Below are 72,089 nucleotides of genomic sequence, written 5' to 3'. Positions count from 1 at the left end.
AAACCAGCACGGGCGCACCTGTCCTTTACTCTGATTGGTGGAGCGCCAGGATCGGTCACGTGCTCTACAGACAGGTAGGTGGTTGCCTAAGCAACGTGCAGCGAATCTCTTTCCTTCTTTCAGTTCAGCTTTGTGTGTGTGTGTGTGTGTGTGTGTGTGTTTTCCTCTACCTTCCTCCTGCTAGGTGGAGAGCATTCTTCAGGTTTCTCCATGAGCCCAACCCTTTACTAAAGAGCATGTACAGAGAGTTTAGAGATGCAGCACACTTATAGCCAAAGAGCTGCTCACTCGGACGTCTCATTGTGAAGCTGTTGGTGAGCCACAGGACACGTACAGTACAATGTCCCCAACTGTGATCCAACCTCTTCCAGGATCGAGTGGGCACAAGGGCTTTATTCTGATTGGCTGTGGCCCCACAGCAGAGCAGAATGTAAGGAGTGGGCTTAAGCTGCACCACTGAGCTGACTGCTGTCCTGACCAGCCTTCAGACTGGCCCATGATACACAGCATTTTATTGCACTTTCTTTATGCATCTGCTTTGAATTTTATTACTGTTCTTAAAACAGGACAGTGGGAATTGTGGTCAGGGGATAAGATCACAACCAGTCTCTGTAAAGTATGCCAGTCGTAAAGCTCTGATTGATGACTCTTAGCTAAAAAAGTACCTCTTTGAAAAGTTAATACTGAAGCCTTTATTTATTCACCTGGCAAATGGCCTAGTGGTTATCATGTCCGCCTCTCGATCGGGAGATCCTGAGTTCGACTCACGGTCGGGTCATACCAAAGACCGTCATAAAAATGGTACCTACTGCTGTCTGGCAAGGCACGCTGCAATACAGATGTGAGTGGGGAGTCCAACTCTTGCGGTTACCAGAGGACTAGCCCCCCACTGTAACCCTAGGCGAGAGGCCGAGGGCTATGGAAACGGAGATCGGTGCCGCTCTATGCGCCACTTGGCATGGGAAGGACTTTGGCTTTTGGCTTTATTTATTCAGTCTACATTCTCCATAAACTCTATAGCTGCTATACAATGCTCCATGACAGAGAAGTTGCTGGAGTCTATTACTGTAATGATATTCTTATGAAAGCAATTTGTGAAATAAATCAAAGTGTATGCAACTAAAATGTAAGCAACAATGCAAGTATCCTGCCAATGTCCAGGGAAAGGATTTGAAAATCCAGTACACTGAAAATGATCTGTGTTGGGTTTCCCAAAAGCCTCTTAACACTAAGAGCATCTTAACTATGGGGGGAGAGTGTTCATTGTGCTGCTCACTCGACCATTTAACGATGATCTTTGTGCTACGATGCTTTTGGGAAACTCAGCACTGATCTTTTTAACTGGCTGATTGTTGCCCTTGTTTGAGCAGCTGTTTGATAACAAAATATCACGTGTTTCCTGTAGACGTAAAAACACTTAATCAAGGTGTGTTTAAAAATGCAGAAATATAAACCATGCAGTGAGAAACAGACAGAGACAACTAGAGACATGAGTGCTCTGAGAGCACAATATCCCCCGCCGGCAACTATGCCATAACTCTGGTAAAATGTGACTGAATTGAATGAAATTGCATTATGCGTATTACCGACATATAACAAAGAATCCTGTCAAGTTTCTTGTAATTCTTCCAAAAATTGTCAGAGGAGTTGATTTCAGAAGGTGAGTACCCTTCCCAGGATAGATGGATGGACGGACGGATGGATGGACATCAGCATGACATAATCCCCCTTCGGACCTTTTGGCCAGTGGGGGATAACAATTGTGAGGGAAGTTGATTTCAGAAAGCAAGCACACAATGAACTTGCCAAAGTACAAGTTTGTTAATAATCAAGGGCATAACTCTGGTAAAATTTGCTCAAATTAAACAAAATTTCAATATGCGTATAACTGTCATATAACAAAGCCTTTTGCCAAGTTTGGTGAAATTCCTCCACAAATTGTGAGAGGAGTTGATTTCAGAAGAATGTACATCTTCATGAAATTGTCAGAGTACAAGTTATTTAATCAAGGGTCAAAACTCTGGTAAAATTTTCACAAACGGAATTAAATCGCAATATGCGTATTACCGTCATATAACAAGGCCTTTTGCCAAGCTTCAAGAAATTCGTTCAAAAATTGTGAGAGGAGTTGATGTCAGAATGCGAGCACACCTTCATGAATTTGTGAAAGTACAAGGTTGTTAATCAAGGGCCACAACTCTGGGAAAATGCAACCAAATTGAACAAAATAACAATATGCGTACTCCCGACATATAACAATGCCTTTTGCCAAGTTTGGTGAAATTCCTCCACAAATTGTGAGAGGAGTTGATTTCAGAAGGAAAACACACCTTCATGAAATTGTCAAAGTATAATTTTGTTAATCAAGGGCTGTAACTCAGGTGGCATGGTAGTGTAGTGATTAGCACTGTCGCCTCACAGCAAGAAAGTCCTGGGTTCAAGCCCAGGGGCTGACAAGGGCCTTTCTGTGTGGAGTTTGCATGTTCTCCCCATGTCTGCGTGGGTTTCCCCTGGTTAGGCTAATTGGTGGCTCTAAATTGACCGTGAATATGAATGGTTGTTTGTGTCTATGTGTCAGCCCTGTGATGACCTGGCAACTTGTCCAGGGTGTACCCCGCCTCTCGCCCATAGCCAGCTGGCTTGCCTACGACCCTATACAGGATAAGCGGCTACAGATAATGGATGGATGGAAGGGCTGTAACTCTGGTAAAATGTGACCCAATTTAACGAAATTACAATATGAATATTACTGACATATAACAACGAATCCTGCCAAGTTTCATTAAATTCCTCCAAAAAGTGTGAGAGGAGTTGATTTCAGAAGGTTAGCACCCTTCCCAGGACAGACAGACATCGCCATGACATTATCAAGTTTCAAGAAATTCTCCCCCTTCGGGCCTTTTGGCCAGTGGGGGATAAAAATGAAACAGGACAGGGATGAAGGGCTCAATGTTCCCCAAAGCACTGAATGTCAAATTGATGGATGAATATATGAACATGAATCATACAAGATATTCTTTGCTTGTTACTCGAGCAAATTGCTTGAAACTGCTTGTTAAGGACTATCTTTCCTGTAAGCTATTTATCTATTACACAGATCTTTGTTGTTAGAGATTCCAGGGAAAATGTTGTCACTCAGCCAAGTTGACAACCAAGTTTCACTTTCCCACAATGAGTGTTCACATTCATGTGATTAAGGACAGTGTATTTTATTATACCGAGGGCGTTCAATAAGTAATGCCCCTGACCCACTTCCAGTTGTCTGATCTAGCTGAAATTTTGCATGTGCAATGATTTATATCTCTATGGGTTATGTGGCAAATTACAGCTCTGAACTAATTGTGGTTTCTGATTTACACGTGTTTGAACTGAGTCAGGTGTGAAATGGAGCCTGTTGAGTGTCGCGCAGTGATCTGGTTTTTGTATTTGAAAGGACGCACACCACAGGAGACTTTTGATGAAATGAAAGAAACTTATGGTGATAATGCCCCATCATATGACCTTGTAAAACGCTGGCATCGTGAATTCAAACATGGCCGGAAGTCTGTGGAAACAGCTCCCAGACCTGGTCGCCCCCCTTCTGCCATTGATGAGGCATCTGTCCGTCAAGTTGAGGCTGCCATTTTGGAAGATCGGCGCATTACTATTCGCCAAATAGCCCAAGAGGTCAAGATTAGTACAGGGTCTGTGGAAACTATCATTCATGACCATTTGCATATGCATAAGGTGTCTGCCAGATGGATTCCCAGGTTGCTCACACCTTTCCAGAAGCGAGAACGTGTCGAGTGCTCGAGGATGAATTTGGAGATGTGCCAAGATGATGAGTCAAAGTTTTTCAAAAGACTGATTACACAGGATGAAACCTGGGTCCATCACTATGATCCAGAGACCAAAGCCCAGTCAATGCAGTGGAAGCACTTGGACTCACCACCTCCAAAGAAGGCAAGGGTGCAGCCCTCCGCTGGCAAGGTCATGCTCACAGTCTTCTGGGACCAGGACAGAGTAGTGATGACAGATTTCCTGGCAAAGGGTACCACAATTACAGGAGCCTATTATGCTTCACTTTTAAGGAAATTAAGAGAAGCTATCAAAATCAAGAGGCGGGGCAAGATCAGCAAAGATATCCTCCTCCTGCAGGACAACGCTCCGGTCCACAACTCGCTTGTCGCCAGATCAGAAGCATGGGAGTGTGGCTATGAAATCCTCCCCTATCCTCCCTACTCTTCTGACCTTGCACCCTCTGACTTTCACCTCTTCCCAGCCATGAAGTTGTTTTTGAAAGGAAAGCGTTTCCCAGATGATGCAGCCTTGATTTCTGAAGTCATGTCGTGGTTGGAGGACCAACCTGGGGTGTTCTACAAAAACGGTCTCCAGAGCTGCATCAAACGATGGGAGAAATGCATAACTCTGGGTGGTTCCTATGTAGAGAAAGACTAATAACTGTGCCAAGTTTCGTTGCTCTACTGCTATGGGAAGTGGGTCAGGGGCATTACTTATTAAACGCCCCTCGTATTCTATCCACATTCACTGGATATGAGCAATCACGTGCTCTGATTGGCTACTTTACTACTAGGCTATCAGCTCATATACCATGAGTAGAGAAAAACAAAATGGTGGAGCATGTTGCTGAACCAACCGAGGACGAAATAAAAACTCTACTCAAAAATAAAACCCCCAAAAATACAAAAATAGCAACAAAATATGTGATAAAAGTATTTGATGGTAAGAACGTCTCATCTCATCTCATTATCTCTAGCCGCTTTATCCTGTTCTACAGGGTCGCAGGCAAGCTGGAGCCTATCCCAGCTGACTACGGGCGAAAGGCAGGGTACACCCTGGACAAGTCGCCAGGTCATCACAGGGCCGACACATAGACACAGACAACCATTCACACTCACATTCACACCTACGGTCAATTTAGAGTCACCAGTTAACCTAACCTGCATGTCTTTGGACTGTGGGGGAAACCGGAGCACCCGGAGGAAACCCACGCGGACACGGGGAGAACATGCAAACTCCGCACAGAAAGGCCCTCGCCGGCCACGGGGCTCGAACCCGGACCTTCTTGCTGTGAGGCAACAGCGCTAACCACTACACCACCATGCCGCCCTTTGGTAAGAACGTATCTTTTTTATTTTTCAACACTTATTATTATAGTAGGCGTATCAGGTGAAAATTCAAATTCAATCCAAATTGCTTGAAACTGTTTTCATTGAATTCAGAATTGAATGCAGAAAAACATACTTTTTACAGATTTAAAATGTTTATCCATTCTTGAGATATTACAAATCAGGGATTGAAAAAACGGCTTAATTTTGAGAAAACTGCCGTAATATTCTGTATGAGGATAACATGGTCCAAAATGGGCCTCATTAACCAATGAGATCAAATGTTTTTTCTTAATAACTTTTCTGTTTTTCAAGATATTTACATGGAAATTGGCAGGAACATAGATGGTTGTACACTGAATACAAAATTTGAGAAATTAGTAAAGACAAACTATGCAAATTAGTATTTAATTAGTATTAATTATGCTAATTCGGTAAACGTTAAATCAATACACTTAATAAAAAAAGTAATAAAATATTTTTTTCTAATCACCTCTTTGTGCTCTGTAGGGCTTTGTATTTCTCAAAAGTAGGGCCGACTAGTGTTTATATTAAAGAATATAAATTATAATATTCACACCTTTCAAGGCGAACGTCGAAAAAACTGCATGAGCCACATCTAATAAACAATTCCAATTAACTGAATTGAAATTGACACACATTTCTGACCTCCGTTTTTTTTAAATGTCATTCCGATTACTAAGATCTCAATATTTTTCATCAAAACAACTCCAGTTATATTCTAAAATAGTTATTTATTTCCATGAATCAGTTTGATTTGAAAAAATAAGTAGGGAAAGCTATGAAAACTCACTTCAAAGTCTCCCATGAATCATAACATCAAAACTAGCTGAGAGAAAATTTTTGCTGAATCCTTCATCAGAAACAGTGAGAGCAAGAGAACATCCCTATAAAAATTATCTGATTAATATTCTTGAGTAATCCAGTTGGAAACTGATCAGAAGAGAGAGAGCCTGACCGCTTTCCCATGACTCAAAAAGCACCGGCAGTTTCCTGACATCATGTAAGCGTAGAGTGTACTCTGTTGTACCAACTTCAACCTGCTGTTACTCCCAAAGTACTTGAACAGTGGTGGATTTCCCAAAAGCCGCGATGAGCAAATCAGTGAATTATTTTGATAAATTTGGGTACTTTTTATTTGTGAATGTGTCTATATAATAAAAAGAAAATCAGATGTTAGCTTGAAGATATGAAGTTTATCTTCTCATGTTGAAAAACTTGCCTTTTACATATGAAATGCATCATGGATCTGAGTGACATAATTCCTGATATATCACTCCGATGATGTCACTCCCAGTGTTTTCCCGCTGACTAGATGTGCATTGTCAAAATGGTGAACCGGTTCAAAATTAAAATTCTTTTGATTACCTTGCATATTTCTGGTGGATGTGTCCATATAATAGAAAGAACATTACACTGTGGTGCGAAGATATGAAGTTCATCTTCTCATGTTGAAAAATATTTTAATTCGTTCGCTTCGCTCACTTGTCAATATGTTCGCTCACTTGTCAATACTCAAAAACATATGTCTCAATACTTTATCGTGTCCACTCTCTCACTCACACTTGTGTATATGATGTGGGTAAGTGTTGTGCAGCCAGGCCACAGTAGGTCTGACATATCTCTGAGCTCATATGGAATCTTGAGACCTGTTTACTAGCAGCAGCAGCAGCTTTAAACCAAACTGCTACAGTGGGGCAAAAAAGTATTTAGTCAGTCACCAATTGTGCAAGTTCTCCCACTTAAAAAGATGAGAGAGGCCTGTAATTTTCATCATAGGTATACCTCAACTATGAGAGACAAAATGAGAAAAAAAATCCAGAAAATCACATTGTCTGATTTTTAAAGAATTTATTTGCAAATTATGGTGGAAAATAAGTATTTGGTCAATAACAAAAGTTCATCTCAATACTTTGTTATATACCCTTTGTTGGCAGTGACAGAGGTCAAATGTTTTCTGTAAGTCTTCACAAGGTTTTCACACACTGTTGCTGGTATTTTGGCCCATTCCTCCATGCAGATCTCCTCTAGAGCAGTGATGTTTTGGGGCTGTCGCTGGGCAACACGGATTTTCAACTCCCTCCAAAGATTTTCTATGGGGTTGAGATCTGGAGACTGGCTAGGCCACTCCAGGACCTTGAAATGCTTCTTATGAAGCCACTCCTTCGTTGCCCGGGCGGTGTGTTTGGGATCACTGTCATGCTGAAAGACCCAGCCACGTTTCATCTTCAATGCCCTTGCTGATGGAAGGAGGTTTTCACCCAAAATCTCATGATACATGGCCCCATTCATTCTTTCCTTTACACGGATCAGTCGTCCTGGTCCCTTTGCAGAAAAAACAGCCCCAAAGCATGATTATTCCACCCCCATGCTTCATAGTAAGTAGGAATGGTGTTTTTTGGATGCAACTGAGCATTCTTTCTCCTCCAAACACGACAAGTTGAGTTTTTACCAAAAAGTTCTATTTTGGTTTCATCTGACCATATGACATTCTCCCAATCCTCTTCTGGATCATCCAAATGCTCTCTAGCAAACTTCAGACGGGCCTGGACATGTACTGGCTTAAGCAGGGGGACACATCTGGCACTGCAGGATTTGAGTCCCTGGCGGCGTAGTGTGTTACTGATGGTAGCCTTTGTTACTTTGGTCCCAGCTCTCTGCAGGTCATTCACTAGGTCCCCCCGTGTGGTTCTGGGATTTTTGCTCACCGTTCTTGTGATCATTTTGACCCCATGGGGTGAGATCTTGCGTGGAGCCCCAGATTGAGGGAGATTATCAGTGGTCTTGTTTGTCTTCCATTTTATAATAATTGCTCCCACAGTTGATTTCTTCACACCAAGCTGCTTACCTATTGCAGATTCAGTCTTCCCAGCCTGGTGCAGGTCTACAATTTTGTTTCTGGTGTCCTTTGACAGCTCTTTTGTCTTGGCCATAGTGGAGTTTGGAGTGTGACTGTTTGAGGTTGTGGACAGGTGTCTTTTATACTGATAACGAGTTCAAACAGGTGCCATTAATACAGCTAACGAGTGGAGGACAGAGGAGCCTCTTAAAGAAGAAGTTACAGGTCTGTGAGAGCCAGAAATCTTGCTTGTTTGTAGGTGACCAAATACTTATTTTACTGAGGAATTTACCAATTAATTCATTAAAAATCCTACAATGTGATTTCCTGGATTCTTTCCCCCCATTCTGTCTCTCATAGTTGAAGTGTACCTATGATGAAAATTACAGGCCTCTCTCATCTTTTTAAGTGGGAGAACTTGCACAATTGGTGACTGACTAAATACTTTTTTGCCCCACTGTACATGGTTTATAATTTATAACAAGAATACAGAGTCATCTATATCCCCCACCCTATATACCAACTATATACCAAATTTCAAGATATTATTTGTCACATTTTTCAAGTTCTGCTGCAGGAAACCAACCCTACCTCTTTACACTGACCTCGGCAGCCCATGGCATAAACCCGCCGGACTTTTGGTCCAGATGAGCTAAAAATTAAAATTTCTCACATTTCTTAGTATCAAAAGGCACATATACATTACTTAATCAACACATATATCAACTTTCAAGACCGTACCACTCATAGTTTTCAAGTTCTCCTCCGGAAACAAAACCTACCCCTAAGACTAACCTGAGAGACCAAGTCTGAAATTGTTTCCATGGAAACATGAAAAATAAAAATTTCTCAAATTTCTTAGTATGAAAAGGCACATCTGCATCACCTTGTTAACATGTATACCAAGTTTCAAATCCGTATCATGAATATTTTTGGATATATGCTCCGGGAACGAACATTGCTCTTAGAAACTAAGTCAAAATCTATTTTCTATGTAAAAATTTGAAAAATATATTTTTTCAAAAATCCAAAATAGCAAAAGGCACCAGTTCACATGTTGCTTGATATGTATGCAAAGTTTCATGAGGATATCTTCAGTAGTTTTAAAGATATGGCCCGGAAACGAAAATGTGACCGGACAGCCGGACAGCCGGACAGACTGACGAACGGATGGAACCTGTTTGTAGATCCCCTGCCAAACTTTGTTTGGGTGGGGGATAATAATGCTCTTCAACACCATAGGTAACTGCGCAGGAAGTGAACAGGAACAAATGAAGAGTTCTTCATGAACACTTACTTATCATACTAAGAGCTAATTAATATTGAGTAACTGACATTTTAGATACAATGTAATCAAACATTTTGTTTATAAAATAGTTCCCAAAGAACCCACAGCTGGATTAAGTGTTGTGTGTTGCCATGGTAACACACAACAGTCGATGGGCTGACAGCCCATCGTAACAGTTTTGGTGGAATGAACCACTGCTAGAACAGGAACGTTATATAGTGAACACAGACGAGTGGAGTGATGTGACCCAGTGCTGTACACAAAGTTTTCACTAAAGTACACCTTATGTGAATGTCAGGCTCATGTGAACCTGTGAGGATACTTCACTACATTTGAAGAAATATAACGCAGCAATTTGGAACAGAGAGAGCAGCAGCCCCAGGAATGCATGTCAGATGAGTTTCTGTGTTCAGCACACCGAAAGAGAGCGAGTCTCAGGAATGCCTCGATCATAGTTTCTACAGTTTCTGGGTTGGGAAGCCAAGCACTGTGACGAATGTCACTGTTAATGGTTGTTCAAAACCTCCAGGAATGAAGAATGAAGAAGAGAGAAAGAGGAAATATCCAGGAATGTGGAGTTCACTGTTTGGGCCTGAAAGCCTGTCTGGGAGGGAAGAGAGAGAGAGAGAGAGAGGGAAAAAAAACCATCTACCTGCCTTACTGCATACCTGAGGGAATCCCTGTACCATACAGGCCTTGAAACTACACACACACACACGTACAGACTCCAGTCAACCGCAAGGTTCAGATCCAAAACCTTCTCGCTGTGCCGCACTTATTATTATTATTATTATTATTATTATTATTATTATTATTATTATTATTAAACACAAGACAAGCAGGTTTGGGGTCTAACATACAAACAGGTTGTTGTCATGGAAACATGTAATATGCAACTCTGAGAATGATCTCAGCTGAAAGTGTGATGGTTGTGTTATGTTGTTTTCTGTCTCCTTCTTTTCACTTCATCAGGAGGCAAATTTACAGTCGGTCCAGATTATGGCTCCGATTCTGTGGCTCTGACTGTGTGTTCGTATTTCACAGCGAAGCACAATGCATGAATTTTATATCCATAACCTGACTTGTGCGGGACAACAACCATCTGCCTCTTTTGTGTTGAAAGCTTTTTGTTGTCTTCATGGGGATCGATGACGAAGAGCAGGAAAAAGAAAACATTCACACGTTCACAGAGACCAAGCAAAAAGTCCACTTGTTTTTCCACACTTCCTTTTCTCCTGCCACAGATGTTTTTAAGAAGAAATTCCTTTTTTGAGGGAACATTTAAAATTATTGTACATGCTTATGAGTATTTTTGGCTCATTCTAATCAACAGTGCCAGAATTTTCAGTATTTTTCTTGCATGGTGTTTATATCTTCAGTACAGAATCTAACCTTTCACTCACTTACTCTGTGAGAAAGAACACAAAACTAAAAAGAACTTGCCATACATGCTGTTAATATGTAATCACTCTCTCTCTCTCTCTCTCTCTCTCTCTCTTCAAGAGAGCGTGAGAGAGCAGACGGGGAACAGCCTGTTGGACTGGTAGGGTAAGTCACCTCATACAGAAACACAAGTGTGTGTGTGTGTGTGTGTGTGTGTCTCCATTTTCATAGACTGGAAATGCACATGAGTCTGTAAATAATAGTTGAACAATTCACAGAAGATTTTGTTTGAGGTACTGAGGCCTTTATTACACTACAATCTACAGTTATTATTATTATTATTATGCATGTAAAGTATATTATATTATACAAAATATAATTCGAATGCACAGTCCTGAAACATATATGCACACACACTGATTTGTGTATTCCATCCATTTTGGCATATCACTACAGTGACGTGGCTGCTCTGACGGCTTCAGCCATCAGAGTGTCTAAGGAACATTACAGTAGTGGTTTCCTGTTGCCTTCTACTGGATAATTATAGAGGTTTACTCCTCTCAACCATTCACACTAACGGACAATTTAGAGCCACCAATTAACCTTACTCCACAAAGAAAGGCCCCTGTCAGCCACTGGGCTCGAACCCAGAACCTTCTTGTTGTGAGGCGACAGTGCTAACCACTACAGCACCATGCTGTGATTTGTGTATTACTGTAACTAACAGAGGTGGACAAAGTACCCAACTTCATTACTTAAGTCAAAGTACACATCCCACTGGTCAAATGTTACTCTGATACAAGTGAAAGTTGTACAGTCAATTTTTTACGTAAGTTAAAGTACTGAAGTACTTGCTTTTAAAAATACTTAAGTATTAAAAGTAAATTTTCTGTCAACATATTGTTGTATTATTGCCACAACACTTACAAAACCTAATGCCGTTACCAAAGATAGAAATGCGAATTCACAAAATGAACACATGCTGTGCCATCATGGTGGTTCAACGTTAAGCTAGCTAGTTAGTGAAGCTCCTGACATGCTAGCAAACTCTTTTCAAACTCGAAATCATACTGGGTAGCTAACGCTACTAGAAAAGAAACATTGCTACCTTCTGTTTATTTGGCAAGATTATGCTAAAACATACACTACCGTTCAAAAGTTTGGGGTCACTTTGAAATTTCCTTATTTTTGAAAGAAAAGCACTGTTCTTTTCAACGAAGATCACTTTAAACTAATCAGAAATACACTCTATACATTGCTAATGTGGTAAATGACTATTCTAGCTAAATTCTACTAAATGTCTGGTTTTTGGTGCAATATCTACATAGGTGTATAGAGGCCCATTTCCAGCAACTCTCACTCCAGTGTTCTAATGGTACAATGTGTTTGCTCATTGCCTCAGAAGGCTAATGGATGATTAGAAAACCCTTGTACAATCATGTTAGCACAGCTGAAAACAGTTGAGCTCTTTAGAGAAGCTATAAAACTGACCTTCCTTTGAGCAGATTGAGTTTCTGGAGCATCACATTTGTGGGGTCGATTAAATGCTCAAAATGGCCAGAAAAATGCCTTGACTATATTTTCGATTCATTTTACAACTTATGGTGGTAAATAAAAGTGTGACTTTTCATGGAAAACACAAAATTGTCTGGGTGACCCCAAACTTTTGAACGGTAGTGTATTTCTGGAAGGACTTCAGATAACTTAACATTATTCATGTTAGCATAACTCCGTTTTTACATGCTAACTAACAGTGTCCAAGTTAACTAGCTATGTGTTAATGTTAGTCTTGGACAAGGCTACGGCAACTTGGTGGGCAAATCCATAGAAAGTAATTTGACTAACCAGACTGTACAGCTATTGCAATGTTATCACTAGCTCTAAAAGCACAGACAATTTCGTTGCAAGCTTTCTCTTGGAATAAAATGTTTACATACCTCAATATGCCTCCACAGGTTAGACGGCAAGTTTTTGAAGGCCGTGATGTGGTTCGTTTTCGGCAAACAATGCAAACATTTAAAACGAAACAAATCTTTAATCCTTTCAGAAAACTGAAACATGGGTTCTAGGTAAAGCCATGGGTGCGTGCATTCCCCAGAAGAACCGCCTCCTTCCATTCTGCCATCAACTGATCGTGTTCAAATATTGCTGCTGAGAAATCATTGAACTTGATTTTATACAGTCTATGGATGTGACGTGACCCTAGTGATTACTGATAGGCTTCCAGTGTCACCTGCGGAAAAACCAATCACGTTTTAGAAAAAACAAAAAAACATACACTTTCAAAGCTGCTTCATAGTAACGAGGACCTTGATAGAAATGTAGTGGAGTGAAAAGTACGATATTTGTCTTTCAAATGTAGTGAAGTTAAAGTCATAAGTTTCCAAAAAAAATATTCAAGTAAAGTACAGATACTCAAAAAGTGTACTTAAGTACAGTACTCAAGTAAATGTACTTCGTTACTGTCCACCTCTGGTAACTAATTAGCTCTATGTGTGATATTAATATGAACCCATTCATAATATTACTAAAAAAAAGAAATATTTTCTATTTTTAGAAATAAAATGATAAAGGGAATTTAAAATAAAAAAGAATAAAATGAAATACAGGTGGTGTAGTGGTTTAGCACTATCGCCTCACAGCAAGAAGGTCCTGGGTTCAAGCCCAGTGACTGACGGTGACCTTTCTGTGTGGAGTTTGCATGTTCTCCCTGTGTCTGTGTGGGTTTCCTCCAAAGACATGCAGGTTAGGCTAATTGGTGACTCTAAATTGACTGTAGATGTGAATGGTTGTTTGTCTCTATGTGTCAGCCCTGTGATGACCTGGTGATTTGTCCAGGGTGTACCCTGCCTCTTGCCCATGGTCAGCTAGGATAGGCTCCAGCTTTTAATTCTAAAAAAAAAAAAAATCCCCAGGTGCCACTGCGCCCTCTCTCTCTCTCTCTCTCTCACTCACTGTGTGTGTGTGTGTTCACTGCTTCAGTGATTGGGCTTATTTTTACACCCAAACACGTGACATTCAGCATCTTCAGGGTTGTTTACAACAATTTTGATGTGATGTATCCACTAGATCTCAGCCTCGGTAAGTCATGTGGTGAGTAAGTGATGTCACACTCTCAGATTCTCTTGCGTAATTTGTCCTCAGAGAGTGATATTTGATGTCAGCACCCAGGGACAATTTTTTAAATAAAATCTGTACACAGTATACAGGTACAGATGTGGACAAGTGAACACTCAAACATGTCTTGTATGAATATTATCTGTCAGTATAAAGGACAGATAATATTCATACATATATACTTTTGGGGGGGCGGCACGGTGGTGTAGTGGTTAGCGCTGTCGCCTCACAGCAAGAAGGTCCGGGTTCGAGCCCCGGGGCCGGCAAGGGCCTTTCTGTGCGGAGTTTGCATGTTCTCCCCGTGTCCGCGTGGGTTTCCTCCGGGTGCTCCGGTTTCCCCCACAGTCCAAAGACATGCAGGTTAGGTTAACTGGTGACTCTAAATTGACCGTAGGTGTGAATGTGAGTATGAATGGTTGTCTGTGTCTGTGTGTCAGCCCTGTGATGACCTGGCGACTTGTCCAGGGTGTACCCCACCTTTCGCCAGTAGTCAGCTGGGATAGACTCCAGCTTGCCTGCGACCCTGTAGAAGGATAAAGCGGCTAGAGATAATGAGATGAGATATACTTTTGGGGTTTTGTTTGGCTTTACAGTTTTTTGCAATTGCTAAGACACAAATACTGGTGCTTGTAGCACAATTATTGAAACCACAAACTCATGTAGCCGATCTATTGACCAGATATACTGAACCATCAGCACATTGTCTGCTTTACATTGAGTTTGAAATTCTAAAATGCACTTTTTGCAAATGACTACACACGGTTATCATTACACACATCATTCAAAACTACAAGCCGGAGTGTGTTTTTTGCTAAACACTGCCACTGAAATACAAACTCAATTATCAATCACCTGTAAACAGAATGCAGCTGTGAAAACACCTGTAGCCAATGAGATCAATTGAAAATCAGAACCTCAACACTATACATAGGATTCAGGTTTGCTCTTTGGCTTGCATAACAACGGAGACCCATGTTGGAGACAGAATCAGAGGCAGAGGTGTTCGTGTAAGAGGAGGACGAGGAGAAGGCGCAAGAGTAGGAGGACAAAGAGGACAAGGAGTGGCAAGAGGATGAAATAGGAGAAATGTCACAAATGAGAGCCGGGCAACTCTAATTGATCATGTTATCAACCATGGGTTGAATCTGCAGGAGGCTGGTCAGAGGGTCCAACCTAATTTGAGCCGCTACACGGTAGCAAGTATTGTCAGGACTTTTTGAAAGGAGAACAGGTAAGAAATCCTACCCTCATATGATTTACTGTAACGTGATTTTACAGTATTTCATAAGGACATGTTAGACCATAAACTTTTGCATACTGTTTTTGTAGAATTGCAAGGTGACCCCCTGCAGGACGAAAAAATCGCTTGTTCACACAAGAACAGGAACAATAAATTATCAACATGGTCATTGCAAACAACAATATACTTTTGAGACAACTGCTACGCCACATCATTAACGAAAACACAACATTCAACAACATCGACAGGGTAAGTTTATCCACACTGGGCCGTCGACTGAAGCGCCATCAAATCCGGATGAAACAGCTGTACAGAGTGCCATTTGAGAGAAACTCTGAGAGAGTGAAACAACTGCACTATGAATATGTGCAAGTAAATCAAATCAAATCAAGTTTATTTGTATAGTGCTTTTAACAATAAACATTGTCGCAAAGCAGCTTTACAGAATTTGAACGACTTAAAACATGAGCTAATTTTATCCCTAATCTATCCCCAATGAGCAAGCCTGTGGCGACGGTGGCAAGGAAAAACTCCCTCAGACGACATGAGGAAGAAACCTCGAGAGGAACCAGACTCAAAAGGGAACCCATCCTCATTTGGGCAACAACAGACAGCCTGACTATAATATTAACAGTTTTAACAGGTATAACCCTCAACTGTCCTCATGAGGCCGTCCTTCACAGGAGCGGTGCGATAAAACTCCGACCAGACACAGGGCACCAGGATGAATCAAGCAGGTCCGAGGGGCAGAAGAGGCCAGCATCTCAATCCCAGGATCAACATGTAACTCAGAGGGACAGATTGGGGGGGGGGGGGGGGGGGGGAGAGAGAGAGAAAGAAAACACAGGTTGTTAGGTATGCCCTAAAAAGTAAGTTACATTTTATATTCTGTATTAGCCCATTACAGTAATTGGTACTGTATTCCAGTTTACTGTATTACTGTGCTACACTATATGGACTGATATCTGTATCCTTTCTGTCATATGCTTTGTCTCAGAGAGTTATGGAGCTAGATGCTGCTGCAGACCCACATGTTTTTATATACATTGATGAGGTTGGCTTCAATCTTGCCAAAAGCAGACGCCGGTGGAGAAACATCATTGGGCAGCGGGCCATTGTCAGTGTTCCTGGGCAGCATGGTGGGAACATTACAATGTGTGCTGCAATTGGCCAAAATAGTGTCCTTCACCACCATGCCACTCTTGGCCCATATAACACTGTTCACATCATTGAATTCCTTGACACCCTGCATGACATCGTCATCCCTAATGACCAATGCGATGTGGCAGGGAAATCTACATTTGTTGTCACATGGGACAATGTAAGTTTTCATCGATCTGCTGAGGTCCACAATTGGTTCACCAATCACCCAAGGTTTCAGGCCCTCCCCCTTCCACCATACTCTTCTTTCCTAAACCCTATTGAGGAGTTCTTTTCTGCATGGCGTTGGAAGGTAAAGGACATAAAGTTCACAAGCAATCAGTTGCATATTCATATAATACTTACAGTGGCGCTTGAAAGTTTGTGAACCCTTTAGAATTTTCTATATTTCTGCATAAATATGACCTAAAACATCATCAGATTTTCACACAAGTCCTAAAAGTAGATAAAGAGAACCCAGTTAAACAAATGAGATAAAAATATTATACTTGGTCATTTATTTATTGAGAAAAATGATCCAATATTATATATCTGTGAGTGGCAAAAGTATGTGAACCTCTAGGATTAGCAGTTAATTTGAAGGTGAAATTAGAGTCAGGTGTTTTCAATCAATGGGATGACAATCAGGTGTGAGGGGGCATCCTTGTTTTATTTAAAGAACAGAGATCTATCAAAGTCTGATCTTCACAACACATGTTTGGGGAAGTGTATCATGGCACGAACAAAAGAGATTTCTGAGGACCTCAGAAAAAGCGTTGTTGATGCTCATCAGGCTGGAAAAGGTTACAAAACCATCTCTAAAGAGTTTGGACTCCACCAATCCACAATCAGACAGATTGTGTACAAATGGAGGAAATTCAAGACCATTGTTACCCTCCCCAGGAGTGGTTGACCAACAAAGATCACTCCAAGAGCAAGGCGTGTAATAGTTGGGAAGGTCACAAAGGACCGCACGGTAACTTCTAAGCAACTGAAGGCCTCTCTCACATTGGCTAATGTTAATGTTCATGAGTCCACCATCAGGAGAACACTGAACAACAATGGTGTGCATGGCAGGGTTGCAAGGAGAAATCCAGTGCTCTCCAAAAAGAACATTGCTGCTCATCTCGTTTGCTAAAGACCACATGGACAAGCCAGAAGGCTATTGGAAAAATGTTTTGTGGATGGATGAGACCAAACTAGAACTTTTTGGTTTAAATGAGGAGTGTTATGTTTGGAGAAAGGAAAACACTGCATTCCAGCATAAGAACCTTATCCCATCTGTGAAATGTGGTGGGAGTATCGTGGTTTGGGCCTGTTTTGCTGCATCTGGGCCAGGGCGGCTTACCATCATTGATGGAACAATGAATTCTGAATTATACCAGCAAATTCTAAAGGAAAATGTCAGGACATCTGTCCATGAACTGAATCTCAAGAGAAGGTGGGTCATGCAGCAAGACAATGACCCTAAGCACAGAATAAAGGTAATGTTTTGGAATGGCCAAGTCAAAGTCCTGACCTTAATCCAATGGAAATGTTGTGGAAGGACCTGAAGCGAGCAGTTCATGCGAGGAAACCCACCAACATCCCAGAGTTGAAGCTGTTCTGTACAGAGGAATGGGCTAAAATTCCTCCAAGCCGGTGTGCAGGACTGATCAACAGTTACCAGAAATGTGTAGTTGCAATTATTGCTGTACAAGGGGGTCACACCAGATATTGAAAGCAAAGGTTCACATACTTTTGCCACTCACAGATATGTAATATTGGATCATTTTCCTCAATAAATAAATGACCAAGTATAATATTTTTGTCTCATTTGTTTAACTGGGTTCTCTGTATCTACTTTTAGGCCTTGTGTGAAAATCTGATGATGTTTTAGGTCATATTTATGCAGAAATATAGAAAATTCTAAAGGGTTCACAAACTTTCAAGCACCACTGTATTGTAATTCAATACATTGTACACATTTCCTCCTAGACAACTATTCAGGCTCACAAATCTTTCTTGCTTTATTGTAACCCCTGAAGGTCTACATACCATACCAACGTGCAACTCTCCTCCAGGCAATGGAAGAGGCCTGTGGTGATGTTGATGTGGAGGCATGCCAGGGCTGGATACGCCATTCAAGACGTTACTTCCCCCGGTGTTTGGCCAGAGAGGACATCCTTTGTGCTGTTGATGAGGTGCTGTGGCCGGATGCACACAGAAGACAGGATAGACAGTAATTGCGACATTTCAGTTAATGTAAATATGTCTGATTTAAAAAAAAAAACAACAACTTTGTTTCCTCATTGCATTTGTGTTCATAGTCTTATTTACAGCATGCTACAAATGAAAATGCAAGACTCTAGATAATAATGTCTTATACTTGGCACATCAGTGTGCAAATGGCATGTGGAAAAACCTATTTATTTGCTGTTTGTGTGTAAAGTTGTGATGGAAAAATACCATTTTTAGAAGAGTTTATATAGTTTTGAATGAAGTGTTTGCTTTTGAAAGATATGTCTGAAATTTTGTGTGTATGTTTTTGGTTTTTGTGTGTCAAGTTTTGACAAAAGGCCCATAGTTTCAAAAGTTGTGTTTTAGCAAAAGTAAAAAAAACTGTAATGATGATGGATGTGGAATAAACCCTAGCCCAGTTTCAGTAAAGACCAGCAGATGGCGCTCTCCTCATTCCCCTCCCTGGACCTCAGTCACCTCACATCTGTTCTCCTGATTCCCCTCAACCTTTATCATGGATACAGTGTGTGTTTGTACTGATGTGACTTTTCTTTAAGACTGATGCGAGAAGATGAAAGAAGGGAAACTATTCAGCACACTAAAGGGAATTCACTCTCTCTCTCCCCCCTCCCTCTCCTGGTTTTTGTTGGTTTAGATTTTTTCCAGATGTGCCCCAGGAGAACATCAAGCCCCCACCAGTCTGAAGCTGGAAGGTTTGCTCCGGTGTTGTGTTTGAGGTCCTTTAATACATTTTTCTGTAGAAGAACAAAAGTGACGCAGCGTGTGTGAGCACATGAGGGACAGAGTTCCTGTAATAAACCTCATATTAGAATGATTTTATCATCTTGTTGTTTTACTGAGCATTGTTGTATTTAGGCAGCACATTGTCATTTTAATGATGATGCTAATGGTGTGTGTGTGTGTGTGTGTGTGTGTGCTGGGCGGTTCATACAGACTGGTATAAGAGCCTGAGGACAAACTCAAAATGGGAAATGGAAGCGGTATAGTGTTCAGATACTGATCTTAACATCGGTACTGAGTAGGCTTGAACATACACACACACACACACACACTGTTATGGAATAGAAGATAATTACTCAAACAGCTGCTGCTGGTCTCAATCCTGTAAAATCCTTTCTGTCCTATCGTGTTTCTTTTGTCCTTTCAGAAAAACACTCGACATTTTTAGAGACATTTTGTCTTTGTCAAATTTATACCGAACACATTTATGTAAAAACAGGTTTAAAACTTTCGTGTTACTTTTCATTTCATTGTTTCTAACATTGTTGTCTCTTTACAGACTTTCTTGAGCTGTGCTGAAGATTTCTCCACAGCACTCAGAGGTGGTTCAGATTCTGGATATTACAGTAATACTGCGCTTCAGTGTTTGTTTGTTTGGCTACATTTAGGTTTTGTGTTGAGTAACCTAAGAACATGCATTTTAATACATATTCTTTTGGTTTATGTGTTTGTGTTAATAAGTATGTAGAAGAGATCAGTGTGTGTTCATGAACTGCTGCTTCACAAACATGAGAGCCAGCCATCGTACACTGTGCTCCGTCACACTGCATGTGTTTCCAATACGATCTCCTTCAGCATTCTCTCAGCCACAGCTCATTACTGAAGAGACCCCACACGCACGTGTGTGTGAGTGTTTTGCCAGGGTTGTATAAGTGCTGTGTGAGTGTTGTATAAGTGTTGTGTGAGTGTTTTGTCAGGGTTGTATAAGTGTTGTGTGAGTGTTTTGCCAGGGTTGTGTGAGTGTTGTGAGTGTTGTATAAGTGTTGTGTGAGTGTTTTGTCAGGGTTGTTACAAGTGTTGTGTGAGTGTTGTGTGAGTGTTTTGTCAGGGTTGTGTGAGTGTTTTGTCAGGGTTGTATAAGTGTTGTGTGAGTGTTTTGTCAGGGTTGTATAAGTGTTGTGTGAGTGTTTTGCCAGGGTTGTTATAAGTGTTGTGTGAGTGTTTTGTCAGGGTTGTATAAGTGTTGTATGAGTGTTTTGTCAGGGTTGTGTGAGTGTTGTGAGTGTTGTATAAGTGTTGTGTGAGTGTTTTGTCAGGGTTGTATAAGTGTTGTGTGAGTGTTTTGCCAGGGTTGTGTGAGTGTTGTGAGTGTTGTATAAGTGTTGTGTGAGTGTTTTGTCAGGGTTGTTACAAGTGTTGTGTGAGTGTTTTGTCAGGGTTGTGTGAGTGTTGTGTGAGTGTTTTGTCAGGGTTGTATAAGTGTTGTGTGAGTGTTTTGTCAGGGTTGTATAAGTGTTGTGTGAGTGTTTTGCCAGGGTTGTATAAGTGTTGTGTGAGTGTTTTGCCAGGGTTGTTATAAGTGTTGTGTGAGTGTTTTGTCAGGGTTGTATAAGTGTTGTGTGAGTGTTTTGTCAGGGTTGTATAAGTGTTGTGTGAGTGTTTTGCCAGGGTTGTACAAGTGTTGTGTGAGTGTTGTGTGAGTGTTTTGTCAGGATTGTTATAAGTGTTGTGTGAGTATTGTGTGAGTGTTGTAACACAACTCCTGCACCAGTCTATGGTACTCTCCCACCTGCTTTCTTGCGCAGTTTATCTCATGCACCCAGACTCTTTTTTTGAAGGTATATCACTTACCATTTAAAGAGCTACTGCCGAAGCCAGGACTAAATTTCTTTCCATCGTTTTAACTAAACTTTCAAAAGGAAATAGAGACTTGAAGTTCACAATGAAGGGATGTGGACATGTGAGAAGGTGTTTTTTTTTTTAAATAAGTTAGAAACAATACATGCTTGAACGATGTGCTCTGGAAGTGTTCTGAAAATGAGGTCTCAGACGCAAAACAAACATATGGTGGACACAGGCCTTTATCCTGTCAGGTCTGTATCCATTAAACACACACACACACACACACACACACACACACACACACACACACACACTGTGCAGAAACCAGATTTTATAGTTTAAGCCTGCTTTTTCTCATCCATGGAGTAGACAGGAAATGACCTTCCTGACATAAAGTGTGTGTTCTTACCGGACACACACACACACACACACACACACACATACATAAATATATACATAGGCTCCAGAGGACGTGTGTGTGTGTGGTTAGACCTTTTACAATGGGGTGGCCATGTTAGACCCAGTAACTTCACTGAGATGGAAATTTAGGGTGGGGAAAAATACTAATCCACACCCATAAATGAGAGAATATAGCGCCCCCTATCTGTGCCTGAGTATGACCACCATCAGAGATAAAACACTAAATAACATTTGTTGCAAGCTACAAAAGTCATTGTTGACATAGCATGAAGGAAATGTAGGTATGTTCTGAAGTCCTCCAGATTTATGAACTGTGTTCATTGTGTACATGGTTAGAGGACATGTCCTGACCACTGACCTTCACTTCCTTCATGCTGAAAACCGGATGTGCTGATGATCTGAAGTAAACAACACGTTCATCGAAAAACAAAAAAGCCAAATGTTTGTACAGTTATATGGTCTGTCTTGTGTAGCTTTTTTAACCGAGAGTTGGCCTAGTGGTTAGCATGTCTGCCTCTCGATCGTGAGTTCTACTCACGGTCGGGTCATACCAAAGACTATCATAAAAATGGTACGTACTACTGTCTGGCAAGGCACGCTGCAATACAGATGCGAATGGGGAGTCAAACTCTTGCGGTTACCAGAGGACCAGCCCCCCAATGTAACCCTAGCTATGTAATAGGCGAGAGGCCGAGGGCTACGGAAACAGAGATCGGCGCCGCCGCATGGCATGGGAAGGACTTTTGTGTAGTTTTTAGAACGCAACCCAAGCCTTAACAAATTGCACAGTAAAATATGGAGAGACATCTGGACCCCTCAGGTCTTTTAAAATGTCATCTGTGCTGAATGTCTTCGTGTTTATGGTGAGTGTTCAGGCACTCCGTGCTTTTCCTTCTACCCCCTGCTCTCTAGTTAAGTCAAACCCAAACCCTCACCTAGCCTGAGGAACTCCTGCGGCCTGAGACGGACATTTCAGCTGAAAAAATAATCCATATCAAGTCAAGTCAAGTTTATTGTCAAATATGCTATACATGCTCGACATACAGCACAGATGAAATATCAGTCCTCTCTGACCCACAGTACAAACAGGCAATGCAATAAATAAAAATAGAATAATTGAAAAAACAAACAATATAAACAGTATAAACACTCTAGATAGGAACTAGACATAGACTAAACACTCAAACAATATCTCATCTCATCTCATTATCTGTAGCCGCTTTATCCTGTTCTACAGGGTCGCAGGCAAGCTGGAGCCTATCCCAGCTGACTACGGGCGAAAGGCGGGGTACACCCTGCACAAGTCGCCAGGTCATCACAGGGCTGACACATAGACACAGACAACCATTCACACTCACATTCACACCTAGCCTGGGAAATCCCATGCTGCTTTGTACAATCATTCCGATCTGAAAAGACAGCATGGAAACTATGGTCTAAAGGCTCGCCTGAGTTAGGGAGCCAGTCAGAGAGTGGGGAGGGGTGGAAAGACGGTGACGCGTACTACTCGACAAACGGAAGCTTGTAGTTTATTTGGGACTGTTTACGGATCACATTTAACATGGCGGCGAGCGATACGAACCAAACTTTCGATAAAGCTTTGTCTTGCACAAACGGCAGTAATCGTTCGGTGCCATTGTTTTCCTATTTTTGTTTTGCCTTCTCTTCTTCACCTCTTCGTCTTCTTCATTGCTCTAACTACGTCACCGGGTACAACTGCCATGATTGGCCATGGGCTACGTATACGCCAAATGATAGACATTTGCAACGTCCAATAAACGGCTGTTGACAATCGTAAACCACACCTCCCCTACGAGAAATTCAATAGGCGGATTCCAGACCATATTTCACTTGTGATATGGTCTGGTGTTAACCAGACTAATTCACACCTACGGTCAATTTAGAGTCACCAGTTAACCTAACCTGCATGTCTTTGGACTGTGGGGGAAACCGGAGCACCCGGAGGAAACCCACGCGGACACGGGGAGAACATACAAACTCCACACAGAAAGGCCCTCGCCGGCCACGTGGCTCAAACCCGGACCTTCTTGCTGTGAGGCGACAGCGCTAACCACTACACCACCGTGCAGCCCCTCAAACGATATAAACAGTATAAATAAACAGTATAAACACTAGATAAGAACAAGACATAGACTAAACACTCAGACAATATAAACAGTGTAAACACTCTAGATATGAACTAGACATAGACTAAACACTCATATACACTGAACAAAAATATAAACGCAGCGGTCCATATTTTATGAAATACAAATGTTCAGATAGAAATTCATTTTCATTTTTATTTTCTATGTGCCCGAGCCCAGTCCAGACGAGAACGTCGTCGCCCAGCAGTCAGGTCCAATCCTCGATGAGGTCTACGTGCATGGAGGCCAGCTTCTCTGAGTCGGTTTCTCACAGTTTGACTGCTGACCCTGCGATTGTGTCTCCCCATGGTCTCATCTGCGGTCCGTGTTGCACTCCGGCACCGATCACGCAGGTGGGTCAGACGGATATGCCGGTCTTGTGCTGGAGTGGTGACACGTGGCCTGCGTGCATGTGGCATGTTGTCTGTGGTGCCATGCTGCTGAAATCGTCGTCGGAGGCAGACTATTGTGGAATAGCACCCCCAATTGACGCCCTACAGCTCTGATGGACATTCCAGCCTGCAGCATGCCAATGGCTCGTTCCCGGTTGATTCTGGTCATCTGTGGCATCTTGACATTTGAACATTTTTGTCATTTTAGGGTGGCCTTTTATTGGCCCCACATAAAGGATGGTCATGACATGCATTACTCAGTGAAATTTTTGTCTGCAATGGTCACACCTGACTGGATCATGGATTATCTCAAGTCTGGGCACTGCTCAGAACTTGAGTAGAGGGACTTTTTTTTTTTTTTTTCCAAAAAATGTTTACTGGTATGCTATACTATCATTTGATGTCTCATCTCATCTCATTATCTCTAGCCGCTTTATCCTTCTACAGGGTCGCAGGCAAGCTGGAGCCTATCCCAACTGACTACGGGCGAAAGGCGGGGTACACCCTGGACAAGTCGCCAGGTCATCACAGGGCTGACACATAGACACAGACAACCATTCACACTCACATTCACACCTACGGTCAATTTAGAGTCACCAGTTAACCTAACCTGCATGTCTTTGGACTGTGGGGGAAACCGGAGCAAACCCACGCGGAGAACATGCAAACTCCTCACAGAAAGGCCCTCGCCGGCCCCGGGGCTCAAACCCAGGACCTTCTTGCTGTGAGGCGACAGCGCTAACCACTACACCACCGTGCCGCCCTATCATTTGATGTCTCATCTCATCTCATTATCTCTAGCTGCATTATCCTGTTCTACAGGGTCGCAGGCAAGCTGGAGCCTATCCCAGCTGACTACGGGCGAAAGGCGGGGTACACCCTGGACAAGTCGCCAGGTCATCACAGGGCTGACACATAGACACAGACAACCATTCACACTCACATTCACACCTACGGTCAATTTAGAGTCACCAGTTAACCTAACCTGCATGTCTTTGGACTGTGGGGGAAACCGGAGCACCCGGAGGAAACCCATGCGGAGAACATGCAAACTCCACACAGAAAGGCCCTCGCCAGCCCCGGGGCTCGAACCCAGGACCTTCTTGCTGTGAGGCGACAGTGCTAACCACTACACCACCGTGCCGCCCTATCATTTGATGTGGGCAGAAAAAAAAAATCAGTATCGGATGTACAAAATAAATAAAATCTTTAGGTGCTGCGTTTATATTTTTGTTCAGTGTATATATATACACACACACACACACATGCTTGTTCTGCATTTATCTGGATCAATCTGCTTTCCTCAAAGAAGAAAAGAAAAGAATGCAGTTCAGGACTCAGTCCCCATACAAACCCTCACGGGGAGCCAAGTCTGTTTTTCTCATATACCAGATGTGTGTGTGATTAGGAGACCGTTGTCCACATCTGGCTTCCTGAGGGTTAAGGGGCGGGGCGATCTCAAAGAGACTTGTGTGGGTGCGCATGCGTTCGGGCGCACTCGTGTGTGTGTGTGTGTAATGTGCACCAGATGACCATTTGTGGAACTGGAGTCCGAACGAGGCTCTGACTTTGCCTCCTTTGTCTCTGCAGAATGAACCCGGAACACTGTAAAGCCATGAGGACTTTCTGATGTTGTTGTTGTTGTTGTGCTTTAAGGATAAACGGTCGGTGTGAAATCCCGGGCCGGGGGCAGAGTGATGTCCATAGCGCCGGTGAGCTGGCGGGGTCTATGGCGAAGCGCGCGCTCTCTCACCTCGCCCTGTGGGCCGCGGGCGCGCTCTCGGTGCTGCTGCTGTGCGCTCGCGCCGCATGCCCTGAGCTCTGCGAGTGTCCGCGCGCGCATCACGTCCTCTGCGCCAATCGCGGACTGCGCGCCGTGCCCGAGAGCGACCCGTCCGTGCGCGTGCTCGGCCTCGCGGGCAACTTTATCAGGAACGTGAGCGCGCTCGCTTTGGCGCGCTATGGCCACGTGACACGACTCGACCTGCAGTTCAACCAGATCCAGCACGTGCATCCGAAAGCCTTCGAGAAACTCGTGGAGCTCGAGGAACTGTACCTGGGACACAACGTGATCTCGGTGCTGCAGCCCGGGACTTTCGGACGCTTACGGAACCTCGCCGTGCTGTACGGGAACGATAACGACATCCTGGAGCTGAACGGAGAGATGTTCGAGAAGCTGGAGAGTTTGGTCCGGTTACGGCTGGACAAGAACGGCATCGAGGTCCTGAGCGAGTCCGTGTTTACACACTGCTCCGGTCTGATGTTTCTGCACCTGGAGTCTAATCGGCTCCGTCAGATTCACCACAAAGCTTTTTCCAGTCTCACAAAACTCCAGTTTCTAAACCTCTCAGACAATAAACAAACGCAGCTATGCCACCGGTCCCTGTTCTCCCAGCTCAGGTCTTTACTCACTCTGCTGCTCTCCGGAAACCGAATCACACACATCGGCAGTCACGTGTTTCAGAACCTGAAAAAGCTCACCAAACTATCGCTGAGTAACAACTGCATTCTCAGGCTGGAGAACACCACGCTGAAGGGGCTCGCACGTCTCCGGGAGCTCGCAATCGATGGCAACGATCTAACAGAGATCCGGGCGGGTGTACTGGAGCCGCTCGTGCGCGTTGAACGACTCAACCTCAGTGACAACCGGCTCTCACGTATCGATCCCACAGCGTTCAGTCACCTCACCCGTCTCAAGGTGCTGGATCTAAGCAACAACCGGCTCAGGAGGATCTCCGGTGGTGCGTTTGCTTCAAATGCAGCGCTCTTCCAGCTGGACCTGAGTGGTAATGAATGGAAATGTGACTGCCAGATGGAGAAGCTGAAAGAGTGGATGGTGGAGGCACGGACCCGTGGAAAGCTACTCACAGTGCTCGTGCGATGCCATCATCCGCCCACGCTCGAGGGGAAATATCTGGACCATGTGAACGACACGGAGCTGTTTGCGGAACGAAACGGAAGCGACTTCTGCCAACCGGATGACGAGGCAGAAGTGATGGAGGAGCCGCAAGGTGTAACAGAGGAGAGGCTGAAGAGAGGAGGAGGAGAGAAAGAGGAGGACATGGTGGCCCAGGATGCTGAAGGAGCTCACAAGAACCCGACGATGAACGGGAAGAAGGAAGTGAAGCTCAGACCAAGTGCTTCTGCGAAAGTAAGTTCCTCCTCAGCTCTTCTTGGAACACTGACAACCAAACTGTTCCCTTTAATCGAGGAGAACATCAGCATGTGGGAGCTGAATGATGCACTGCAGAACCCTGGCAGTCAGAACCGTGTGGATTCCGTGCCACAGAAACACGTGGAGCGTTACGCAGCCAGAAGTGTGGAGGTGGCAGACGCGTGCCAGTTCAACCGCCTGTACATCGTGAACGTGAGCGTGCACAGTGTGACCTTCGACTCAACCACGGTGTCATGGAGCACAGCTGCGGAAACACACACTGTCCAGGGCCAAACACTGATGTTCCGCGTCTTGTTCGACCGCTTTGGCCATTCCGTCCGTTTCCCACGCTATGTTTACACTGATGGCTCAGCTCGAGCGGTGATGCTGCAGGAGCTCCGCCCAGACTCCACGTACATCGCCTGTGTGGAAAGCGTAGTAGGTGGGGCTTTGTGCCAGGTGGCTCCACGAGATCACTGTGTGGGTTTTGTCACAATGTCACCGTCGGCGGAAAGCGACGTCAAGCTTCAGCACGTGACCGCAGCGATGCTGGCAGCCAATGTGCTTCTGATCCTGTTGGCGGGCGGAGTCTGGCTGGGGCGCCTTCTAAGGAGGAGGATCAAAACCCGCAAGTCGTCTGCCCACACTCATGTGCGTCACATGTACTCCACGCGGAGGCCCTTCCGGTCTGCCATGGCGACTACATGCGTCTCCTCCGAGTTCAGTGGGTATCAGAGCGGCCGCCCGCTGGGTGAGGACCGAGATCTTATCCAGTTTCCAGTGGACCGGTTTTTTGACAGCAGCTGTACTCGCAGAGATGATGATTCCGTAATCCCAAGGTTATCCGACTAAAGCTGAGCTTCTCACCTGCGTTGCCTAGTGCAGATATAATGTGAAGGTGTGTGTGTGTGTGTGTGTGTGTGTGTAGTAAATGGCCAAATATTTATACAGGGCAAATATTTCTGCTTATGTGCCTGTATCCATGTGTGCAAGCATTAACGAGACAATGATAAAACATGTTACTGTAAGAATAAGGAAACAGTACACAACTTTGAACAGTAAAATTAGCAGTAAATATTATTGTGTCAGACGTCACTGAGGCTGTTACACCCTGCGAGTGTGGAAGAGCAGAAAGAGCAACTAGTTGACATGTATACAGATTCTTTCAGCTGTTTCTTTCCTTCATGAATCTGTTTCATATAATAGTCATGTTGGTCTATAGTGTATTACGGATGTAAATGAAATTTCTTGAACCTGTATCTCAGTGACTTGGTTCCAGGAAAAGAGACGCTTTGCTCATGAAGTACTGAATGTCACTAATCACACCTTCATGTTTTAAAATAAACAGGAGGAGATATACCAACAGGGTACGTGTGTGTGTGTGTGTGTCTGAATCTTTCTCAGACTAATTAACAATTATTCGCATAAAGGCCTGGTCCCACAATAACTATAAATAAATGCAGTTTATATGCTTGGTGGTCACACCAGACTGATAACGATACCTATACCCCAGGCCTGGGTTTATCCGTATCGGTGAGATTTGCTTCTGGAGCAATTTTTCCAGACCTGGACCTGATCCGATAAACATCTGGCCAATCAGGTAATTATTTACATGTGAGGTTGTCTAAGCATGTGCCATTTTTCCCTGGGCATCTTTGAACATCCTTGTTGCATCATGAAGTCACGGAATACGGATTCACAGAAAATAAAAATATAATACAAAGCACAGATCTTTTATTCACAGATATGCGATTTTCCATGAAATATCAATAGTAAACTAATAAACATATAAATTCAAGTAAGATATTTTAATTATGAATTTTGGAAATCGAAACATTTAATTGTTTTAGACTTCTTCGTCTTTTTTTTATCCATGATACATTTGTATGAAATCGGTAACCAAGCTGTAATATACTGAAACGTCAATGGCCAGTCCGTAAATTATTAGCGTCCGTGACGTATCCGTATGAAAATCCGTAACCGCTCCGTATTTTGTATCCTTTTTTATTATATTTCCATAGTCTGTGACTTATCCATATTTTGTTAATCACTGGAGTGTGTCCAGTACACGGGTTGTTTTGAAGTCCAGGCTGTACAGTATGACCCGGAATAATGTGCTACTACTTGGGAAAAACTTCCATGACTATTCCTAAGTTGCATGCATTTATTTCTCTGAGTGTCAGGACCAACTGATATTATAGTTGTGGTGTGACTGCTCCAGACTGGAACTAAATTCAGGTATAGGGATAGTCAGAGTTGTAGTTATAGTTCTCGGTGTTGTGGGACCGGGACCGTGAGGCAAAGTGAATATCGGTGAATAATAAGCAAGACAAAGTCGAGTGAATTCACCGATATTCACTGAGCCTGAGGTGGTTAATTGTTTTAGTGTAAATACACAGGTGATTATTTAAAAATTTTTAAAACATATTTTAAAAAATTTATTTTAAACTTAAAAAGTGGTATGAAAATGTAATAAAGGTGTGGTGCAGACTTGTGTCACTTATCTATACCGGGTCACATAAAATACGTTGTTTTGAAATTGATAAAATAAATCAGAATTGCTGGGTTTCACGTGACGTCACATCCACTTCATTAGTTATGCAAAACTTTAGCTGGTGGTCTACCAAAGCTCAGTTGATAAAGCGTTTGTACGGAGAAGGTGCATTGCTCGCATGAAAAATGCCTTACGCTTGCGTTGTTTTAGGTTGTTCGAATCGGTCAAACCATGAAACTGATAAAAGTTTCTTCAGGGTTCCCTGTGAGCTAATAAAAAGGGTGAATGAACACAGGATTTCACAAAAAGACGTGGAGAAAGGTGGCTTTTGAAGCTCTCACTGAAATCGAAGGGAGCCGAGTCGAAGCATGCTCGAGTTTGCAGTGATCACTTGGTGAAAGGTTTGTATCTCCCTCTCAGCTATGTTGTTAGTGTTTTCCAAGTACTTTTCTTGCTATGTGTCATTATTTTACGGTACTTTTTTTAGTCACAAAGCGCTAAAGTCCCCAGCTGTTTCTTTGTGAGGAGTAAACAAAGTCCATATGCATGAACGTCGCGACAAAATCCTTACCCAGCCGTACAGTTACAATGCGCCGTGATCACTTCTCCGTCTTGTTTAACTAAGATCCAGGTCTTTAAAGGGGTTTCTGATGATCTTTGTGAATGATTTACCTGAGAGATAAGAGCCAACACAAGTGAGAATCAAGCGAACTGTTGTTTGTTTACACTTCACCTTGCAGCGCTTCGTTGTAAAGACGTGAACGAAAAGTTTAAATACTTACACGGGCAAAAACAATACAGGATTCATTAGGCAGTGACTTGATAGCGAGGTCCTTTACCCAGAAACCTACAAAAAAGTTGTAAGCCTCCATACTCTTCCACGCTTTCATCTGTTTTGCGGTGTAGAAGGACGTCTGCAACACCAGATAGTTCGAGATGTCGGGGAACTCGACTGAAGGGTAGTTTTCGACAAATCCTTCTTTCCCAGACTGTAGGGGTCGATTCCATTGCACACAGCAATCTTCTGAATGTTCTAAAGCGAGCAGTGGCTTCTAGATTACAAGCGTACTCTGATAACTTATCGCTAGTTGTTTGCACTATGACAGCCGTTTAGACCACCAGCTATTTCATTTCCGGTAAAACCGCTAAGAAAAGTCACGTGACTGAAACCCAGCAATTCTACCTTGCCTTTGATTAGTTTTAGACCAAACTTTGTAGCGTCTTTGGTGCTTTTAGGAACAGCATTTTCTTTCATCATTTGTAATTCTTCCTCACTTACGGTGATGAAGCGATTGGCCGCCATTTTGCCGAGTCACTTGAAATGATTATCAAGAAACAGTCTGAATTTCTCGACCAATCAGCATGCAGATCTTCTATAATCACCTGTGTATTTTACTAATAATTAATACTAGGTTTTTTTTTCTTATAACCATAAATGATGACTTCATAAGGGCCACACTCCAGCTGATTTTCTGAGCATGCAGAGGATACGCTTTACCTTTTATATAATGTATAGACTTCTGTTTTTTGTTCTTTTATTATTGGTGGTGTTGTCTTTCACTAAAATAGGCTGTAATTTAGGTGCTGTATGATCTGAATGCTAAATAACGTTACACACTAAACAATTTCCAGTATTAATGTTTATTACGGTTAGGATGATGATCTTACTGCAGACACAAGCACAAGAACGACAACAAGAATGTAGCTCAAGTTCTTTTAATTAGAAATCGCAATAACATATGTTAGTCAGCTGGTACAAAAATAAAGAAATATGGATTTTTTTTTTCTTTTTGGAAAACTGTACATGGAAAATATTATCTTCAGCTACAGCATTTAGAGCGTGTTATCCGCAACATTTTAAACATTTTGTAACACTGCACTGTATATTTGTGAAACATTCAACATTTATTTGTAACAGCCACATAAACAGCGAATGGCACAGTGTCAAAATGTTATTATCCGCTTAGTAATGAAATGCGATTGTCAGTGGGAAATAAGGGTTTTTAAAATCCCTTACAGTATACCGGTGCTGTTTGTGTTCACATGAAAAATACTGGATGTCTTAGTCTTGGTATGTTATGAATCCTCTGAATAATTCCTTATATGCAATGAAATGGACGAAACATTGTTAATAAAGCAGTTCAGATAGTGCAGTATATTATTTCTGGACGTGACACCTGAGTGGTTCACTGAGAAAGAGCTCGTATAACTGCTTACAGTCAGAGCAGAAGGTGCAGATGCAATCCAAAGCTATTCAAAACTATCTGTTTATATTTACACTATCATACATTCCCCTGATTGAGAAGTACAAAATTTGAATGGTGTTTTCATCTGGCATTTCAGCTGTTTAGCTCCACAGAGCTCTTTAGCTGAGACAGAGGAAGACAAAGTGCTGGAAAACACAAGAAACACACAAATATTGCCCGAAGTGAACGTCCCTGAGGAAATACCACTCGGCAAAATGGGTCAGAAAGGTGGGAACAAGGCAGCGTGACGTGAGTACGAGCTCGTCCAGGCGGCTGATTCCGGTCTGTCACAGTGTGAGCGGATCCAGCATCGTAATGCTCAGGTTCCCGGTGAAAGTGCTGCCTCGAACCAATCGGTCACACAAGTGTTTCATTTATCAGTCTGTACGGACGTCTCCTGTTTACGACGTCTGCCATCATTAACTGAGATGAATCATAAAAATTGAGTCAGTTTCTATTCTGTATCATGAACACATTTTGTGATTAATATTAAATGACTGCCTTTAGGATGCAGAATGTGAGTGTGTGCTGAGGTGTGTGTGCGCCACTGTGGTGCTGGACGATGAGATGCTGTTGTGTTGGATGTTTTGTGTCCGGAGGGGACTTCCTGTTGGGCTGCCAACTGCACATGAACATAAATATTAAAAATCAGTTAGACTCGAACTGACAGCATATTATGTTTACTGAATCGAGGATGCATGTATATGTCTACTAGGCTGCTAGTTTATTAGGTACACTATCCTTCCTAAGTATGATTTCGCAGTCTGTGAATGAAAAGGCCCACCAGTGACCACAATTTAAGTAGTTGCAAATGTGGCTAAGTGACCAGAAATAAACAGACATTAATGTCATGGCCACGTAAAGGTAAACTGATCTCAGACCAATAACGTCAGATTTCAATGACATAGACTTAGAGAAAAAAAGGGAAAGAGAAATTAAACTGTTCCATTCAAGAAAGAAAGCACAACTTTATTCATCACACACTTGTGAAATTTCCTCTCTGCATTTAACCCATCTGAAGCAGTGAACACACACGTGAGCCATGAGCACGCACACACACACACCCAGAGCAGTGGGCAGCCATACTAACAGCGCCCGGGGAGCAGTTGGGAGTTAGGTGCCTCGCTCAAGGGCATCTCAGCCCAAGGTCGTCTCATATTAACCTAACTGTAGGGGAAACCGGAGCACCAGGAGGAAACCCACGCAGACACAGGGAGAACATGCAAACTCCACACAGAAAGGCCCTTGCCGGCCACTGGGTTCAAACCCGGAACCTTCTTGCTGTGAGGCGACCGTGCTAACCACTTACACCACAGTGCCGCCAATAAATAGCGTCTTAAATAAATTTGCCTAAACGTCCTGATGTACTGAGTAAAGCACACTCAGGGTTTATTGTCTTCATATGAACAAACCAGTCAACTTTGCACATGAGCTAGAAAGTTACAGTTTATTTACAGTTGCCAAAGCTCTCTTTCTTTATGTGTGTGTTCCTGACCGGATACAATGAATATGCCATGCACAGTTAATGAAGGCTACATCAGCTAACTGTACAATCAAGCTAATTTCTCTTGCACCATTAACAGTCATTAAATGCATTTTACAAACCACCAAACGTCACTGTTTCCATACTGAAAGCTGTACTGCCTTTCAGATTTTTCAAGTGTCTCATCTCATTATCTGTAGCCGCTTTATCCTGTCCTACAGGGTCGGGGGCAAGCTGGAGCCTATCCCAGCTGACTACGGGCGAGAGGCGGGGTACACCCTGGACAAGTCGCCAGGTCATCACAGGGCTGACACATAGACACAGACAACCATTCACACTCACATTCACACCTACGCTCAATTTAGAGTCACCAGTTAACCTAACCTGCATGTCTTTGGACTGTGGGGGAAACCGGAGCACCCGGAGGAAACCCACGCGGACACGGGGAGAACATGCAAACTCCGCACAGAAAGGCCCTCATTGGCCACGGGGCTCGAACCCGGACCTTCTTGCTGTGAGGCGACAGCGCTAACCACTACACCACCGTGCCGCCCTTTTTCAAGTGTAGGTCATAAAAAGAATTTTCCCAACACCCAGTTATTTTTGTTTAGTCTACCGAAAGCTACTGATTTCGAATCACAAACTTCCAATTTTATTAGTTTTTTAAAAATAGAACAATTAATGAATTTATCTCCACGTGGCCCTAAATTTTCCGCTATTTTTTCCTGCTTCACCATGACCCAATTCAAGATACTACATCATGCATCACATGGTGGGCTTTCCCCGTTCGCACAGGGCATTGTGGGATACAAATTTGAAACAGGAGAGAAAAATGGAGGATGTGAGTGTGCGAATGAAATGTAAAAGACCGACTATGGTAACGGAAAGCGAGAAGAAAAGACGTTATGTTATATGCAAAGGAAAGGAAACGCAGGACTAAACTAATAAATATCGGCGGTCAGCGAGCACCTCGGTGTGATCAGCTGTTCATTTAGCGACAAGATGATGTAACAGTGCACGGTCAAGGTAAATCTGCACATGCGCACACGGACTTCCTCTGTCTGCTTGACTGCGCGAAGCAAGCGATTTCATGCACATTATTTGCTCGGGAATCCCCTCAAATTAAATAACTTCCCAGCCACAGAATTGTCTGGGTTTTTTTTTAGATATTACAGAAATAAACATATATCACAATGACCAAATTTCAGAGGGAACTAAATTTCACCGATTTTATGAAATCGAAAGGGCGTCTACTTTGAATCTGACAAATGGAGATGCTTTTTGGAGATCCTCAGTGTCGTAGCTAGCTATATCCATGATAGCCTTAGAATCATGATATAAAGTGTTAAATAACAGTCACTAGTTTGTGCCCCTACTGCACATGCACATGGATGTGAGTGTAAGGTAGATATCTAACCTAATAAAGTGGCCACTAAGTGCATCTGTGTCTCACCTTGTGTTTCTCGTTGTCTCACAGTAACAGGGCAGTCTTTATGTGCCAGCAGAAGCTGCTTGAGTTGAATGACCTCTGATTTGAGGAGCGTAACTTCGTTCTGAAACACAGCCATTAAAAATACAACAGATAACGTTATAAACTCACAATCACGATGTGTAAGGCGATGGAGAGCATCAGCGTACTGGAGATATCAGCAGACCAACCAATATCATCTCAGTAATGTCCTGATTCACAACTCCATACATTTTAACCTCACCTCAAACACTGATTAATCTTTTGAGTCAACAGTGACTTAAAAACGTTACCATTTGACAGATAAAAGGCGATTTTCTGTTGATTTGCTCATGTTTCCAGATGTTGCAGTTGTATGTACAGTTGTGGTCAGAAGTTTACATACAGCAACATGAATGTCATCTTGGATATGAATGTCATGGCAATATTTGAGCTTTCGGTAATTTGTCTGAGCTGTTCTTTTTCTGTGGCAGAATGATTGTACAGCATACAGCTTTAATAAAAAAAAAAACACTAGAATTTGGTGCACAAGTTTTAATTTTCTTCGGGTTTTCTGAAATCAACACAGGGTCAAAAATATACATACAGCACGCCTAATATTTGGGTAAAATGTCTCTTCGCAAGATTCACCTTGACCAAACAGTTTTGTTTACCATGAACAAGTTTCTGGCAGAATTCTGGTTGGATATTTCACGACTCTTCATGGTAGAATTGGTAGAGTTCAATTAAATTTGTCTTTTTTCTTGGCATGGACTCGACTTATAAGCACGGTCCATATATTTTCAATAGGGTTGAAGTCAGGACTTGTTTTAATCTTAATGTTAGCCTGCTTTATCCTCCACAACCAGCTCTGATGCATGTTTGGGTTCATTGTCCTGTTCTAACTCCCAGGTTCCAAGTCGTGTTCGAGTTTCTGGTGGTTTATGGTGAAGAATTCTGAGGTAGTCCTCCTTCTTCATTATTCCATCCACTTTGTGCAATGAACCAGTTCCACTGGCAGCAAAACAGCCCCAGAGCATGATGATCCTACCACCACCACCAGCTGCTACAGTGTCCCTCTGTACATGGTGGTCATTGTGGCCAAACAACTCAATCTTTGTCTCATCTGACCATATAGCTTTCCAAAAGGCTTTTTCTTTGTCCATGTGGTCAGCTTCAAACTTTAGTTAAGCTTGAAGGTGTAAATTTTGGAGCAGGGGGTTATTTCTTGGATAGCAGCCTCTTAGTCCATGGTGATCTGAACTGTAGACAATGATCCATCAGCTTCCAGTTCATGGCGGGGCTATGCCATGGTGGTTCCCAGGTTGTTCCTGACCATCCAAACCAATTTCCTTTCAGCTGAGGGTGACAGTTTGGGTTTTCTTGAAGCAAAGTGGCTTGGCAAAGTGACTACACTGCACAATAACTTGCATACAATTGTTTGAACTGATCTTGGAATTTGCAGTTGTTTAGAAATGGCTCCAAGAGACATTCTGGAGTTGTGTATATCTGCGATCCTCTTTCTCAGATCTGCACTGAGCTCCTTGGACTTTCCCATTTCACTGTGTGTTGATCAATCCAATGAGTGCTGTAAGCAAACCCTTTTTATGAAGGCATAGAGAAGCTACCAGCTGTAGTCAATCATGATCACTAACAGGAAGTTAGTGATATACAGAACAATTTCTATTGTAAGATATCTAGCAAAGATTGAGAGAGAAAGGGGGATTATGAAATACATATGAAATACTTGTTTCACAAAAGAAGTCCTGAGGAACAGAAGAAACTCAGCTTCCTTTCCCAGTGCATGATTTTTGGGCTAGTTTCAGGTATTTTGAGGTGGACATTTTACTGAAAGCTTTAAACCCTGATTATTGATATTTACAGACTAGAAAGTTTGTCTAAAAGCCTCCATTAGTGAGTTGCTGGACTGTACACTGGATGACTGGATGTTGTCGACTCTGCTATAGAGCTGCTGATTACAGGGTTACAGTAAAATTCACTAGAGAGTAACACAGGTCACGTGTGAGAACTTTTCCACTTCATTTTGTTTGAGACTAAACACTAAAATCTGTGGTCACAAGCTGCTGCTGTTTGTGTACCTGTAGCTGCAGATTTGTGTGTGTAAGTTCTTCTGCCTTCTTTTCCAGTGACATCACCCAGATTTTCCTCTTCTGTCTGCAGCGTGAAGCTGCTGCTCTGTTCCTTTCCAGAAACTTGCGCCTGCGCTCGTCTGGATCTTCGTCTGCTGTCCGTCTGCGTTTCCCACCACTCGTCTGGGAAGGAGAGTCCACACATGATGTGTTTTTGGGAACTGGAGATATCTAAAAAAAAAGAAAGGAAAAAAAGAATAGGCTTTCCAGATAAAAACAACGTCAGTCAAAATAGCATTCTTCAAAGCACTGTAGTAAAATAAAGTGCTACCTGTGCAGAGATTGGTTGATGTGTCAGGTGTTTGGCTGGGGGTTGCGCTGGGCCTGGGTGCAGGTGTGCAGGGGGCGAATGGTGAGCACAGCTGTGAGGAGACTGCTCTTCACTATGCTGCTGATGGGTGTGTCTCTGCTGCTGATACGACTGATGAGGCGATGCTGCCACGTGTGTCAGGGGTAGCCCCATCCTCACCTGTTGCGATGACATCATCTCCATCATGTGACCCATGGGGTTCTGGATCCCATTGGAAGCCACTGGGTGAGTCTGGCATGACATGACCTTTGACCGCTAATGGATTGTGAATGGGATACAGATTATTAGTCAAAGCTCTATGTGTGTCATTACATTTTCATGAACGCTGCACATCTAAATTATATTTTATTATTAAAAAAAAAGAATCATGAGCTGAATTTGTGATCAGAGCTGCTTTCTTTTGTTCTCTGAATATGGGAAGATGATCCACTGGCTACAGATTCATGCGGATTTTTACACAATGGGGAAAAACATAAAAGGTAGATTATACTAAAATATTAAAATGAATTTTGCTGATCAGGTCAGAGACAGTACATACCATTCATTTGTTAAATACGACAAGTAAGCCTATTTCCAGAGTCCTGCTGAATTCCATTAGTTATATCTAAGGCTTTCATCTTGCGACTAAACTCTGGGTATCAGTCAGTAGCAGCTGTAAGCAGTTACACTATATCACAACCAACTGATCCATTTTATCAATTCACCCAATCGTCAAGAGATTTGTACCAGGAGCCAAGGGAGCGAAATTACCCGTGCTCTCTGGGTGGGAAGGAGGGGTGGAAAACTCCCGCAAGACTGGCACTAGTGGGCATTTGCGAGCTCATGTATGTGCAAGAGGCAGATACGGTTACACAACATGAGCATCAGTTTGGCTTCACAAGTCTTCGAGGAAGCACATGTTATCCTTCACCCTCTTCCTTGATGAGTACATGATAAGAAGAATTACATGATGTAGTGCAGGGCACTCGAGTTCGTCCACTCCAACCATGGAGCTCGCTTTGTGCACAGGGGCATTGTCATGCTGGAACAGGTTTGGGCCTCTTAGTTCCAGTGAAGGGAAACTGTAATGTTACAGCATACGGAGACATTATGTATAACTGTGTGCTTTTAACTTTGTAGCAACAGTTTGGGGAAGAAACACTTATGGGTGTGATGGTCAGGGAGGCACATACTTTGGGCTGTATTGACAGATGACTGAACTGGGGTGAAAATGAGAAAAGCATCATGTGGGTGTGTTTCCATTTGGTTACTAATAGTAGCTTTAGGCTTAGGAGTAGGCACAGCATGAATTAGCATGAGGACAGTATGGGCGTGTTTATATATCTTGGTGGAGACCAAATGTTCCATATGGATAGTTTCCCTCATGATATTGGCATAGAGTATAGTGTAGTTTGCTGTACCTGGGGTGTGGGACATGATCCGGAGTGAGTAGGCCCTGGCATGTCAATCATTCCGGGGTCCATGGGTAACTGTGTGCTCATCTGTTAGTTTAATCAGAATTACAAAAAAATTGTTCTCATCACACCAGTAATGTGTATGATTGCATTTAAATCAAGTCAAGGTTATTAAGTACGTGCATAAGGACCTAAAGAGCAGTGAGAAATTATTACAGCTTTGCCAAAGTGTGTTAATCCATGATGTGCACATTGCCAACTGTACCAAAGTGCACTTTTCCTTGTGGTTGGGATGATACCATCACAGGGACTTTATTTGTGCTTTCAGTATGAATACTTTAAACCTTTAATAAAAGTATTTAAGGAAAATAATTAGACCTAAGGACTACTACACTTAAAGTTAATTAAAAAGAAACACAAAAGGTACCAAGGTGTACATATGATGGTACCAGGCCAGTCATAAGGACCTACAGTGGTGCTTGAAAGTTTGTGAACCCTTTAGAATGTTCTATATTTCTGCATAAGTATGACCTAAAATGTCATCAGATTTTCACACAAGTCCTAAATGTAGATAAACAGAACTCAGTTAAACAAATGAGACAAAAATATTATACTTGGTCATTTATTTATTGAGGAAAATGATCCAATATTACATATCTGTGAGTGGCAAAAGTATGTGAACCTTTGCTTTCAGTATCTGGTGTGACCCCCTTGTGCAGCAATAACTGCAACTAAACATTTGTGGTAACTGTTGATCAGTCCTGCACACCGGCTTGGAGGAATTTTAGCCCATTCCTCCGTACAGAACAGCTTCAACTCTGGGATGTTGGTGGGTTTCCTCACATGAACTGCTTGCTTCAGGTCCTTCCACAACATTTTGACTGGATTAAGGTCAGGACTTTGACTTGGCCATTCCAAAACATTCCATTCCTTTATTCTTCTTTAACCATTCTTTGGTAGAGCAACTTGTGTGCTTAGGGTCGTTGTCTTGCTGCATGACCCACCTTCCCTTGAGATTCAGTTCATGGACAGATGTCCTGATGTTTTCCTTTAGAATTCGCTGGTATAATTCAGAATTCATTGTTCCATCAATGACTGCAAGCCGTCCTGGCCCAGATGCAGCAAAGCAGGCCCAAACCATGATACTACCACCACCATGTTTCACAGATGGGATAAGGTTCTTATGCTGGAATGCAGTGTTTTCCTTTCTCCAAACATAACGCTTCTCATTTAGACCAAAAAGTTCTATTTTGGTCTCATCAGTCCATAAAACATTTTTCCAATAGCTTTCTGGCTTGTCCACGTGATCTTTATCAAACTGAAGATGAGCAGCAATGTTCTTTTTGGAGAGCAGTGGCTTTCTCCTTGCAACCCTACCATGCACACCATTGTTGTTCAGTGTTCTCCTGATGGTGGATTCATGAACATTAACATTAGCCAATGTGAGAGAGGCCTTCAGTTGCTTAGAAGTTACCCTGGCTTCCTTTGTGACCTCGCCGACTATTACACGCCTTGTTCTTGGAGTGATCTTTGTTGGTCGACCACTCCTGGGGAGGGTAACAATGGTCTTGAATTTCCTCCATTTGTACACAATCTGTCTGACTGTGGATTGGTGGAGTCCAAACTCTTTAGAGATGGTTTTGTAACCTTTTCCAGCCTGATGAGCATCAATAATGCTTTTTCTGAGGTCCTCAGAAATCTCCTTTGTTCGTGCCATGATACACTTCCACAAACATGTGTTGTGAAGATCAGACTTTGATAGATCCCTGTTCTTTAAATAAAACAGGGTGCCCACTCACACCTGATCGTCATCCCATTGATTGAAAACACCTGACTCTAATTTCACCTTCAAATTAACTGCTAATCCTAGAGGTTCACATACTTTTGCCACTCACAGATATGTAATATTGGATCATTTTCATCAATAAATAAATGACCAAGTCTAATATTTTTGTCTCATTTGTTTAACTGGGTTCTCTTTATCTACTTTGAGGACTTGTGTGAAAATCTGATGACGTTTTAGGTCATATTTATGCAGAAATATAGAAAATTCTAAAGGGTCCACAAACTTTCAAGCACCACTGTATTTAGTACTCTTTTTCCTGACAGGGTTAAAAGCGTGGTAAAAGTAACGAATGTGAGGCCATGGTGTGCATCTGAGAAAGAAGTGAATGTGAGAGCATTCTTGTTAAATATGGAAGTTAAAGTTTGAATAACAGCCTAAATGTCACCTCCTTTTTGTGTAAAAATACTCACGCGCACAGCGGGAGCCGCTTGCATGGCGCATGATGCAGGGTGTTGCTGTTGGTTGTGAAGACAGCTGGGGTCTGTCCTTAAGTGGGTGGGATGGAGACAGAGATATCTTATGAGTACAGAAACAAACAAACGCTCAAAATCCACTTTATTAGGAAGACCTGCTCCTTTATTATGTAGTTATTTAATCAGCCAATCATGTGGCAGCAGGACAGTGAATAAAATCATGTAGATGCAGGTCCAGAGCTTCAGTCAACGTTCATATCATTTCACAGACTCAGAGAGATAGCTGAAGCTCTTGATGCATATCTGCGTGATTTTATTCATTTTTTATTGGCTGATTAGATAACAGGGTGGCATGGTGATGTAGTGGTTAGCACTGTCGCCTCACAGCAAGAAGGTTCTGGGTTCAAGCCCAGCAGCCGATGGGGGCCTTTCTGTGTGGAGTTTGCATGTTCTCCCCATATCTCCGGGTGCTCCGGTTTCCCCCACAGTCCAAAGACATGCAGGTTAGGTTAACTGGTGACTCTAAATTGACCGTAGGTGTGAATGTGAGTGTGAATGGTTGTCTGTGTCTATGTGTCAGCCCTGTGATGACCTGGCGACTTGTCCAGGGTGTACCCCGCCTCTCGCCCGTAGTCAGCTGGGATAGGCTCCAGCTTGCCTGCGACCCTGCACAGGATAAGTGGTTACGGATGATGGATGGATGGATGGATGATTAGATAACGGCATAAATGAGCAGGTGTTCCTAATAAAGTGGCTGGTGAATGAATGGGTGTAAGTCGATGTGTATGTACAGTATATGAATGTAGTATACATTGTATGTGTGTATGTGTGCAGTAGTACTCACTGTGTGTTGGTGGTGCTGTGGGCGGTGGGTCGTACCATACAGCAATGAGCGGAAGATTGAGAGGGGTGTGTGTGGAGATGGCTTGTGTGGAACTGAGCCAAGGCACATTGCTGCTGTTGCTGCTGGGAGCCACGACGCTCACTCTGAGTCTCCCCTGATGAGCTCTGGACTGAAAAGTTCTAGGAGAAAAATAAAAAATAACAGTAAATGATGATGTTCGAGCCACCATAACACTTTCTGTTTAAGTCTTTCATTTCTGAGCATCACAAAACAGACTTGTATCTTTGTATCTCTGTGCATTTCGATTCATCATTGAGTGCCACTTTTGCATTCTTCACTATGAGCTCTATGCAAAAGTGAGTTTCTATATAATTCTATCTTCATTTGCGGTCGCAGGAGATCTGGAACCAATCCTAGGTACACTGGGCATGAAACAGGAACACACACACACACACACACAAACGCTGATTCACAGCAAATGGCATGTTGGATTAGCGAGTTGACCTACCAGCATGTTTCTGTTCAGTGGGAGGAAACCGGAGAACCCGGAACACCCACCCCACACACACACGCACACACAGTAACCCTGCAGCACCATGTCACCTCCACACGGTGAAGGAAGCTGGAGGTCAGAGTGCACAGTCGGCTATGATACAGCACACGCTCTGCAGATGGCTCTCCTCAGCTATGACTTCACCGTCGCCTATCTATCGTCATCTATTCATGTTGCTTGTAGAAAGTCATCTTAATTACAATATCCACAGACTATTAAACATTTGAGCTGTCGCCTCACAGCAAGAAGGTCCTGGGTTCGAGCCCAGTGGCCGACGGGGGCCTTTCTGTGTGGAGTTTGCATGTTCTCCCTGTGTCTGCGTGGGTTTGCTCCGGTTTCCCCCAAAGACATGCAGGTTAGGCTAACTGGTGGCTCTAAATTGACTGTAGGTGTGAATGTGAGTGTGAATGGTTGTTTGTCTCTATGTGTCAGCCCTGTGATGATTTGGTGACTTGTCCAGCATGTACCCCACCTCTCACACATAGTCAGCTGGGACAGGCTCCAGCTTGCCTGCGACCCTGCACAGGATAAGCAGCTACAGATAATGGATGGATGGATGTTCATTTTCAAAGAGTAAGCATCATAGGTGCAAACATGGTATTATTTCGTTTATTTGGTTGAAGTGCTATAACTGGCTTATCTACTTAGTTATACTGTAAGTATGTTGGAGTAGAACACTTCTACAGCTCATCAGCTTTACCTGGTAACCAAGAGAGGAGTTTCTTATAATTAGTGATGAAGGAAATGTAGGATGAAGGAAATGTAACTTAATTTTAGAATCAACTGAACTGCACTGGAAGGAAATGCAGCTTACCGTTATTGCCAAGAATTCTATGCATCTGACATTACTATTATAATTTACTTATGACATAAAGCTATTGTAGTTGTGTAAAACTGTTATAGATTCAGATGCAGCTTCGAGCATTCTTACTCAGCATTGATATGTTTAAAGGTCCAAAAGTTCATCAATACATTTGTTATCTATAGCGCTTATCCGTCAGGGTTGTAGGGGATTGCAGTCTGGAGACAATCCCAGCTGATTTCGGGTGAGAGATGGGGTTCACTCTGGGCAGGTCGCCAATCTATCACAAGTCTAACACAGAGACGAATGATCATCACACTCACATTCACACTCATGGGAAATTTCAAGTAACCAGTTGACCGAATCCACATGTCTTTGGAATGTTGGAGGAAACACATACAAACTCCACACAGAAAGGCTCCAGCCGGCCACGAGGTTCAAACCCAGAACCATCTTGCTGTGAGGTGACAGTGATAACCCCTGCACCACTGTGCCTCCAGGTACAAACGTCTTTTTTTGTTTCTTATTTGTAAAATATGTAGAACATGATAAGATATACAGTATACAGTGGTGCTTAAAGGTTTGTGAACCCTTTAGAGTTTTCTATATTTCTGCATAAATATGACCTAAAACATCATCAGCTTTTCACACAAGTCCTAAAAGTAGATAAAAAGAACCCAGTTAAACAAATGAGACAAAAATATTATATTTGGTCATTTATTTATTGAGGAAAATGATCCAATATTACATATCTGTGAGTGGCTAAAGTATGTGAACCTTTGCTTTCAGTATCTGGTGTGACCCCCTTGTGCAGCAATAACTGCAACTAAATGTTTCTGGTAACTGTTGATCAGTCCTGCACACCGGCTTGGAGGAATTTTAGCCCGTTCCTCCGTACAGAACAGCTTCAACTCTGGGATGTTGGTGGGTTTCCTCACAGGAACTGCTCGCTTCAGGTCCTTCCACAACATTTCGACTGGATTAAGGTCAGGACTTTGACTTGGCCATTCCAAAACATTAACTTTATTCTTCTTTAACTATTCTTTGGTAGAACAACTTGTGTGATTAGGGTCGTTGTCTTGCTGCATGACCCACCTTCTCTTGAGATTCAGTTCATGGACAGATGTCCTGACATTTTCCTTTAGAATTCGCTGGTATAATTCAGAATTCATTGTTCCATCAACAATGGCAATCCGTCCTGGCCCAGATGCAGCAAAACAGGCCCAAACCATGATACTACCATCACCATGTTTCACAGATGGGATAAGGTTCTTATGCTGGAATGCAGTGTTTTCCTTTCTCCAAACATAATGCTTCTCATTTAAACCAAAAAGTTCTATTCTGATCTCATCCATCCACAAAAATTTTTCCAATAGCCTTCTGGCTTGTCCACGTGATCTTTAGCGAACTGCAGACAAGCAGCAATGGTTTTTTTTGGAGAACAGTGGCTTTCTCCTTGCAACCCTACCATGCACACCATTGTTGTTCAGTGTTCTCCTGATGGTGGACTCATGAACATTAGCCAATGTGAGAGAGGCCTTCAGTTGCTTAGAAGTTACCCTGGGGTCCTTTGTGACCTCGCCGACTATTACACACCTTGCTCTTGGAGTGATTTTTGTTGGTCGACCACTCCTGGGGAGGGTAATAATGGTCTTGAATTTCCTCCATTTGTACACAATCTGTCTGACTGTGGATTGGTGGAGTCCAAACTCTTTAGAGATGGTTTTGTAACCTTTTCCAGCCTGATGAGCATCAACAACGCTTTTTCTGAGGTCCTCAGAAATCTCCTTTGTTCGTGCCATGATACACTTCCACAAACGTGTTGTGAAGCTCAGACTTTGATAGATCCCTGTTCTTTAAATAAAACAGGGTGCCACTCACACCTGATTGTCATCCCATTGATTGAAAACACCTGACTCTAATTTCACCTTCAAATTAACTGCTAATCCTAGAGGTTCACATACTTTTGCCACTCACAGATATGTAATATTGGATCATTTTCATCAATAAATAAATGACCAAGTATAATATTTTTGTCTCATTTGTTTAGCTGGGTTCTCTTTATCTACTTTCAGGACTTGTGTGAAAATCTGATGATGTTTTAGGTCATATTTATGCAGAAACAGAAAATTCTAATTCACAAAATTCACAAACTTTCAAGCACCACTGTAAATAATGGTTTAACCTCTACTGAACACCATTGCCTCAGAGGAACAGCTACATTTTCTTCACACAGTATTTGGCAATAAAAGGGTTAATAATGAAGGGATGACTTTGAATCAGCCAATAAAAAGATCTGACTTGGTCAGAGTACTTCCTGTAGGCCTTTCAGTCATGGGGCACTATGCAGAGGACGTACATTTGTGCTCTGGAGAACCTCTCAGATGTTCTCACCCATCAAAAACATGACTTGCATTTGTTTGTGAGCAAATTTCATTTTTAAACAGGAAAAAAGCAAATCAATTATTTGTACATTATCAGAAACTGCTTAAATGCGTTTGACGCCTCAAAGCAACGCTGAATGACAACAGAATGGATGAAGCTCTCCTACGCCACTCTGGAAAATCCTGCAGTTATCATGGGCTCTTCTTTACATTTAGGGTTTTTGTGTTTTACCCTGTTCGAGAATTTAATGTTTGTTGCATTTCTTTAACATTTTTAATGTCATGGATAGCTCATGGAACAGTAGACAGTAAGAAGATCAAAGTTCTGGAGTGGCCCTGTCACAGCCCAGATCTAAATACCCTGTGAGATCCAAAACCCTGTGTGTACAGGAGATCCCACACTCTCCGAGAGATCTGACGTGGAATAAAATAGCCTCATGAAGATTGAGGAACACTGAGTAAAACCTGCTTCACCAAAGTATTTGTTAAGGGGTGTGCATACTTATTGTATTTTTTTCCTGTTTCTTTTCATTTGCCTATGTTTCTATTTGTTTTTCAGTTGAATGTTGTTGTATCACATTAAAAATGTAAAAAGATCTGACATGATTAGAGGCCCCCATGGGGCCTATATATATATATATGTGTGTGTGTGTGTGTGTGTGTGTGTGTGTGTGTGTGTGTGTGTGTGTGTGTGTGTGTGTGTTGTTCTTTCGGCATTCTCTTTTGGCTTCTGCCTCAAGCCAGAGTCTCTCCTCGCCCCTCCGTAGGCAGCGGTTGAGTTCTTGTGTCCAGTGGCAGCGATCCTGGGCAAGGCTTTCCAATCCATCAATTTCCAGATAGAAGGCCTTCATGTCTCTTTTACAGATATCCCTGAAGTGGAGCTGGGGCGGCCTTGAGCTCTCTTGCCTGTTGCAAGCTCTCCATCCAGTAAGTCCTTGGGGATCCTGCCGTCCAGCATTCTGCAGACGTGCCCTAGCCATCGAAGGTGATGTTGGAGCAGCACAGTGTAGATGCTGGGTGTGGCAGCATGTCTGAGGACCTCGTTGTTTGTTATATGGTCGGACCATTTGATACCCAGAATCCGCCTTAGGCTGTGCATGTAGAAGGTGTTTAGCCTCCTTTCTTGCCTGGAGTACAGGGTCCATGACTCACTGCCGTAAAGGACAGCACTGAAGACACAAGCTCTGTAGACAGTCGTCTTTGTCTTCAGACATTTATATAGAGATTCAGTTGCGCAGATTCGTGACCATTCTTGTCACCAAACTCCAGGAAATACTAAGGCGTGGGGTGAGCGTTAATGGGCGGAAATATATTGGGGATGCCCTTTTCTCAACCTGGCTACAGTTTGGATATAATCTGTCAACATTTCATACAAAAAAAGTGACTTATATTTAATGAACTGGGCATCTATCCAGCTGCCATGGCAATGGCTGAACAGGCTGGGTTTCTCTGAGAATGTTTTCCATTCGTCTTCTCGTTTCACATATTCGGGATTATTTCTGCTGAAATGCCTTGAAAAAATCTGAAATATGAAACACTTGATATTCCTTTTACATTGTGCATGCTCTGCATCGTAATTCAATGCTCTGGATCTCATTGACACTATGCGTAATTATAAGGCTAATGGCATATGTTGTCCAATAAATCAACGGTACAGATTGGCCTCCTGTCTTTGTCCTTGTCTGTTGCTTCCATGCTTTCTACGGTGAAAATGACAAAGAACTATGACAGGTCAGCAGACTGATCTACTTTTTTTTCTTTGAATGCCATAATAAGCTTTTTGGCAGAAAATGTGATTAAACTTCCAGAAAATAATCACAGAAAAATCTAGGTAACCGACCATTCATGACGGCTGCATGACCGTCTACAAAAATGCTGTCGGGAGGGGCCTTGTGTTCCTTGAACACATTTCTAGTTTATCTTGGATTCATTTTTTCACATCACAAAAACGTGCAATTTTAACAGGGGTGCGTAAACTTTTATACCCACATTTGACACATTGGCATGAGAAACATTTCATTGCTGAATTTTACTAAAATTTGAGCAGAGACTGTGCTTCCCATGCAGCTTTAAAGCAGTCGTCTGTGCTGGTCATATATTTTTATCACTGGTCTGGATATGTTTTATCCCTGCTTTTAGACTTAATTAACACACACACACACACACACACACACACACACACACACACACACACACACACACACACACACACACACACATTTCCTAAGCTCAACAGTAGATGGTGCAATTTTGCATTTTTGGGGCTGTCTGACAAACCTGTCACCAACCACATAGCTATTTATAGACTGGCTCGCTAGCTGTGATGGGCCGGCCCACTCTCAAGGGAGATGGGGTGGAGTTATATAAGATGGTGGAACATCATTAGTCTTAGATTTGAGGCAGACGCAGTTGTGTAAAATTGACAAATATATATATATGTATATATTTACTCTCTAACACAAGTGATAAAGCTAGTGATGATACTCACATTCTCCAAAGCACGAACAATCCAATCACACCAAATGAAAGCCTTTGCATACTTCCTGCTATTTCTTAGCAGTACTTCTGACATTACTGTATTACTTTAATACACAATGCCACTGCTATGGCTACAACTAACGTCGATATAAGAACTGGTTTAACTCAGTTCTCCGACCTGTTTTGTTTCCTCTTCCTCTTCGTCTGATGCCTGATTGAGCTCCAGGTCACTGAAGAGTCCAACCTCTTCACAGTTCCTCAGGAAGCGTGTCGGAGTCGGAGTCTGATCTGCATAAGCACACAGTACAAATACACAATATACCTTCATCAGTGTGGGTTAAGAGGTGAGGAGGTTTGTGGCTGAAGATGATTGTTGATGATGTCTAGCATCAATGAAATGAAACAACCACTTTGTTGATAAAAAGCTAAAATGCACGACCCCCCCCCCCCAAAAAAAAAAGCACAAACACACAAAGAGGGTCAAAATGCCCTGGAATCTGTGGTTTTCCTTAAAGAGAGTCAGAACTGTTTTTGATTAATCCATAATCAAGGAAAACACATTGAAAAAATATATAGCATAGTGAGAAAATTCCATAGGAATTGCATAGGACTTATATTGACCTGCCTTATACAGACGTGAGGTAGTTGAATGAAAAGTTTATTCTTTCGGAACCTACCGGTATGACCAAGAAATATGGAAATGCCATTACTGAGGCTCACAACCAGGATTTCTGTTGAATAAATGGAATACCATGGAAGTGAATGTTTTACTGATCAAATATTCCACAAAGTACACTCTACCTGGAGAATCTGACCCCTTTCTAGGGTTAAGAGAGGAAACATGAAAGTTATTGCCCGGGGTGGAAAGTACCAAACTAAATGTACTCTCATTACAGTACTTGAGTATGTGGCTCTGTATTGAACTTAAGATGCTGCTTCTGTGCGGTTGCCTGTTGTGTTAAAATATATATCTAACGTCTGCTATAGTCTACACATAACACTTCATCATCATCGTGACGAGAGGATTTCTCAAACTCTCCTGACTCTTGCTCTCCTTTCATCTTTATCTTCCATCAAGTTTGCTAAGTCTAGATAACACTTAGCTAACTATACAGCGAGAAACATGTATGAATTAACACAAGCTAGCTAGCCAGCTTATGAACACAACAAGCTAGTGAACCCCATACAACATTGGGCTAACAACACATTTCTTTAGACTGTCAACAGCGGAGGTGGGGTTTACTTCAGCGTAGCTCACTTGGATAGTTAACACACAGTGTGGTCCAAAACTCTGAGAACAAAAGTGAAAATGCTTCTATTTTGCATTATTTTTTAATTTTAATACAACAATTTTCGGGACAAAGTTTAGAAATGACATCATCTTAAGTGAAAAGTAGAATCTTTGATATATTTACATGAATTTGTGTGTACACCATTCTGAATTTGACTGAAAAATTATCGTAGATGCTACATTTCAAAGGAAGTTTTGAAAACCTGTTGTATACTGAGGTATAAAACGATGAGGCATAATCACCTACACGTGCCATTGTCATAGCATGATTGTCATAATGCTCATGGACCAAACTTAAATACTCCTTCTACACAGTTCATCAGATTCACACCAAAATATTTTCCAGCATGATGTAAAAAAAATCCATGGCGCTAAAGTATGAAGGAATTTCTGATGTCTTGTCATGGCAAAACAAGCAATTAACCGGTCACAGGAAGTGTGCTATAATTCCACTATACAGTGGTGCTTGAAAGTTTGTGAACCCTTTAGAATTTTCTATATTTCTGCATACAACACTTTTTCTGAGGTCCTCAGAAATCTCCTTTGTTCGTGCCATGATACACTTCCACAAATGTGTTGTGAAGATCAGACTTTGATAGATCCCTGTTCTTTAAATAAAACAGGGTGCCCACTCACACCTGATTGTCATCCCATTGATTGAAAACACCTGACTCTAATTTCACCTTCAAATTAACTGCTAATCCTAGAGGTTCACATACTTTTGCCACTCACAGATATGTAATATTGGATCATTTTCCTCAATAAATAAATGACCAAGTATAATATTTTTGTCTCATTCGTTTAACTGGGATCTCTTTATCTACTTTTAGGACTTGTGTGAAATCTGATGATGTTTTAGGTCATATTTATGCAGAAATATAGAAAATTCTAAAGGGTTCACAAACTTTCAAGCACCACTGTACATTATTCAATGTGGGCGGTATGGTCGTGTAGCGGTTAGCACTGTCGCCTCACAGCAAGAAGGTTCTGGGTTCAAGCCCAGCGGCTGATGGGGGCCTTTCTTTCTGTGTGGAGTTTGCATGTTCTCCCCGTGTCCGCGTGGGTTTCCTCCGGGTGCTCCGGTTTCCCCCACAGTCCAAAGACATGCAGGTTAGGTTAACTGGTGACTCTAAATTGACTGTAGGTGTGAGTGTGAATGGTTGTTTGTCTCTATGTGTCAGCCCTGCAATGACCTGGGGACTTGTCCAGGTCCACTTGTCCAGGTCCATGGATAATTCAGTGTGCCAAAGTTCACATGAATGTTTGGTCCCGACATCCATCCATACATCCTGTACAGGGTTGCAGGCAATTAGCTTAACCTGTATGTCTTTGGACTGTGGGGGAAACCGGAGCACCCAGAGGAAACCCACATAGATACGGGGAGAACACACAGAAAGACCCCCTTTGGCTACTGGGCTTGAACCCAGAACCTTCTTGCTGTGAGGTGACAGTGTTAACCACTGTGCCACCCTGAATGTCTGGTGATGCAGCATAATAGCACCACATTCCAACACAAGATAATGAAACAGACACAGCCTTAGTGCTTGCAGCTATATTTATGTCCTGTACTTGTGCAATTGTAATAGAAGTGTTCATGAGCAGATTATAAATTAGACAGCATTGGTTTTTGCAAATATTGTTAAAGCTGGATAGCATTTTAATTACTAAAAAGAAGTGTTACTGTTAGGCATACAGGCAGAATCAGACTAGTCCTTTCTGGTATTTGTTTGAAAGAAAGATTTTTGACCTTCGAGTTTATAAAGCATGAATAACCTATTGCTTTTTCACAATTTTTTAATAATTACAAAGATATTAGACACATTTCTACTTGAGTAAGTTTCTCACTGGTTATTTTACTTACAGAATATTTCAGAAGAGCGTCTTTCCATTTAATCACGTGATTCTGTATTCTATCTATCTATCTATCTATCTATCTATCTATCTATCTATCTATCTATCTATCTATCTATCTATCTATCTATCTATCTATCTATCTATCTATCTATCCATCCACATAGTCAGGTCCAAAAGTATTTCAATAGTGACACAATATTTGTAATTTTGAAGTACTCAAGATGTTACTGAAGTGTAAACTTTCAGCTTGAATGGGTTTAAAGGAACAGTCCACAAAAAAAAAAATATATAGTCTCTCCATTTTCACAGGCTCAAAAGTAATTGTACAAACAGTCATTATTATCAATATAAGCATCATTTTTAATCCTTGGATGCAGTCAGTGACCACCTGAAGTCTGGAGCCCATGGACATCACCAAATGCTGGAGTTTCCTCCCTTGAGATGCTTTACCAGGCCTTTACTGCAGCTGTATTCAGTTGCTGCTGGTTTGTGTTTCTTTCTGCCTTCAGTTTTGTCTTCAATAAATGAACAGCAGCTCATATGGGTTGATTGACTCGGCCATTTAAGAACATTCTATTTCTTAGCCTTAAGAAGCTCTTGGGTTGTTTTCACGGTATGTTTTGGGTCGTTATCTCTCTGTACTGTGAAGTACCGTCCTATAGTTTTGCAGCATTTGACTGAATCTGAGCAGAAAGTAAATCTCTATACATTTCAGAATTCATCCTGCTACTTCTATCAGCAGTCACATCATCGATAAACACCAGTGACCCAGTTCCATTGGCAGCCATACACGCCCATGTCCACCATGTTTGACAGACGATGTGGTCTGCTTTGGATCATTAGTTCTTCCTTTCATTCTCCATACTCTTCTCTTCCCATCATTCTGCCACGAGTTAATCTTCGTCTGTTCAAAGGATCTTGTTCCAGAACTGAGCAGGCTTTCTCATGAAGTCTAATCTGACTGTTCTCTTCTCGAGTGTTACGAGTGGTGTGTATCTTGAGGTAAACCTTCGGTACTTACAGTCATGAAGGCGTTCCTTGATTGTAGACTTTGACAGTGGTAGGCCTACCTCCTCAAGAGTGTTCTTGACTTAGCTAGATGTTGTGAAGGAGTTTTTCTTCACCAAGGAAAGAATTCTATGATCATCCACTTTAGTTGTCTTCCGTGGTCTTCCAGGCCTTTTGGTATTATTGAGTTCATCAGTGCATTCCTTGATTTTAAAAATGTACTAAATTGTTGATTTTGCCAAAATTAAAATTAATGCTATCTCTCTGATAGGTCTGTTTTGTTTTTTTAGCCTAATGACGGCCTCCACTTTCATCGACACCTCTTTGGACCGCGTACCGCGAGTTCACATGTACAGCTGACAAAAGCAAATTCAACACCTGAAATCAATTCGAGACCTTTTATCTCCTTAACTTGTGATGAAATAATGAAGAAACAGGCCATAACTGGCCAGGAAACTGCTCATCAGTCGATTGTCCAATTACTTTTGAGTCTTCTTGAATTAAAGCTGAAAGTCTACACTACATCTCATTTCAGATCCATTGTGGTGGTGTACAAAGGCAAAATTATGAAAAGCAGGTCACTGTCCAAATACTTATGGACCTGACAGCGTATATATCTCGTAGTTTCGATTTCCCTGATTGTCTGAGTGTTTGTGTAATTGGAAATCTCTTACCTGACAGTGTGTTGTCACACTTAATGGAAGAGAATCTGAGGGTCATCTCATGTTTGTGCCTGTGTATGATCAGATGATCTTCTCTTTGGAAGCGCTACAGAAATCAACACAAACAACTGGGATGAGCGAATGCAGCGTTCACTAGATGTGTTTGAATGCAGTGTTTCATGCTGGTGTATGTTTTCAGTAGTGTTTACAGTTTTATATCACGTTAGGTTTTTGTGCCGTACTTGTGCACGGCTGAGACTGAAGGCAGGAGCTGCGTCCAGGTGTGACTCACCTGACTGCATCCGGGAGCAGTGCATACATATGGCCTGTCCTGATCAGTGTTCATCACTGGGACCTGAAGAGCCTAGACACACATACACACACTGCTATGTCTCAAGTGCAAATAATAAGAGCTACTTGATAATAATAATAATAATAATGAGATATATAATAATAATAATAATAAGTAGAAGAAGAAGAAGAATATTTTATCTGTGTATAGTTTTATTTGTATAGAGTTCCTAATATCCTTTAAGGAATGGCTGATGCTGCTCGTAGGTTTTTCTGGGACACGCACTGTAAGTGATCTTTGTCGTGTCGTGCAGCTTGTTGTCACATGAGTGTGTGTTGCATTCCCTATCAGCAATGTAATTTACAGATGTTATCTGATCAGACCTTCTTCTCCTGACACCAATATATGCCCTGAAACCCCACGTCACACACTCATGGTGGTGCCACAGACCCTCCAGGACTCAGAGTTGGAAGGTCACAGCTTTGTGTGCTTTGGAGTCATTCTGAAACATCACTCTCTGTCAGTGTGCGAGTGAGATACGGCGTTTAGCATACAGACCGAACACTTATCCTCATGCACTTTGGATTGAAGCGTAGGTGACTTGGTTGTGTTTCATGTCTCCATTAACTACAGTCACTACTGAGGCTGAAGATCTGAATGAGTATTATTGAGCCGTCAGCATGGCTCAGGGAGGGGTCTGTATTGGCTGTCAGATCGCTCTGTTTAAAGCATTAAACAGAGCATGGTGGTGTAGTGGTTAGCATGGTCGCCTCACAGCAAGAAGGTTCCAGGTTCGCGGCCGGTGAGGGCCTTTCTGTGTGGAGTGTGCATGTTCTCCCCGTGTCTGCATGGGTTTCCTCCGAGTGCTCCGGTTTCCCCTACAGTCCAAAGACATGCAGTTAGGTTAATATGGGAAGGCCTTGGGCTGAGGTGCACTTGAGCGAGGCACCTAACTCCCAACTGCCCCCGGGCGCTGTTAGCGGGGCTGCCCACTGCTCTGGGTATGTGTGTGTGTTCACTGCTTCAGATGGGTTAAATGCAGAGAGGAAATTTCACAAGTGTGTGATGAATAAAGTTCTTTGCTTTTTTCTTTCTGATTGCAGCATGAGGATCTGTGCAGACTGGCTCTTGAACCCGAACACACACACACACACACACACACACCATCTCAGTTATCCACTGTCTCAAGTCTCACACACGACAACAAGGCGCTGTTTATGCCTCCGCCACCTTAAGGTGCAGGAAGCATTATGTTTTCGGGTTGTCCGTCTGTCCATCCGTCCGTCCGTGCGTGCGTCCATCCCAAAACCTTGTGAACACAATATCTCAAAGGCTAATGAAAGGAATTTCACCAAACTTTCACCATTTGTGTGCTTTGGGACAAACATGAATTGCTTAGATTTTGAGGTTAAAAGGTCACAGGTCAAGATTACTGTGAGGTCAAATGTCCATCCCCAAACATTGTGAACGCGATATCTCAAAGACTAATGAAAGGAATTTCACCAAACTTTCACCATTTGTGCACTTTGGGACAAACATGAAATGATTAGATTTTGAGATCAAACGGTCTAAGGTCAAGGTCACTGTGAGGTCAAATGTCTGTCCGAAAACCTTGTGAACACAATATCTCCAAGGCAAATGAAAGGAATTTCACCAAACTTTCACCATTTGTGCATTTGGGGACAAACATGAACTGCTTAGATTTTGAGGTTAAAAGGTCACAGGTCAAGATTACTGTGAGGTCAAATGTCCATCCCCAAACTTTGTGAACGCGATATCTCAAAGACTAATGAAAGGAATTTCACCAAACTTTCACCATTTGTGCACTTTGGGACAAACATGAAATAATTAGATTTTGAGATCAAAAGGTCTAAGGTCAAAGTCACTGTGAGGTCAAATGTCTGTCCGAAAACCTTGCGAACACACTATCTCCAAGGCAAATGAAAGGAATTTCACCAAACTTTCACCATTTCTGCATTTGGGGACAAACATGAACTGCTTAGATTTTGAGGTTAAAAGGTCACAGGTCAAGATTACTGTGAGGTCAAATGTCCATCCTCAAACTTTGTGAATGCGATATCTCAAAGACTAATGAAAGGAATTTCACCAAACTTTCACCATTTGTGCACTTTGGGACAAACATGAAATAATTAGATTTTGAGATCAAAAGGTCACAGGTCAAAGTCACTGTGAGGTCAAATGTCTGTCCGAAAACCTTGCGAACACACTATCTCCAAGGCAAATGAAAGGAATTTCACCAAACTTTCACCATTTGTGCACTTTGGGACAAACATGAACTGATTAGATTTTGAGATCAAAAGGTCTAACGTCAAAGTCACTGTGAGGTCAAATGTCTGTCTGAAAACCTTGCGAACACACTATCTCCAAGGCAAATGAAAGGAATTTCACCAAACTTTCACCATTTCTGCATTTGGGGGCAAACATGAACTGCTTAGATTTTGAGGTTAAAAGGTCACAGGTCAAGATTACTGTGAGGTCAAATGTCCATCCCCAAATCACAACTTAATAAGGCGTGTAGTCTCCCAGGCGGAGGCATCCGTTCTATCTAGTTTTATTTTATTTCCCTTTCAGCTCGTTCACTGGGCTCGTGACGTCATCCTTAAGCACTCATTAAGATGAAAACACTTTCAGCTACGTCAAACCGCAGAGTGACGTCATACTCACAGACTCGTAACCGACACCGTAGAACTTCCCCTGAGGGAAGTGTAATGTCCTGGGCGCAGAACCGATGTGCAGGTGGATTCTCAAAGTTGTGTGAAACACGTGTGTGTCACTGATGCGACGTGACAAGTATCAAAACCAGTTCATCCCAGCACAAGATCTCACACACACACAGTCACCTGAACCCACTACCTGGTGTAAAGTGGAGCTGATTAAAGGACGGGACTCGACCCAATAAGCTGTCTCAATGAGTGAGCAGTATGTGTGTGTGTGTGTGGCACATGCTGTCACAGATCTTCAAATAGACTCTGAGCCGTGACCATCTGACACTCACACACACACACACACACACACACACGTTCTATCTGTGTAACATGCCTAGCTGAGTGTAACAGAGTTAAAGTAACTCACCTGAAGGCGCGCGCAGACTGAGTCGAGCGAGGCTCCTCGCGCAAACACAGAGCGCGCCGAACTGAAACGCGATTACAATATGATCTATTTACAGAAGCATTACATCACCTCGCGGTGACGTCACACGGGATTCCTGAACTTCTAAATCATTGCGGTCGGTCTTTTAGGAAGTGGTGGGCGGGGGGGTTTAGACCTCGAGCTCCCGCCCACCTGGAAGATGAAGCCACGCATTGGTCCACTGGGTCAGGGGCTGATCAAGGAGGGGGCGTGGCTTCATGACGCTGCTGCGCCGACAGCTGCGTGGAAGCGTGCGCGGGACGGTCCCCGGTCCTGACTGGCGAGCAGCGCGCGCGCGCGCGGACGTCTGTGTGGCGTCAGACCTTTTCCGCCGCTCGTGCCCTGTGAAGTCAGCGCCTCTTATTACTGCCCTATTATTATTATTATTATTATTATATGATACTCGAACATACTGGCTTCAATAGGGGGCGGGGTTTAAGTTCAGATCAGTGTTTCTCAGGAACTGTATCATCTTGCATCTACGTGCTAATCAGTTTATTTATGACGACCTGGTTACTTAAAAAAAAACATTACCGCCATCGGCCAATCAGCTTTCAGTAGGCATTTGACAGGGTTTCCAATGAGCAATCATACAAATGGGGGCTGCCTCACCTCGCATAGTGAGGTGAGAAAGAGAGTGCAGGCAGGGTGGAGAAGGATTTCAGGAGTCATTTGTGATAGGAAAGTCCCAGCAAAAGTGAAAGGTCAGATGTAGAAGACAGTAGTGAGACCAGCTGTGATGTATGGATTGGAGACTTAACGAAGAAACAGGAGGCAAAGTTAGAGGTGGCGGAGTTGACGATGTTAAGGTTTGCGATGGGATGTTGGACAGGATACGGAATGAGCACATCAGAGGGACGGCACATGTGGAGAGCTTAAGCTAAGAGAGATGAGACTGAGATGGTATGGGCACATCCTGAGAAGAGATGCAGAGCATGTGGGAGGGAGAATGTTGAGGATGGAGCTGCCAGGCACATGGAAACGATGAAGGCCAAAGAGGAGATACATGGATGTGGTGAGAGAGAACATGAAAGTGGCAGGTGTGGTAGAGAAGGATGTGGAAGACAGGGAGCGATGGAGACGAAAGATCCGCTGTGGCGACCCCTAATCGGGAGCAGCCAAAAGAAGAAGAAGAAGAAGACCAATGAACAATCATAACAAAACATAACTCAAAGGGTACTCGGTAGAGTTCATACCTCCATCAAGCCACATCTTATCAACATCAACATCAAATCATGCAAACCGAGAATAATGCTAAAGCTGTACACCAAATGTAATCAAAATCTAAAAAGTAAGTCACATCCCTCCTGAAACTAAACACCTTAAAGGTACAACATGAGACCACTGCGGGTTAATGGTTTTTTGTATTTTTTATTTTTTTAGCTTGTCTTATGGGCGGCACGGTGGTGTAGTGGTTAGCGCTATCGCCTCACAGCAAGAAGGTCCGGGTTCGAGCCCCGTGGCCGGCGAGGGCCTTTCTGTGCGGAGTTTGCATGTTCTCCCCGTGTCCGCATGGGTTTCCTCTGGGTGCTCCGGTTTCCCCCACAGTCCAAAGACATGCGGGTTAGGTTAACTGGTGACTCTAAATTGACCGTAGGTGTGAATGTGAGTGTGAATGGTTGTCTGTGTCTATGTGTCAGCCCTGTGTCAGCTTGTCTTATACATCAACACATTATTCTTTCAGCTATACTAAAATATTAGGGAGAATCAGAGGTGGACAAAGTACCCAACTTCTGTACCAAAGTACAGATCCCACTGGTCAAATGTACTCTGATACAAGTCGTCAAATTTTTACCGAAGTTTAAGTACTGAAGTACTTGCTTTTAAAAATACTTAAGCATTAAAAGTACATTTTCTGTTAACGCATCGTTGTATTATTACCACAACGCTTACAAAACCTAGCGCCGTTACCAAAGACAGAAATGTGAATTCACAAAATGAACGCATGCTGTGCCATCATGGTGGTTTAACGTGAAGCTAGCTAGTCAGTGAAGCTCCACCTGACATGCTAGCAAACTTTTCAAACTTGAAATCATATTGGGTAGCAAACATTACAAGAACAGAAACATCTCTACATTCTGTTTATTTGGCAAGATTATGCTAAAACATATTTCTGAAAGGACTTCAGAAATGTTACCATGATTCATGTTAGCGTAACTCTGTTTTTACATGCTAACTAACAGTGTCCAAGTTAACTAGCTATGTGTTAATGCTAGCCGTGGACAAGGCGATGGCAACTTGGTGGGCAAATCCTACCAGACTGCATAGCTACATTTGCAACGTTATCGCTAGCTCTAAAAGCACGGACAACTTCATTGCAAGCTTTCTCTTGGAATAAAACATTTACACACCTCAATATGCTTCCGCAGGTCAGATTTTTGTAGGCTGTGATGTGGTTCGTTTTCGGCAAACAAAGCAAACATTTAAAACAAAACGTATCTTTAATCCTTTCAGAAAACTGAAACATGGATTCCAGGTAAAGCCATGGGTGCGTGCATTCCCCAGAAGAACCGCCTCCTTCCATTCTGCCATCAACTGATCGTGTTCAAATATTGCTGCTGAGAAATTATTGAACTTGATTTTATACAGTCTGTGGATGTGATGTGACCCTAGTGATTACTGATAGTCTATCTCAGTGTCACCTTCGAAAAAACCAATCACGTTTTAGAAAAGAAAAGAAAAAAACATCCACTTTCAAAGCTGCTTCATAGTAACAAGGACCTTGATAGAAATGTAGTGGAGTAAAAAGTACGATATTTGACTTTCAAATGTAGTGAAGTTAAAGTCATAAGTTTCCAAAAAAATAATACTCAAGTAAAGTACAGCACTCAAGTAAATGTACTTCATTACTGTCCACCTCTGTGGAGAACTGATCATTTTATCAGAAATTTAATGAGCTCAGCCAAGCCTTCGATTTAACATGTGCCCAGCTGTACATCCAGATGTTCTTTTTCATCAATGGCTGTGAATCACATTTAATGTAATCATGTTTCCACCCTCTCTTATATCTGTGACCCTGTCCTAAGCACAGGTTTCAGACTGTAGATTGGAGCTCAGAGTGGGAATGTGGGAGGAGGTGCATGTGGTCATAGCACTGATGATTCAGACCAACACAGCCCTTACGTGGTTGGTGCCAAGATTTAAAAGAAAGAAAGAGAAAGAGTGAGACAGACACGTTCAGACACAAGGACATTAAATGAAAAAACAAGCTGGTGACTCATAGCAAGTCTACTCTGACATGGTAGTAGCTGTTTCCTCAGCAACGCCACAAAACAGGAAGGTGTGATGATGTCATATCAAGCCTGGTCTGCACCTCCTCCCATATTTATGAGTGTGAATCATTCACAAACTTGTGCATCATAACACTAAGTTTGTGCAATCTAAATACCATGCACCTCTAAGGCTATGAAAGACATTATCCACACTTATGTGAGAGATCCTCACCTGATAAAGAAGCTGTCATCACTTTAGTGCTTAAACAATATGCAGTAACTCTATACTATACTATGCTACACTACACTATGCTATACACCATACCACACCATACTATACTACACTGCACTATACTACACTGCACTACACTATACTACACCATACCATGCTATACCATACCATACTACACTATACTATACTACACTGCACTACACTATACTACACCATACCATGCTATACCATACCATACTATACTATACTATACTATACTATACTATACTATACTATACTATACTATACTATACTATACTATACCACACTGCACTATACTATGCTGCACTATACTATACTATGCTATGCTATACTATACTGCACTGCACTATACTATGCTATACTATAACAACATTTTCTGAGTATGGTCCAGAAAACTTTCTAATGCTAATGCTTTCTTATTGTAACAAGTCTATTTTCTTCAAGTACTGCATAAGAAGATAATAAAAACACATAAACTTATGTTTTTAAAAAGTCCTCTTGCTGACCCTAAATTTTAATATCTCAACTTTGTGAGATATTAAAGATCAGTTTGCACCCATGTATGGTGTCCTGACAAAATATTTGGAATATAATTCTGTGGACTGTAAGGCAAAAGTGCCACTTTTTGGAAGACATGGGTCCTGTAACATCTGGTGTAAAGTCAACACAGCATTCCACAATGAGAACATCATACTAACAGAGAAACACGGTGGTGGTAGTGTGATGGTGTGGGGATGCCTTGTTGCTTAGGGCCTGGGTGATTTGCTGTAATTAACAGGAACTATGAATTCTGATCTTTACCAGAAAATCCTAGAGAATGTTCGGGCATCAGTCTGTGATCTGAAACTCAAGTACAATTTGTTTATGTATCAAGAAAATGATCTGAAGCACAAGAGCAAGTTCACTTCTGAATAGTTCAGAGTAAACAAAATGAGGGTTTTGGAGTGGCCTGCACAAAGTCCTGACTTGAACCCTACTGAGATGCTGTGGCAGGACCTTAAATGGACAGTTCATGCTTGAAAGCCCTCCATAGTGAGGTTTGGTTTGATCACTGGGAGTTTGTGAGAACTCCCAGTAGCCTGGTCTGGTATTTTTTGTTTGTTTGTTTGTTTTTTTTATTTTACTGTTTTGGACATGTGAGCATTTATTTATTTATTTATTTATTTTCTTTCTTTCTTTCTTTCTTTCTTTCTTTCTTTCTTTCTTCCTGCAATGCCACCAAAGTGGGTGGCAAATCCAACTCTTCTGAGAAGTTTTTAGTCAAAACGCTATTGATGAATAAATCATGAACTCACTCACTAGATCATCATTTGCCTTGTCTTCTGTAAATAAAAACAACAAGAAATAGAAAGCAACACAGATGCCCTGAAGAATGGACAAGGAGTGGCCAGCTGGAGGAAACAGGGAAAGAGCACAACATTAGTTTCTCGATTAAATATTGTATATATAGTCTTATTTTATATAATAAAATGAATGGGCTAAAAATCACAATAGGTCTATAATAAAGCCGCATCTTATCTGGAAAACGTCTTTACAATTTACACATTGTCAGTTTATCATTTGTACAATTTTCACACTTGTAAAATCAGCCTTTAATGTTTCATTAAAGTAACATCAGACATATAATTGTGTGCAGATGAATGTGCTTCGGGCGGCACGGTGGTGTAGTAGTTAGCACTGTTGCCTCACAGCAAGAAGGTTCTGGGTTTGAGCCCAGTGGCTGACAAGGGCCTTTCTGTGTGGAGTTTGCATGTTCTCCCCGTGTCTGCATGGGTTTTCTCCGGGTGCTCCAGTTTCCCCCACAGTCCAAAGACATGCAGGTTAGGCTAATTGGTGGCTCTAAATTGACCGTAGGTGTGAATGTGAGTGTGAATGGTTGTCTGTGTCTATGTGTCAGCCCTGTGATGAACTGGCGACTTGTCCAGGGTGTACCCCGCCTCTCGCCCATAGTCAGCTGGGATAGGCTCCAGCTTGCCTGCGACCCTGTACAGGATAAGCGGCTACAGATAATGGATGGATGAATGTGTTTGTGTTGTGTGTTAGTGTCTGTTTTTAATTGTATGACTGTATTTAACTTAGCAAGGATTATTACATACAGTATAAGGATAAAGATATGTATCATGTGTTGGACCCAATGTGTAATGTGATCTTTAATCTTTTAACATGGACTGTCTTGACATCACATCTGTTCACATCTGGCATCAGCTGCCTGGGCCTGAGCTGTGGGTAAGCAGATGGTTACATTTACTGCAGCGTCATGTAATGATGTTATAAAATACCTCACAGACTGCAGTACCTGTGTAAGCATTTATCAAGTGTGTGCATCTGTCAGGTTTAGGATTTGACCAGACTGTGTGTGTATATGTGTTAACGTTTTACTTTGTGGCTTGAATACTACTCCGGTATATACATGTCAATCATTTCTGTACCAGGATTTTGAAGGGTTAAATTTTAAAATATAAAAGAATATATTTAGAAGTTGTTGAAACGTACAGTATGTGGTATACATATATATTGACATAAAAATGTGCAGTTATGTGAATTTGGCAATTTTCCATCAACTTTAATTGGCCATGGTCTTAAAATGATCATGTGGTGTGACTGATTTTGCCTTCAAATAATACATTTCCTTGATTTGCTTAAATTTTGGTAAGTACAGTTACCATCTGTGAGAAACTATCAATGTATTATTTATAACATTGAAGTCATGAAGTTATATCTACAAGTCTAGCATCATCCACTTCAACATACAGTATCAGTGATTAATATTTCAGCTCCAAAACTTAGATGTTTAATTTTTTATTTTAGCGCTCCTATTTCCCCCACAGTCCAAAGACATGCAGGTTAGGCTAACTAGTGGCTCTAAATTGACTGTAGGTGTGAATGTGAGTGTGAATGATTGTTTGTCTCTATGTGTCAGCCCTGCGATGATCTGGCAACTTGTCCAGGGTGTACCCCGCCTCTCACCCATAGTCAGCTGGGATAGGCTCCAGCTTGCCCGCGACCCTGTAGAACAGGATAAGCGGCAACAGATAATGGATGGATGGATATACAGTGGTGCTTGAAAGTTTGTGAACCCTTTAGAATTTTCTATATTTCTGCATAAATATGACCTAAAACATCATCGGATTTTCACACAAGTCCTAAAAGTAGATAAAGAGAACCCAATTAAACAAATGAGATAAAAATATTATACTTGGTCATTTATTTATTGAGGAAAATGATCCAATATTACATATCTGTGAGTGGCAAAAGTATGTGAACCTTTGCGTTCAGTATCTGGTGTGACCCCCTTGTGCAGCAATAACTGCAACTAAACATGTGTGGTAACTGTTGATCAGTCCTGCACACCGGCTTGGAGGAATTTTAGCCCATTCCTCCATACAGAACAGCTTCAACTCTGGGATGTTGGTGGGTTTCTTCACATGAACTGCTCACTTCAGGTCCTTCCACAACATTTCCATTGGATTAAGGTCAGGACTTTGACTTGGCCATTCCAAAACATTAACTTTATTCTTCTTTAACCATTCTTTGGTAGAACGACTTGTGTGCTTAGGGTTGCTGTCTTGCTGCATGACTCACCTTCTCTTGAGATTTAGTTCATGGACAGATGTCCTGATATTTTCCTTTAGAATTTGCTGGTATAATTCAGAATTCATTGTTCCAACAATGATGGCAAACCATCCTGGCCCAGATGCAGCAAAACAGGCCCAAACCATGATACTACCACCACCATGTTTCACAGAAGGGATAAGGTTCTTATGCTGGAATGCAGTGCTTTCCTTTCTCCAAACATAATGCTTCTCATTTAAACCAAAAAGTTCTATTTTGATCTCATTTGTCCACAAAACATTTTCCAATAGCCTTCTGGCTTGTCCACATGATCTTTAGCAAACTGCAGATGAGCAGCAATGTTCTTTTTGGAGAGCAGTGGCTTTCTCCTTGCAACCCTGCCATGCACACCATTGTTGTTCAGTGTTCTCCTGATGGTGGACTCATGAACATTGGCTAATGTTAATGTGAGAGAGGTCTTCAGTTGCTTAGAAGTTACCCTGGGGTCCTTTGTGACCTCGCCGACTATTACACACCTTGCTCATGGAGTGATCTTTGTTGGTCGACCACTCCTGGGGAGGGTAATAATGGTCTTGAATTTCCTCCGTTTGTACACAATCTGTCTGACTGTGGATTGGTGTAGTCCAAACTCTTTAGAGATGGTTTTGTAACCTTTTCCAGCCTGATGAGCATCAACAACGCTTTTTCTGAGGTCCTCAGAAATCTCCTTTGTTCCTGTCATGATACACTTCCACAAACATGTGTTGTGAAGATCAGACTTTGACAGATCCCTGTTCTTTAAATAAAACAGGGTGCCCACTCACACCTGATTGTCATCCCATTGATTGAAAACACCTGACTCTAATTTCACCTTCAAATTAACTGCTAATCCTAGAGGTTCACATACTTTTGCCACTCACAGATATGTAATATTGGATCATTTTCCTCAATAAATAAGTGACCAAGTATAATATTTTTGTCTCATTTGTTTAACTGGGTTCTCTTTATCTACTTTTAGGACTTGTGTGAAAATATGATGATGTTTTAGGTCATATTTATGCAGAAATATAGGAAATTCTAAAGGGTTCACAAACTTTCAAGCACCACTGTACATACAAATGCTTCAGTAATGCAATACACTTTTCAATTTATGGCAAATATGGCAGAATAAAAATATGAAAGCATTTAGAGCAATTTCATACAGGTTTTTCAGATACGATTTCTGATAATTATAATCAGTGACAAATGAATTTATCAGTAGACTTGAAAAAAAATTGAGACATACTAGATATGTATTATATCTTAGTAGGTTTATTATACATATGCCTGAGGATGCTAGAAGAACTGTAGAAGATTCTAAATGACTTTTATAATCCTGAGCTTAAAGATTACTAGGTGATTCCCAGGTGATGGCGGTGTTTGGGACATTCCATTATCTCTGAGAGCCTGAGTCCAGATCAAACAGCTACACGGCAGCAGCACAGTTACACACTACACTTGACTGACTCTTAACATCATCAGGGCCAGTTTGGACTGCTCTAGTGATTGCTCTGGCCTACATTTTTGTCTTTTAGAGCTACTACAGGCATTAGAGAATGTTAACAACACAGTAGGCAGTCTTGGGTGACTGACATTATTAGCAGGTAAACAATATGCTTCACAGCAGTAAATTAAGACAGGGTAGAAGAGAGCATTGTTACATAGTGTTCATCTGGATAAAAGATACCATCTGGATAAAATAATTTAATGAGAAGCCATTGTTATCCTCGATGTGTTAAATGGATCAGTGAAAAGAAGGTGACTTCATGCTGTGCTGTTTGCTGTGAATAGTGAGAGCCAGATGTCGAGAGCTTGTCTCTGTTTGTGAACTGTGGACAATATCTACTTAACGATGTCTACACTAAACTTTGTCTAGGGAAATGTAATTTGGCGCTGTCATTTTTTTGTTGTTGTTGAGAGTCTTTAGTTATATTTGACACTTCTATTCAAATGGCACAGATTAAAAAACAAACAAACAAACAAACAAACAAAAAACTTTATTTAGATTAAAATGTTTCCTTAAGCTTTTTTCCTTCAGCTAAAGTTTACCATGAACATTAAATAAAAATGACCCAAAAGCCAATGTTTGTCAAGCCCATGTTTGTGATTTGAGTTCAATTCAATTCAATTCAGTTCTATTTGTGTAGTGCTCTTAACAATGGACATGATCACAAAGCAGCTTTACCAAAATACACTGCAACCTCGCTATAATGAACTCTTTTACTAGAATTTTCGCATATAACGAACTAAGTTTGTGTCCCCTGCAGAGTCTTCAATAAAACATCACTGTGTCACTTACTACATGCGTTTTTGCACTGTGCGCTATGAGCGCCATTCCTATTAATTACTATGCACCTGTTCTGGATTTGAGCGCAATCACAGCATGGTCTTATAAGGACTCTCTGAACACACAGACTTGGTGAAGTATACGCGCTGTACTGAGTGTCTCACGTTACCAAGCCTTGTATTTCTGTGTTGCCTTTCTGGTTTTGACTTTGTTTTGTGTATTTAGACTCTGTCTTTTGTCTTTGCCTCCACCATTCTGTTTGTGCCTCACATGACCATTGCCCATTTCATGACCCTGCCTTTGTCTTATGTTTTTGAACTGTTTGCCTGCCTGTTTGTAAATAAATACTCTTCCTGCAATTATATCCATCATTTGCCTGCTCACATGACACATTGAGCCATGTACTCCTCTTCCCCCCAGAGACAAACAATAAGTAATCAAGTCTGCAGTCAAGTTCATAATACATGTTAACACTTTAAAACAAAGGCTTAACTAGGCGAGCTTAGCTGTCGATCACTAACAATTATTGAGAACAGTGATCAGTGACTTCAAAAAATTCCTTAAAGGACTTTATTTTATGAGCTAAAAACATTTTTACTCGATTCTTTACTTCATAAGCACTGTTGTCATGGCTACTTGTAAATGTAAGATACTCTCAGTCTATAAGAAAATGCAGGCAATAGATGGATGTAGTTGCTGGAAGCATTTTATTTAAAAACACTCTAGCAAACAGGTCCAAATCAGTGTTCAAAAATCAGAGTTAAGAAACAGGCAATGATCAAGTGAGGCACAGACATGATATCAAAGGCAGAGACAAAGGGCAAAATCCAGAATACAAAACAGAGTTGAAAACCAGAATATCAACACAGTGTTGGTAATGTGAGACACAAGGTACAGCATGTATACTTCGCAAAGTCTGTGTATACTGAGAGTCCTTATAAGTGTGTGCTGTGATTGCGCTCTAATCTGGAACAGGTGCATGGTAATTAGTCCTAATGGCGCTGCGCACATGTACAGTGGAGGAAATAATTATTTGATCCCTTGTTTTGTAAGTTTGTCCACTGACAAAGAAATGAACATTCTATAATATTAACTGTAGGTTCATTTTAACTGTCAGAGACAAACCATCAAAAAGAAAATCCAGTAAATAACTTCATATAAAAGATATAAACTGATTTGCATTTCTTTGAGTGAAATAAGTATTTGAACCCTCTAGCAAACAAGACTTAGTATTTGGTGGCAAAAACCTTGTTGGCAAGCACAGTGGTCAGACGTTTCTTGTAGTTGATGACCAGGTTTGCGCACATGTCAGGAGGAACTTTGGTCCACTCCTCTTTGCAGATCATCTCTAGATCATTAAGGTTTTGAGGCTGTCACTTCACAACTTGGAGCTTCAGCTCCCTCCATAGGTTTTCTATGGGATTAAGGTCTGGAGACTGGCTAGGCCACTCCATGACCTTAATGTGCTTCTTCTTGAGCCACTCCTTTGTTGCCTTGGCTGTATGATGCCCCTTTTCCACCAAAGTAGTTCCAGGGCTGGTTCAGGGCCAGTGCTTAGTTTGGAACCGGGTTTTCTGTTTCCACTGACAAAGAACTGGCTCTGGGGCCAGAAAAACTGGTTCCAGGCTAGCACCAGCTCTTTGCTGGGCCAGAGGAAAGAACCATTTATGTCAGCGGGGGGGGGGGGGGGGGGGGGGGGGGGCGGAGTTGTTAAGACCAACAACAATAGCAAGACCGCGAAAGGTCGCCATTTTTAAGTGGTGAGAAGCAGCAGCTGTACAAACGCGAAGTCATCCATTATTGTTGTTGTTGCTGCTGCTTCTTCTTCTCTGTGTTGTTGCTGCTTCGATGTTCGCGCCAAGGTTTATGAAAACACAGCAACGTAACTGACGTATACAGCGACATAACTGACGCATACAGCGACGTAACTGATGTATACAGCGACGTAATGACGTGGCTCCCCTTAGCACCCCGAGCTATGGAAAAACAAACTGGTTCTCAGCTGGCTTGCAAGTTGCACAAGTTCACCCCTTTTCCACCAAATCAGTTCCAGGGCTGGTTCGGAGCCAGTGCTGGTGCACAACTCGTTCAACTTGCGAGCCAGCTGAGAACCAGCTTGCTTTTCCATCGCTCGCGGTGCTAAGAGAAGACACATCATTATGTCGCTGTATACATCAGTTACGTTGTTGTATACGTCATTACGTCGCTGTATACGTCAGTTACGTCGCTACGTTTGCATAAACCTTGGCGCAAATATTGAAGCAAAAACAATGCGGAAGAAGCAGCAGCAACAACAACAACAACAACAATAATAATAATGGATGACTTCGCGTTTGTACAGCTGCTGCTTCTCGTCGCTTAAAAATGGAGATCTTTTGCGGTCTTGTTATTGTTGTCGGTCTTAACAACTACGCCCCCCCGCTGACGTAAGTGGTTCTTTCCTCTGGCCCAGCAGAGAGTTGGTGCTAGCCTGGAACCAGTTTTTCTGGCCCCAGAGCCAGTTCTTTGTCAGTGGAAACAGAAAACCCGGTTCCAAACTAAGCACTGGCCCCGAACCAGCCCTGGAACTGCTTTGGTGGAAAAGGGGCAGTTGTGAACCAGCACCAGCACTGGCCCCGAACCAGCCCTGGAACTGATTTGGTGGAAAAGGGGTATGTTTTGGGTCATTGTCGTGCTGGAAGACCCATCCACGACCCATTTTCAGTGTCCTGGCAGAGGGAAGGAGGTTGTCACTCAGGATTTTATGGTACATGGCCGCGTCCATTCTTCCGTTGATGCGGTGAAGTAGTCCTGTGCCCTTAGCAGAGAAACACCCCCAAAGCATAATGTTTCCACCTCCATGCTTGATGGTGGGGATGGTGTTCTTCGGGTCATAGTCAGCATTTTTCTTCCTCCAAACACGGCGAGTTGAGTTAATGCCAAAGAGCTCGATTTTGGTCTCATCTGACCACAGCACCTTCTCCCAATCACTCTCAGAATCATTCAGGTGTTCATTGGCAAACTTCAGACGGGCCTGCACATGTGCCTTCTTGAGCAGGGGGACCTTGCGGGCACTGCAGGATTTTAATCCATTATGGCGTAATGTGTTACCAATGGTTTTCTTGGTGACTGTGGTCCCAGCTGCCTTAAGATCATTCACAAGCTCCTCCCATGTAGTTCTAGGCTGATCTCTCACCTTTCTCATGATCCTTGATACCCCACGAGGTGAAATCTTGCGTGGGGCCCCAGACCGGGGTCGATTGATGGTCATTTTGTATTTCTTCCATTTTCGAACTATTGCACCAACAGTTGTCTCCTTCTCACCCAGCTTCTTACTTATGGTTTTGTAGCCCAGTCCAGCCTTGTGCAGCTCTACAATCTTGTCTCTGACATCCTTAGACAGATCTTTGGTCTTGCCCATGTTGGAGAGGTTGGAGTCTGATTGATTGATTCTGTGGACAGGTGTCTTTTATACAGGTGTCAATTTAGGACAGCTGTCTTTAATGCAGGTAACAAGTTGATTAGGAGTGTCTAACTGGTCTGTGGGAGCCAGAACTCTTAATGGTTGGTAGGGGATCAAATACTTATTTCACTCAACGAAATGCAAATCAATTTATATATTTTATAAAATGTGATTTTCTTTTTGATATTCTATCTCTCACTGTTAAAATAAACCTACCCTTAAAAGTATAGACTGTTCATATCTTTGCCAGTGGGCAAACTTACAAAATCAGCAAAGGATCAAATAATTATTTCCTCCACTGTACGTGAGTAACAGTTCGAGGTGTGCTGCTGCACGCGCATGGACGTGAGACCGTTGAAGAGAAACTTCATATCCTGGACCATCTAATAGCATGGTGGGAAAGCAATGAATTTGTCTAAAGAATATGGTATCCCAAAAATTAAATTTCAACTCATCTCGTCTAGCCGCTTTATCCTGTTCTACAGGGTTGCAGGCAAGCTGGAGCCTATCCCAGCTGACTACGGGTGAAAGGCAGGGTACACCCTGGACAATTCGCCAGGTCACCACAGGGCTGACACATAGACAACCATTCACACTCACACCTACGGTCAATTTAGAGTCACCAGTTAACCTAACCTGCATGCCTTTGGACTGTGGGGGAAACCGGAGCACCTGGAGGAAATCCACGCGGACACGGGGAGAGCATGCAAACTCCGCACAGAAAGGCCCTCGTCGGCCACGGGGCTCAAACCCGGACCTTCTTGCTGTGAGGCGACAGCGCTAACCACTACACCACCGTGCCGCCCTTCAATTGCAACTTTTAAAGCAAAAGTAAAAGAGCTCCAAGACTTCGACCTAACTGCAATCAACATGATGGGCTGAAGAAAAAGATGATGTGTCAAGCAAATGACTGCAAATATGACTTATTTCCTTTCTATAAGAGTGACTTATTTCCTGTCTTTCATAAATATGTGAGTGAATTAAGCATAAATATAAATTAAACCCAGCTGGTCTTGTTTTACATAAGAGTGAGTGTTTGGTGTGACAAGTGGGTCCATTTCAGTATTATGAACTTTTCAATATAATGAACTATTTGGAAGTCCCCCAACGAGTTCATTATAGCGGGGTTGCGGTTGCAATGTATATAAATTCTGGATAAAAGTTTTACATAAATTAATTTATAAATTTATCCCTAATGAGCAAGCTGGGGCAACAGTGGCAAGGAAAAACTCCCTGAGGTGACATGAGCAAGAAACCTTGAGAGGAAGCAGACTCAGAAGGGAACCCATCCTCATCTGGGTGACAACAGATAGTGTGATTATAAATAACTCACTTCTATAACTGTGTGCTTTATAAACAAAAAGTCAAAAGTGCAATCATGTAACCAGAAAATTCATTACAGTGTTAAAATGGTCTATTTTAATAAAAGTATCAACTGCTCACTGATGGAGACTTGAGTGTAAGACTCTTTATAATTGCAACTGCAGTCCTAAAGTTATCATGGCAATTGTAATCCTAAGCCATTGTAGCAAAACTGTTGATATCATTTGCAGTCCAAAGCCATCTTCATGGTTTCAGGGATGATCAGACCCTGGCTTGTGTACCAGCAGCATTGGCCCATGGATCACTCCTCTTCATCCAAAGCCATCTGGAGGCTCTCTCTACAGCCTCCATGGTAGACTTGATGACTTTTCTTTTTGTAGCCCCCATTATGCCAAGTAGAGTGTAGACCTTGCACAGTGAGTGGCCAGCAAAGCCTCTACACCCCACTTCAGTGCACCTTCCAGCCTCTCCTCTGACACTGAACAACCAGCTCCTGGTACTTGGACTGCTTCCACTTATTTGCCTCTTCCATACAGTTCTCCCAGGGAAATGTCAGCTCTAAAAGGAGCTCCTGCTTTGACAAGGCTGGTGAAAGCACCACATCTGGCCTCAACAAAGTTGTAATAATGTGGCCTGGGAACTTGAGCTGCCTCCCCAAGTCAATTCACAGCTCCCATCCTGTTGCTGAGATGAGCAGATTGGCTGCTGATCTGAGTTGTGACTGAGGATGCTCACTAGCCCTGACAAAGCTGATGTTTTTCTGGCTGCGGACATGCATGATGTTGGACTCTGCAACTGTCTGGTTTTGTTACCAGTGGTAGTGGCTCTCTTCCAGGACTGGTGGGCAGCTGCTGAGGATATGCATGAGTGAAACTTTACTGGAGTACAGAGGATATCAGAATCAGAATGGATATGCAGGAAAATCACACTTGTCCCAGACATGGAAATTTGCTGGGCTAGGTAGGACATCATAAACAGCTTGGACCATGAACTTGATCCACTGGGGTTCCACCATCCCGGAGATCTTCCCCTATAGTGTACCCTCCCGCTTTGTCCATGCGCCCTGCTGCCATGTACCTACCATTCTGGTAGTCCATCATTCCTCTTCAACACATGACTGCACCTCCTCCAGGATTAGATGGCACCTATCACTGCCATGCGCCTTATCATATCAAGGTTGTGGGATGGCTCCCAAGCCTGCCCATCCAGTTGCCACCATGCCCACCAAAGCCCTGTGTCTCAGTCAAGACTCTACTATCCCTAAGCCTTGCTGAGCTCTGCATTTCCTGCCTGTCTGCACCACAATGCCTGCTGAAGCCACTCTAGTGTCCTTGGAGTCCCAATAGTGCATTGCCTGTCTTGTGAAAGAAACCCTGAACTCCTCATTGAAGCTGCTGATGGGGACCTGGAGGTTATTGCTCATCCATACAGTGCTACACTACTTAGGTTTCACAGCAGACCCAGCCAAAGACCTTGCCTAGGCTCTTGACTAGTTTCTTGGTGGTGGATGGGATTGCAATGCCATCCAAGTAGAAGTGAAGCACTTTTCCACTCTTCAATACCATGGCCAGGTATTTGGCAGGTTTGAAACTCATCCTTGCCCAGGAGATGAGATTTTTGAGGCCCTGGAGGATTCATATACTACCAGGAACCAATGATGTGGCAACAGTAAAGGCTGTTAGATCTTTAGGCTGTTAGAACAGTCAACCTCCATAAAGGCTCTGATGGGGGTCTACTGAACACCAGACTTGGACAGAAGGCCTCTGCACTCAGTTCCTTCTAGTATAATACAGTAAAGTGTATTTCATTCTGACTAATGATAGTAATA

At 42.3% G+C, this 72,089-nt stretch overlaps 2 protein-coding genes across 2 annotated transcripts; one reads left to right on the top strand and one right to left on the bottom strand.

The window, feature by feature from the left end:
* Positions 1–25,413: 25,413 nt before the first annotated feature.
* Positions 25,414–28,417, top strand: tril (TLR4 interactor with leucine-rich repeats). The gene has a single exon (XM_060942159.1). It carries the CDS (start codon positions 25,628–25,630, stop codon positions 27,902–27,904), a length of 2,277 nt encoding a protein of 758 aa, XP_060798142.1. The 5' UTR covers positions 25,414–25,627; the 3' UTR covers positions 27,905–28,417.
* A 2,957-nt stretch (positions 28,418–31,374) lies between these two features.
* creb5a (cAMP responsive element binding protein 5a) lies at positions 31,375–56,165 on the bottom strand. The gene is made up of 11 exons (XM_060943189.1): positions 56,097–56,165; positions 53,004–53,075; positions 52,724–52,817; positions 48,075–48,184; positions 41,680–41,858; positions 40,833–40,908; positions 38,583–38,663; positions 37,144–37,437; positions 36,822–37,043; positions 34,729–34,828; positions 31,375–32,414 (listed from the first exon to the last, which is right to left on the bottom strand). Exons 2-11 carry the CDS (start codon positions 53,055–53,057, stop codon positions 32,296–32,298), a joined length of 1,329 nt encoding a protein of 442 aa, XP_060799172.1. The 5' UTR covers positions 53,058–53,075; positions 56,097–56,165; the 3' UTR covers positions 31,375–32,295.
* Positions 56,166–72,089: the final 15,924 nt, after the last annotated feature.

This window comes from Neoarius graeffei, chromosome 16 (genome assembly GCF_027579695.1).
Source record: "Neoarius graeffei isolate fNeoGra1 chromosome 16, fNeoGra1.pri, whole genome shotgun sequence".
In the NCBI taxonomy this organism is placed as follows: Eukaryota; Metazoa; Chordata; class Actinopteri; order Siluriformes; family Ariidae; genus Neoarius; species Neoarius graeffei.
This window is presented reverse-complemented; position numbering and strand designations above follow the sequence as displayed.

What these genes read in the sequence shown, in the direction of transcription:
- tril (XM_060942159.1), top strand. Translation starts at nt 25,628, where the DNA reads ATGGCGAAGCGCGCGCTCTCTCACCTCGCCCTGTGGGCCGCGGGCGCG.
- creb5a (XM_060943189.1), bottom strand. Translation starts at nt 53,057, where the DNA reads ATGAACACTGATCAGGACAGGCCATATGTATGCACTGCTCCCGGATGC. An exon ending in CACAGCACCACCAACACACA is followed by an intron (nt 40,909 to 41,679) that starts GTGAGTACTACT and finishes CACCCACTTAAG; the next exon opens with GACAGACCCCAGCTGTCTTC. An exon ending in ACACAAATCTGCAGCTACAG is followed by an intron (nt 34,829 to 36,821) that starts GTACACAAACAG and finishes GCTGTGTTTCAG; the next exon opens with AACGAAGTTACGCTCCTCAA.